This window comes from Thamnophis elegans, chromosome Z, assembly GCF_009769535.1.
Source record: "Thamnophis elegans isolate rThaEle1 chromosome Z, rThaEle1.pri, whole genome shotgun sequence".
NCBI lineage: Eukaryota > Metazoa > Chordata > Lepidosauria > Squamata > Colubridae > Thamnophis > Thamnophis elegans.
In genome coordinates this window covers 129632536-129699655 of record NC_045558.1, presented here as the reverse complement: position 1 = coordinate 129699655, position 67120 = coordinate 129632536, and the positions used below count along the sequence as shown (strand labels likewise).

General features: G+C 39.0%; 1 protein-coding gene across 1 annotated transcript; it reads left to right on the top strand.

Moving 5' to 3' along the window:
* Positions 1–8851: 8851 nt before the first annotated feature.
* LOC116521777 (vomeronasal type-2 receptor 26-like) lies at positions 8852–41195 on the top strand. Its single transcript, XM_032236433.1, has 6 exons — positions 8852–9387; positions 22659–22950; positions 24026–24886; positions 27744–27971; positions 37827–37953; positions 40300–41195. The coding sequence occupies exons 1-6, from the start codon at positions 8852–8854 to the stop codon at positions 41193–41195; spliced, it is 2940 nt and encodes a 979-aa protein (XP_032092324.1).
* The last annotated feature ends 25925 nt before the right edge of the window (positions 41196–67120 follow it).

Below are 67120 nucleotides of genomic sequence, written 5' to 3'. Positions count from 1 at the left end.
TCTTATGCACCAATTCAATGCCAAACTAATCTTGCAGTAACTGCTTTCTATTTTGCTTGTCATGTCTTCTTCTGCCTTGCTTTCTGATCCTTTGCGATTAACTTTAAAAACTGAAACCCCTGTCTGGGTTGATCAGTGGCCATTAACTCAGGAAAAGCTCAAGGCTTTAACAGAACTAGTGAAGGAACAATTACAAAAAGGACATATTGAACCCCCCCTTAGCCCCTATAACACTCCTGTGTTTGTCATAAAAAAGAAATCTGGTAAATGGCGTTTTTTGCATGATTTGTGGGCTGTTAATAAAATTCTCCAGCCCATGGGAGCATTGCAATGCGGTCTTCCCAATCCAAATTTGATTCCCCAAGGGTGGGATCTCATGATCATTGATTTAAAAGATGCCTTTTTTTCTATACCACTCCATGAAAAAGATCGCAAACTGTTTGCTTTTACTGTCCCAGAATTTAACAACTCCAAACCTGCTTCTCGCTTTCAATGGACAGTCCTGCCTCAGGGAATGCTCAACAGCCCCACCATGTGTCAATATTTTGTAGATAAAACTTTGCAGCCGTATCGGACGGCACATCCTCACTTTTTAATTTACCACTATATGGATGACATCTTGGTAGCAGCATGTGGGCCCCCAGGCACGGTTTTAGCAACATTACCTTTTTTGACTAATCTTCTCCATAAAAATGGCCTGCACATAGCTCCAGAAAAGGTTCAAACAGCACAACCTTTTTCGTATCTGGGTCATAAGCTTTTGGCCTCTCATGCTGCACCTGCAATGCCAAAATTGGACTTGCCACACACTCCCACATTAGTACAGTTACAGCAATATTTGGGCTCCATTAATTGGGCACGCCCATATATGGGGCTCACAACCCCTCAATTGGCTCCATTGTTTTCTGCATTAACAATGGGCAAAAACCCTGCAGATGTTATTAAATTAGATGAAACACATCAGCAAGTTTTAAAAGAGGTAAATTAGGCCCTTTCACAAATTTGGGTGGATCGTTTTCAGGACAACACTCCCTTAGCTTTCATTATATGTAACACTCTTGGGCTCCCAACAGGAGCCGTGGTACAAAAAACTTCAAAATTATTAATTATTGAATGGGTACATTTGTCTCACACCCCAAAATCCACAATTTCTCAGAAACCTGCACTTTTTGCAGCTCTAATTACAAAAGCCCGTGTCAGAACAAAGTTTTTGGCAGGAATTGAAACTTCCATGATTTTTGTCCCTTGTTCTTTATCAACTTGGGAAACCTTATTTGCTAATTCGGAAAACCTTCAATTTGCACTCGCTGACTGGCCAGGTGAGATTTCTTGCCATGCACCCCCCGACCCAAGATTGGCTCTTTTGAAAACTGTTCCCTTGCAATGGCACACTCCATATTCCCCCCTCCCGCTTCCTCAGGCCATGACTATTTTTGCTGATGGAAGCAAAACCTATGGTGCTTGTGCCTGGCAGGAGAATGGTCAGTGGTGCACAAAAATCACCCCCCCGCAGACTTCTGCTCAGCGTGAGACGGCTGTCACAAGACGGCTCCCAGCTGATGCCATGTCTCTCACCACACCCTTTGTAGCTAGTGGACCCAACGTTACATGTGCACGCATTCAAAATTGTACTGCTTCTCTCACACAATCCTGTATGCCCACGGGAATCTTTCCTGCCAACTGTTCCACCTACGAGAACATTTCCTACAATTGGGCTCACGTTCTGCTTCCTGCTGGTTGGTTTTTCACATGTGGTCAAAAAAAATTTAATTACATACCTGCTAATCTATCAGATACACGTTGCTGTCTGAGTCGCCTTACTGCGGTTCTACCAACCAAACAGGACCTCACTCCACGACCACAGAGGTCGGTAGTCCTTGATGAAACATGTGACAGCTCAATTAATCTTTTTAACGAGGCTGAATATCTTTCCCTTGCTATCTCTATAGTTGGTGTTCCGGCATTAGCAATGCATAACCATAGGACAGCCCATCGCATTGCCTGTTCCCTTGCAAAAACTATAAACATCACATCTGCAGCCATAGCTGCCTTGAATATGGAACAGGCAGAGATCAGACATGCTGTCTTAGACAATCGTGCTGCCATTGATTTTCTGTTACTGGTACATCATCTAGGCTGTGAATCTGTCAAAAACATGTGTTGTTTTAACCTGTCAGACACCTCTCAATTGGTTAAGCATCAAATCAGTTCCTTAAAGGAGTTGGCTTCCCAGATTCGAGAAGACGTCCTGCCAGCCTGGTGGGATGGTCTGTGGTCCTGGCTACCAGATGGCTCCTGGTTAAGAAGCATTTTTTCCTCCATTGTATGTATTATAGTAGTGCTTGTGTCACTTTGCTGCTGCATTCAATGCCTACCCTCCCTCTTTCAGCTATTCAAAGGCCTTTTTTCCTCAGCTAGGAAGAACGTGCTTATCCACGAAACTAAGTCCCTTCTGGACGCTGAGAACGACCATGAGTTGGACAACAATTTGTTTGTAAAGGTGTTTGCTATAACCAGTGATGATGAAGAATCTGCATTTTGATATGTTTGCTTTCCTCCTTCTCATTTTAAAACAAAAATGAGGAGATGTTGAGATCCATTACCACTTCTGTGTATAGGATGGCTAAGGCTGTCTGGAAAACACAGGCCCAGAGATGGATGCTAACAAAAACATTCTTGTTAGCAATACGTAAGTCTTCCTATTAATTAGCGCGCCTTTCTGTACCAGCATCTATCTAGCAGTTAGCATTTCAAAGGCAGTAATGCGAGCTGCTCACTTTCCTCCACTCCCCCCTCCCTATTCCTTATCTCTCTTCTCCTGCCCAGGGAAGAAGCAGCCCCCCTTTTCACTCATCTCTTCTTTTGCCCAGAGACAAAGCTTTTTGCCATGCAGCATTATTATCATTGGAGTATTTAGTCATGTGCCTGTTGATGTAATTGTGTATACACCTTTTCTTTGTTTGGGACTAATAAAAAAGCCTCCCGGGCATTGCTCGGGGCCAAAGCTTATCACAAGAAGGATTTGTCCGGTGTTTTTTCTTCTCATTCGGCTACAAGCATGAGCGGCCCATCAGAAGCGTGAAAAAGCAGCAGTGGAGTTGCCCTAAATGCCCTGCACTGGCTTATCTAAGGGCTCCTGCAGCCAGGCCACCCATGCCCCAACACCTGCTTCACCTCACAACCTCGGAATCAGAACACCACTTAGCCTCCTGCTCAGTTGTGGCCACAAGTAAGCAGAAGTGGATTGGAGGCCACATGGGCTCCTGTTGCACATGGCATCTGGTGCTCTTGCCATGAGGCAGATGTCTGGGTCTTTATGGTCTAGCTGTGGGGGCCCTGAGATAAGCTAATGCAGGAAACATGGTGCAGCTCCACCACCATCCTGCCTTGCCTCATGGCTATGAGGAACCAGACTAAAAGACTGTGTGGGTTGGCAGCTGTATAAAGTCTTAAGTAGGGCTTATTTTATATTAAGCCTAAACATAGAAATGTTCTAAGTCTTATTTTTAGGATAGGTCTTATTTTTAGAGAAAAGGGTTAGATAGATAATAGACCTGTTCTTTTAAGTGAGTGTACGTCCCATCAGACCCATGAGAAAAGTTCACTTTGAAGTATATTTGGCAGGCTCAAGGAGATGAACCTACTCTGTAGAAGTCCCTGTCTTATGGAACATCCCAACATTATTTCCCTCTTTCAAACTATATTTCATCTCAATAAATTATGTTAAACTGCAACTTTTCATAGCAGAAACTCCTTTCAGCAGAAGATTGTGAATTTGACTGAAACCAATGAATTTCAATTCTTTTAAAATTGTGTTTTAAATCAATAAAGTTTGGAATCTGTTTAAAGATATGTATCTGCCGAAAATGGCACCATCTTTAGAAAAAAAAAGTCATAACAAATTTTTCTTTGGTGCATATGGCCCAACTCCCATTTTCTCAAATGATATATTTCATTTTGACATTTTGCACAGAAGCAAAAGAGAAAAATACTATTGCAAGTACGCCATTACCTTCTAAGTAATTATCAAATTTAGTGTTCTTTGCTCCCTATCTATTTCAAGGGAACCCTGATAAACATGAAAAAAACAACTATAAATCCATGTTTTAAAAAACTTCATTATATTAATAGAAGCTCAGAAGTAAAGGTTTACAAGTAGAGAGAACAAAAAAGAAACATGTTTAATCTGTGATACTTCATTTTACATAATATTCCTGAAAGGCTGATCAATTAGGACTCAGATCAGTATTTGAATAATAACATTCAAGGTATACTTTAATATCTACAATGGCCATATTTTATTCTGAGCTGCTTCTGTTCACAAAATTGATTTTATTCTTTTTTCCTAAGTGGATGTGCAGTTCTTCTGTTCACAACTGCAATCTCAGAGGTCCTCTTCCAATTTCTCACAAGTACTATCAGTCTGGAGAATTAATTGTTGCTGCTGTTATATATCAGGTCTTCTTTCTTTCAAATCAGATCATGTTTCAAAGTGTTCCTTCTCATGATGTGCTTGATCAATACCTGTAAGTATCCTCAGCCTCATTCTCAAACTCTGAACTATCACCACCTAAAAGTTGTCATTTTATTCTTCCTCTTAACCTTTCTGCTCAAATCAAAATGCTCACCGTATAGCTCATTGAAATTGTCCTTAGTCATGTATAAATTCTAGGATTAAAAGACACTTAGCCTCCACTAATGCACAGTCATAAATGAGGAAATAATGTACTATGACTTCCCATTTATCTATTTATTTGTTTTATTTTTGTCCCATCTTTATTATTTATACAAATCATTCAAGGGGGCAAAAATATACAACTCGCCTTTCTTCTCTTATCTTCCCAAGAACCACAATTCTGTGAGGTGAGTTGCGCTGAAAGAGAATGCAGGCTGAAATCACATCGAAGGTGGGATTCGAACTCTTAGTCTCTTACTTTTTACTGTAAACCAAACTGGCTCAAATTGACTGTCTTCTAGAAGAACATTAAGAAGAAAATAAATAAGCATACGAATGTTGTCTCAGTACAACGTTAGCTACCCATTCCCAATATTATTCCTTCCCAAACAATACAACCTAGGGCTATTTTTTGCTAAAGACCACATTACATATATCAAGAACAAAAAATAACCACAACGTTTTGGATGGGCATGAATGTATATAACAATTAAAATGTGATTCTGAAGCAGAAATGTATTGACATAGTTTATAACTCTCACTGAAGGTACCTCACTCATAATTACCAACACACGTTGGCTCTGGCATTTGCTGTTAATGAGATCAATCAACAGTCAGAAATATTACCCAATATGACTCTGGGGTTCCACATTGGTACTGACACTCTTGAGGATATTACAACTTATCTTTTAGCCATGGAATTTCTATCTACAAAAGATAAATTTATCCCCAACTACAAATGCAATGTTCAGAACAACACGGTAGCTGTCATTGGAGGACCTCGTACTAGGACCTGCTTCAACATGGCAAACAGTCTCTGCAACTTCAAATTTCCCCAGGTGAGATATAAATATAGTAAAAAATGCAAAGTTCACTTGCTCTTTGATGATTTTTGATATCACACGTTTGAGGCGTGTAGATGACAAATATATAAAAAGGAAATCACCAGAATTTCTGTCAGGCTCAATGAGGAACATGTTATTAGACAACATATATAAGTATAGCCATGATTTTGAATACATGAAATGGATACGAATAAAAAGAGACATTAGAACAGGGATGGTAGGCATGTTGGTGTGCTTATGCACTTCCCTTACAGACCTCTTAGGATTTGGGTGAGGTTGACAGTCTAAGGTTAAAGTTCTGGGGGTTTGGGGAAGAGATGACAGTCAGGTAGTACATTCCAGGCATTGACCACTGTGTTGCTGAAGTCACATTTTCTGCAATCGACATTGGAGCAGTTTATCTTAAGTTTGCCACTAGACTTGAAATTTCGGGTTTAGACAACTTAGAATTATGTGGCCTTCAGTCTGACCTAAATGTAGTATGTAAAATTATCTGCTACAATGTTCTACCTGTCAATGACTTCAAACACAACTAACTTATGCCACTAATGAGTGGAGGACTCTTTTCAAGAAATATCTCTCGACTCACTTGATTGCATCATTGTCCGATATACATATACAGTACGGGTTCCAAAAAGATAAGCTGTATTCGACAATTGCTCTGGCAAATGTTTTGCATGCTCTGGTACAATCTTACCAAAGAAGAAGTTACGCAAGACTGGGTTAACAACTTTTAATACTTTTTTAGCAATGTTGTTACAGAGGGCTCTGGTTCTTAGATCATTAGATATGAGTACTCCAAAATCCTTGACAGAGTGAGGGTTGTCTGAAACGTCATGTCCACCTAGTTTATATTTTGTGCTCTGATTTTTTTTTTTGCCAATATGTAACATAGAACATTTGTTTGTTGAGATTGGAAATTACTAATTGCTTGATCAATTTTTTGATCAATTGACAACCTCAAAATATCAAGTTTCAAAAATGTAATTTTCTGCATTGCATCAAATAAAAATGTGTGCAATTCATATTATTCTTTAGAAAAATTCCTTTGTTTTCTCTGGTTTTCTTACTCCCATTTAGATCACATATGGATCAGCTCCTTTCATGAATGATGAAATAGCAGCACTGTTTTCAAATGGATGTTCCCCGTTGAGGTGCACCAGTATAATGGAATACTACACTTACTGTTGCATTTTGGATGGACCTGGGTTGGGAAAGTTTGCTTTGTTGAGGAAGATAAAGAGAGGTTAATTGAGAATACCCTTTCCATGTTTATAGAGAGAGGGATCTGCTTTGACTTTATAGACAGTATCCCACATATTATTTTTTTTAGTATTTTATTAATATTTATAGGCCACCCTTTTCCCTGAGGGGACTCAGGGCGGCTTACATAAAATGGGGAAGGGAGGGTACAGACAATAGACACAATATAGAACATAAAAGTAAAATAGTAAACAACATTCATTCATCATTCGGGTGGGGACAGATTATTTTTATCCCCAGGCCTGACGGGCTAGCCAGGTCTTAAGGGCTGTGCGGAAGGTCTGGACGGTGGTGAGGGTACGAATCTCCACGGGGAGATCATTCCAAAGGGTCAGAGCTGCTACTGAAAAGGCTCTCCTCCGTGTGGTTGCCAGTCGACACTGACTGGCAGATGGTACTCGGATGAGGCCTAATCTATGCGATCTAATTGGTCGCAGGGAGGTAATTGGCAGGAGGCGGTCTCTCAAGTACGCAGATCCACTACCATGGAGGGATTTATGAGTGACAAGTAGCACCTTGAAGCGCACCCGGAGATCAACAGGTAGCCAGCGCAGCTCGCGGAGGATAGGTGTTATGTGGGCGAACCGAGGTGCACCCACAATCACTCGCGCGGCCGCGTTCTGGACTAGCTGAAGTCGCCGGATGTTCTTCAAGGGCAGCCCCATGTAGAGCACATTGCAGTTTTCCAGCCTAGAGGTCACAAGGGCCCGAGTGACTGTTGTGAGGGCCTCCCGATTCAGGTAGGGTCGCAACTGGCGTACCAGGCGAACCTGGGCAAATGCCCCCCTGGTCACAGCCGTCAGATGATGGTCGAAAGTCAGCTGTGGATCCAGGAGAACTCCCAAGTTGTGAACCCTCTCTGAGGGGTATAAAGTTTGACCCCCCAGCCTGAGTGATGGAACACTGATCGAATTAATGGGAGGGAAACACAACAGCCACTCGGTCTTCTCCGGGTTGAGTACAAGTTTGTTAGCCCTCATCCAGTCCATAACGGCTTCAAGACCCCGGCTCATCACGTCCACCGCTTCATTGAGTTGGCACGGGGCGGACAGATACAACTGAGTATCGTCCGCGTATTGATGGTATTTTATCCCGTGCCTCCGAATGATCTCACCCAGCGGTTTCATGTAGATGTTAAATAGTAGGGGGGATAAGACCGAACCCTGCGGCACCCCATATGATAGGGGCCTAGGGGTCGATCTCTGCCCCCCCACTAACACCGACTGCGACCTGTCCGAGAGGTAGGAGGAGAACCACTGCAAAACAGTGCCTCCCACCCCCACCTATCGCAGTCGTCGCAGAAGGATACCATGGTCGATGGTATCGAAAGCTGCCGAGAGGTCGAGGAGAACCAGAATAGAGGGATGGCCTCGGTCTCTGGCTCTCCAGAGATCATCGGTCAATGCGACCAAAGCGGTTTCTGTGCTGTAACCGGGTCTGAAGCCCGACTGGAAGGGGTCGAGATAGCTTGCTTCCTCCAAGGACCGTTGGAGCTGGAAGGCCACCACCTTCTCGACAACCTTCCCTACAAAAGGGAGGTTGGAGACAGGTCGATAGTTGTTAAGAACAGCTGGATCCAGAGATGGCTTCTTCAGGAGGGGTCTCACCACCGCCGCTTTATGTGCGGCGGGGAAGTGCCCCTCCCGAAGAGAGGCGGTAACAACCGCCTGGATCCAGCCTCGTGTCACCTCACTGCTGTTGGCAACCAGCCATGAGGGACATGGGTCCAGTACACAGGTGGAGGCACTCACAGCTCTCATGGTCTTCTCCACATCCCCAGGGGCAGCATCCTGAAACTCAATCCAGAGGTGGTGTACCAATTCATCCTCTTGTGCCTCGGCTGGAGCTGCAGGGATGGAGTCCAAATCCGACCGAAACCGAGCAATTTTGTCCGCTAAGAATTGGGCATAATCCTCAGCTCTACCCTGCAAGGGTTCCCCCGTATCCCTCCTATTTAGGAGGGAGCAGGTTATCCTAAACAGGGCGGCTGGGCGGGACTCAGCGGACGCAACCAAGGTGGCAATGTGAGATCTTTTTGCTGCCCTAAGTGCCCTGATGTATGGTAATGATGTATGGTAATATAGCGGCTGACATGGTGGAGGAGGCAGATAAATTATACAAAGTTATCATGAGGAGTACAGTCATTGCAGTGATCTTGAATGCTGAAATTACAGGCCTGATGACTTTGAGACTTATGATCTATGTTTTAGATTGTGATGATATACCAAAACAAAGAAAAGCCAAAATTTGGATCATGACAGCCCAGATGGAATTCACCTCCATTCTGATGCAAAGAGAATTGCCCATTGTTTTTCTCCATGGCGCTCTTTCCTTTGCAATCCACTCAAGGGAACTGACAGGGTTTCGAGAATTTATGCAGAAGAGAAACCCAACATTAGAAAAAGGAGATGGCTTTATTAGAGACTTTTGGAAAGATGCATTTGAATGCTCATTCTCCAGTGGTATTAAAGATCGGGACACTGACAAGATCTGCACAGGAGAAGAGAAACTAGAGACACTTTCTCAATCTATATTTGAATTGAGCATGACTAGCCACAACTACAGCATCTACAATGGAGTCTATGCTGTGGCACATGCTCTAAGGCAATTGTATTCCTCCCGGTTGAAATATGGGCAAAGAATTGATGAGAGGAGATGGAAGCTCTTCCTTCAGTCACCATGGCAGGTAATATTGGCCAATGAAACTGGTATCTGAAAATATCCAAACATTTATATATTTTTAAAAAACCTATTAAATTTTTCTACAGTTATTTCAACATTCAAGTCAATTGTTTATATATATTTTTAAAAACCTATACATTTTTTCTAAAGTTATTTTTAAATGCAAGTCAATTGTCCAGTAACGGAGAGAATGGCATTCCTTCAAAATTGATCGTCTGTCTGTCAGTCTGTCTGTTTCCCTATTTTTCTCTCTGTCTCTCTATCTCTACACCTCTCTAACCCTCTCTCTCTCTCTCTCTCTCTCTCTCTCTCTCTCTCTCTGTCTATCTATCTATCTATCTATCTACCTGCCTACCTGCCTACCTGCCTACCTGCCTACCTGCCTACCTGCCTACCTGCCTACCTGCCTACCTGCCTACCTGCCTACCTGCCTACCTGCCTACCTGCCTACCCGCCTGCCCGCCTGCCTACCTGCCTACCTGCCTACCTGCCTACCTGCCTACCTGCCTACCCGCCTGCCTACCCGCCTGCCTACCTGCCTGCCTACCTACCTACTTAAGTACCTACGTACCTACGTACCTACCTACCTACCTACCTACCTACCTAACTACCTAACTACCTACTTAATTTCTCCCATCAGGACATCTCTGCAAATCTCTAACCCTCTATCTCTATCATATCTATCTATCTATCTATCTATCTATCTATCTATCTATCTATCATCTATCTATCTATCTATCTATCTATCTATCTATCTATCTATCTCTGTCTGTCTGTCTGTCTGTCTACCCACCCACCTACCTAACTACCTAACTACCTAACTACCTAACTACCTAACTACCTAACTACCTAACTACCTAACTACCTAACCACCTAACCACCTAACCACCTAACCACCTAACCACCTAACCACCTAACTACATCTAATCTCTAATTATCAGACTGCCTTCCATTGAGGACCTGTATACTACTCAAGCCAGATAGAGGGCTGAGAAAATGCCTAGTTTATCCTTACCTAAACTGTTTTAACTTCTCCCCTCAGGACATCTGTACAGGGCATTTTATGCCAAAACAACCAGACATGAAAACAGGTTTTTTTCTCCATACTATCACTCTAAGAAGGATATAGTTCCTACAGTACTTATGCCTAAAGATACCTAACTATGTAGTAAGACTGTATTCCTATTATCCTTTCCTATTATCTACTCCTACTTATTGATATCATGTGACTAACATTTTTTTTTTGTTTCTATCATATGAATCATGATTGTATCTTATGATTTAGCAAGTTGTTGCTTAATGTCTATGGAGATTTTCAGTCATCCAGGTCATGGTTCATCCCAAAGGTGATTTTTCAAAAGGCAGCTTTGTTTTTTCTTGAAGACATTTAGTTTCCCATCATAATGCCTCCAGCAGATCCAAGAAGGCTTCACACAAATTTGCATTACTTATGAGGACACAGATAAACCTCCAAATGATCTCAGCAATTCTTAGAATGACTGCTAATGACCAAAAGACAAGAAGAAATATAAATTGTTCCATTGTCCACTATTCAGTCAAACTGAAGAAGCTTCTTGGATGAGTAGCGAAAGGTCTTCAAGGAAAAACAAAGTCCAGATGCCTTTGGAAAAAGCAACTTTGGGACACTTTATTGTATACTATGTATGTACATTGACAGCATATTCACCAGAGACAAATTCCTTATGTGCCCAATCACAGTTGGTCAATAAAGAAAATTCTATAATGGGAACATGGGAAAAGGTACTTCATACCAAAGGTATGAAATGCTTTATGTGGATGTATGTATTTAATGCATGATATTTGACAGGTTGACATGTAAAACTTTCTCACTGTCTTAATTTCACAGGGAACAAATTTTCTAGACAGTTGTAGATGAACTCATGCAAGGTTTTATCTAGAGAAGTAAATCAAATCTCTAGATTCCTTTTAGGACTGTCCTGATGTTTATTACAATCACCTAGCTATCATGATCTCCCTGGTGTCCATGAAAGTTTTAATACTTTTCCTACTTCCATTCCATCCTCATAAAATTCTCACCATAAATCAAAAGGAAAGGGGAGGAAAAACAAATTTTGGGGAAATGACAAAATTATTAATTTAATTGATAGCAAATTTGCCAATGAGCCATTTGACACAAATGTTCTTTTTCATTATCCACTAGCCAATATACTGGAATTGTCCAGGTATTTATTTATAGTGGGGAAATTTCTTGACCAAATGTAATTTCCAATGTTGGATTTTCCCCCTTACCCAAGGGATCCCTTTTGTGGAGTACTGTGAAGCCCTTACCATAGTAACTCCTATCTATCTATCTATCTATCTATCTATCTATCTATCTATCTATCTATCTATCTATCTATCTATCTATTTGTCTGTCTTTCTGTGTGTGTGTGTGTGTGTTTGTATTCAAGATTTTAAAGACATTCTTTATTTGAAAGAAATGGCCTTGAATTCTCTATATTGAATTTTTAATCTTATCTACATTTTATGAAACCAAAGTGAATTCTTAATTCTGAGAGCCTTCCATTTATCAAAAGTGTCTGTTTCTCAGTGTTTTTTATAGAGTTTCATCTGCAAATGTTTCAGTTGAAAACAAAATTAGGCAATAATGTAGAACATGCATGTGGTAAAGAATATATTTCTCCACCCATTTTAAATGGACTAGAGCAGTGGTGGAATCTAGATTTTTAAAGCATTTTTTACTACTGGTTCGCAGAACCAAGGCAATCATATCACCAGTTCAGCCAAACCGGGCCGAACCGGGAGAATTTCATCCTTGAAGTAGAGTGATAAAAACACAAATTTCCATTGACCTTAAGTCAATTTGAAAGGAATAAAAACCAAGATTTGCTAATCCTTTCAAAAAATTCTATTAACTTTCCGTCCCTCCCTCAATCCATCCTTCCTTCCTTCCTTCCTTCCTTCCTTCCTTCCTTCCTTCCTTCCTTCCTTCCTTTTTCTTTCTTTCTTATATCTTTCCAGCTCCACCATTTTTTGCAGCAGGTCTCCTTTAATAACACTGCTGGGGAACACATTTCTTTTGGCTCCAACGGGGAATTGATAACTGGATTTGATATATCCAACTGGCTGGCATTCCCAAATAAGTCATTTCTAAGAGCTAAAGTTGGAAAAATTGAGCCTATGGCTCACCCAGACAATCTTCTCACCATTTCCACCAAGGACATTGTTTGGCCCCACATGTTTAATCAGGTGTGACATATTTTTTCCACTATTATGAAATCATTTATCTACTAGGTACACATGTTCATGTTTATTGAATTAGGTGAATTTTAACCAGGTTTGCTCAATTTTCATTTTTTATTAAATCTTTCAGCTACTACCCAGTGTGTGTTCTTTTTTTTTCTTTATGTGCAATGTAAACATAAATATGGAAGTATATATAATAATAATGTATTGGGGGGGATCATAATATAGGAAATTTTTTTTATTAATATTTACAGTAATTGCTTAATATACTGTTTAAATCAGAGCACAGTTCTTATCTTCCATACTTCCAAATTGACTTTAATGGAGCTTCTTTCATATCAGACCTATACAAATAGTAAAAGCTTAATGAAAATGAGCTCTGATTACTGTATAAAGTTTGCATCTAGTCATCATTTTCATGGATTCTATATAAACCTCAGCATATTGTACCAAGTAGAGAAAGAGCTCAAAGAAAACAAGGAATGCACACAAAACTGGAATCTTAAAAAATATGTGCTCCAAAATTTCCAGAATTAAAAGCTCTCCATAACACATTCTGGTACTGATTACCTCAGAACAAATCTTAAGACTACTATATTAGACTACTATATTAGGCACAATCATACAATTAATCTAATAGGTATGAGCTATAAGCAGTGGTGGAATTCAATTTTTTTTTACTACTGGTTCGGTGGTTGTGGCTTTGTGGCATGGCAGGAGAAGGATACTGCAAAATCCCTATTCCCACCCCACCTCCCTAACCTGCTTTCCAGCTTCGTTCTCCTGTTCAGGGCAACAAAAGAAGATCAGCTGGGAGGCTGCAAAGAGGTGTGGGGCAACCTATTTGCCCGTTCTTTGAACCACTCAAAGTTTCTGATATTGGTTCTCCAGAACCTGTCAAAACTGTCTGAATACCACCTCTGGCTATGAGTAATTAATAGGCTCAGTGGAAAACATGAAATATTCAATATGAAGAGTTTGGGTATGTCTAACTGATAAAAAGAACAATCTAAAAATAAATTTGTCATGTGGCAGAATTCTGATTTAATTTATCAACAGACATTGCCTCTTTCCATCTGTAATAAGAAATGTCCTCTTGGTCATAGCAAGATAAAAGTGGAAGGGAAATTATCCTGCTGCTATGACTGCAGACGGTGCCCAGAAGGGAAGATAGCTGATCAAATGGGTAAGCAAAGGAACATTTGGAATATATCAATGTTTGAATAAATATAAATGGGACTGAATTTTTAATGAATGATGCAATGCCTCAAAATGTTGCAGTGCCTGAACATCCTAAGATTGTATAATTTAGTAATGAAAAATTTGGATTAATTAATGGGGTTTCTAGGGTAGAAATGGTGAATGGAAGAAAAGCAGAGCTGACTGTGCCAGAATGAAGAGCTAGGCTAGTAAACCTTTTTCAAAAAAATTCCTCTCCAGACAATAAAGAACTTGAGATCTCCCGCATTTGCTGCAGACATATAGTCCTGGTGACAAGACCCCAATAGCCGTATTCAGAAGTTTTAGAGCTCTGGTACTCAGGAGAATTCCTATCTTGCTCAAACCAGGGTCAGCATTTTAAAAAGGGCAATATATTTGCAGACTTCTTTTTTAATCCCTTTTGAAAATTTATTTTATTCATTTATTTAATTTGTCAAACATGTATGAGATAACAGGTAGAGAGTCACCCAGCTTGCTTCCTTCTGAGGCAGGACTAGAACTTGGAAATGTTGCCTCCCCCGAGGGACAGAAGGCAGAGGAGCTTTGCTCTCCTTTTTTCTCATTTTTTACTCTCTATTTTCTCCTTTTTTAATCCTTTCTACTTTTCAAACAATTTTTAACTTTTAACTTTGTTCTCCTTTTTACTCTCCATTTTTATTCTTTTTAAAAAAACATTCGTTCTACTTTTAAATCAATTTTTAATTTCCAACTTTTAAATTTAAAAAGTTTCAATTTTACGACTTGAGAGGTTCATCTTTTACTCCAGCTTTTACTCCAGTTTTTGACTCCAGGTAGTAAAGCATTTAATGAATGAGAGGAAGGTTTTCTCTACTAAGCGACAAAACTAGCTATCCATGGCTGTGACAATACCCAGACAACCTAAGATAAAAGACTTTTTTCAGATAATGGACACTGCAAACTGTCTACCACAAAGTGACAAAACAGACCAAGACAGGACTCCTACTTGGAACCACGGGATCGCCTCTCCCAGGGGGAGAAAAGAAAGAAGGCACAGTGTTCACCAAGCAGTAAGGAAGGTGGAGCTGTATTGCAAGGGAAATCCCCGGATTGGGATCAGCAGGCACAGGCTGAAGAGCGTAAGTTGGGAGGCCTGCTGGGAGGCTCGCAAATCCCTCTGTGTATTTGGAAGACAAATGACTCAGCAACTTTAAGTGAGTCAGCTCCATGCCAGGATAAGGGATTAGAATTGGAGCTTCACAATTACAGTGGACCAGTTTTAGGGCTTGAAAACAGCCAAGTGATAGTACAAAGGAGTTTATCAGCCGACACAGCATGCTCACTTCTCAGGCATTTTTGACGAGTTTGAAGAGGTGCGTTTAAAGTTGGACTCCGTGATCAATTTTATTGTGGTGGAACAGGCAGAAAAGCGGCAGGTCATATCGACTGGTTGGCCGACAGAAAGATCTGGTCAGATATCATCAATGAATCAACTGAGGGAGATTGTATTGAACATATATAATTCTGAGATAAATGCAGGTAGATGGACTTCAAAAAGATGGATAGCGACCTCTCTGTCGCAGCTTACGTGGAGTGATAAGGGGGCAATAAATTTGGTAGCATATGAATATCTTCCGCAATGCGATAATTATTCCAGAATTCTTCTTAAGTTCAAACAACAGCTCTTTCTAAGCCTGCTCATGCGAATAAGAGGATTCTTGGCTTTCTTCCAAATTTTACGATTTTAAATTTAATTTTTTTAAATTTAAAAAGTTTCAATTTTACTACTTGAGAAGTTCATTTTTTACTCCAGCTTTTACTCCAGTTTTTTACTCCAGGTAGAAAGCATTTAGTGAATGAGAGGAAGGTTTTCTCTACTAAGCAACAAAACTAGCTATCCATGGCTGTGACAATACCCAGACAACCTAAGACCAAAGACATTTTTCAGATAATGGACACTGTAAACTCTCTACCGCAAAGTGATAAAACAGACCAAGGCAGGACTCCTAATTGGAACCATGGGATGGCCTCTCCCAGCGGGGAGAAAAGATACAGTGCTCACCAAGCAGTAAGGAAGGTGGAGCTCGATTGCAGGGGCAGCAGAGAGTCGGCGGATGCTGTCGGCTTATTTCATCAACTGTGGGTTGTTCATCCTCCCCGCTTCCCTGGCCGGACACTTGCAAGGTTTTGGCACTGTTTGGGGATTTTTCCCCAGAATGGGATCGGCAGGTGCAGGCCAAAGAGAGTAAGTTGGGAGATCTGCTGGGAGGTTCGCAAATCCCTCCGCTTATTCGGAAGACAAATGACTCAGCAAATTTAAGTGAGTCAGCACCATGCTGGGATAAGGGAATAGAATTAGAACTTCCCAATTACAGTGGACCAGCAGGAGACTTGGGTTAGTGGTGACGATGCCCCTATTGAGCTCCCTGGGTTTAATATTTGGCAGATACCACCAAAGAGGGTAGCTATAAAGGGAAGAGCCTCAGGAGGGTTGTGCATTTTGGTAAAAGTCAACTTCGGATGGAAGTGAAACGAGATATGCTTGGAATCTGGCCCTTTATTTTCTCAAGCAATCCATTTGGCATAATAGATGTTTATGTTAACCCAGCAATGGGCGACCTGTGGGAGGCACTGGAGGTAAAGATCTTAGATATACGGAAAGTGTCAATCATGGAGGTGAGGTGTTTAATCTCTTCCCTGAAGTCAAACAAAGCTCCAGGACAGGATGCACTCCTGGCATCATTATTTAAAGAAAATATAACCTGGTGGGTCCCTGTCCTGGCAGGTCTCTTTACTTTTATTAATAGAACAGGGCAAATTCCTGCTAGTTTAGCAATAGCAGTTACACTTATATACTGCTTCATAGGGCTTTTAGCCCTCTCTAAGCAGTTTACAGAGTCAGCATATTGCCCCCAACAACAATCCGGGTCCTCATTTTACCCACCTCGGAAGGATGGACCTCAGTCAACCCTGAGCCAGTGAGATTTGAACAGCCGAACTGCAGTTTACAGAGTCAGCATATTGCCCCCAACAACAATCCGGGTCCTCATTTTACCCACCTCGGAAGGATGGACCTCAGTCAACCCTGAGCCAGTGAGATTTGAACAGCCGAACTGCAGAACTGCAATCAACTGAAGTAGCCTGCAGTGCTGCATTTAACTACTGCACCACCTCGGCTCATAGTTTGCACACATCAATAATTATTCCACTACATAAAAAAGGCTCTAGAGATAACCCAGATGATTTCCAGTAAATTAATCTAATCGATATTTCAGCAAACATTTATGCTAAGTATTTGCTTAATAAATTAGAAGATTGGATAAAGAGAAATAACATTCTAGCTGAAGAACAGACAGGCTTCAGGAGCGGAAGAACTACGATGGACAATAGTTTTATATTGGACCATCTAATAACAAAGTTTAAGTTTTGGAAAAGAAAACACTGTATGTGGCATTTATAGATCTGAATGGCAGAAGAATAGAACAAGTTCAATCATTTACCTATTTAGGGATAGTATTCCAGACAAATAGTAAATGGAATAAACGTGTAACAGCCGGAGTTCAGAAGTCTTTGGCTCGGACAGACCAATTTAATAAACTTATCTTAGGTCAGAATGTAAGTGGCATAGTTCTAGATTGTCCAAGACAAACATTTCCATCCTGGTAGCATAAGGTATTCTATTATGTGCAGAGGAGTGGACTACTCTTCTCGTGAAATAACTTTGGACTTGCTTGACTGTATTAATGTCTGATATACAGTGTGGGTTCTAGGCAGATGAGCTGTATTCAAGAATTGGTCTGGCAAAGGTTTTGTATGCCCTAGTTTGCAGTAAATATTACTGGAGAACAAATTTAAGAAGCTTAAATTTAAGTTACTTAAGAAGCTTAAATAACTGCTTTTATGAAGCTGCTTTCTTAAACCAGGAAGTTTCATTACAAGCTCCGTGGGGTGACCAATTTCCTATCAAGTGCCAGACCAATCTTCACCTTGGTTGTTAGAAGAGCCAGGTCCCACAAATGCACTGCTTGATACAGGGATTTACACATAAACAAACAGCAGCTTGAATTAGATGCTGAAACGACTGGGCAAGTGTAGTTCATACAAAAGTAATATAACTCAGATGAACCATAGGGTGTTCATAAATGCTCTGCTGTTTTTTGTTTCTTTTTCCCTAGACTTGGATGATTGTTTCTCATGCCCAGAAGATCAATATCCAAACAAAGAACAGGATAGTTGCTTTCCTAAAAGGATAACTTACTTGTCTTATCAAGATCCTTTGGGTAGTTCTTTGGCAATGATTGCAGCCTTCTTTTCTGTCATGTCAATTTTGGTACTGGGGATCTTCATTAAAAACCAGGGCACTCCCATCGTTAAAGCTAACAACAGAAACCTCATTTATATTCTTCTCACTGCTCTCCTGCTCTCCTTCCTTTGCACTCTATTCTTCATTGGACAACCTGACCAAGTGAAATGTCTCATGTGACAAACAGCGTTTGGCATCATGTTTTCTATAGCTCTTTCTTGTATACTGGGGAAAACAACCATTGTTGTTCTTGCTTTCCTGGCCACCAAGCCAGGCTCCAAAATGAGGAAATGGGTGGGGAAAGGGCTGGCTATCTCTATTGTCCTATCTTGCTCCCTGATACAATTCTGCCTTTGTGTGATATGGCTTGCAATTTCTCCTCCCTTCCCCGATTCTGACATGCATTCCATGGCTGAAGAAATTGTCCTTCAATGTAATGAAGGTTCAACCACTATGTTTTATACTGTCCTTGGCTTTATGGGGTTCTTGACTGCTGTCAGCTTTACAGTGGCTTTCCTAGCTAGGAATTTACCTGACAGCTTCAATGAAGCCAAATTTATCACCTTCAGCATGTTGGTCTTTTGCAGTGTCTGGGTTTCATTTGTTCCCACCTATCTCAGCACCAAGGGGAAATACGTGGTGGCCGTGGAGATCTTCTCCATTTTGGCTTCAGCAGCTGGATTACTGGGCTGTATCTTTTCCCCTAAATGCTATATCATTATTTTGAGGCCTGATCTGAATACAAAAGAGCAACTAGCAAAGAAATAAAACTGAATTTTACCTAACAACTTGAATGAATCCCTAATGTGAAAATAATGTTATTGGTTTACTGCAGCACATGTGTTTCACAGCTTTATGTGGGAGTAAAGACAATATTTCTGTCTGTACCTTGCAAAATCAGTTGCAGATAGGCAGAGGGGCACCCAAATGTTATATTGTTGTATGTACTCTCTAGGTTAGGCCTGGTGTGGACTAATAGGCAGACCCCAATTCTCTTAAAATAACACATTTAATAGGATCCAAGCCCAATGGTGGGCCCTTCCATATGGTTGGGAAAGGACCACATACAGGCATTTATAATTTAATAGTTACATAAGTGAGGGAATAAAAACTAATTACAAAGGAAACATACATCTGTGAAACAAAGAAATTCCTTCCTGGTGGCCTTCCTAGCTAGAAATGTACGCTTCATAACAGCCCTACCCCCTGAAAAAACCTTCCAAATATTCTTCACAATCATTTTTTAAACACTTAGGGGAAAATTCCCATTAATATCCTAAGTAAAGGATAGAGCTAGAACAGTGATGGCGAACCTTTTTTGGCTCACGTGCCATAAGCAGGGGGAGAACGGGTGTGGGTTTGTGCACAGGTATGCCATACCCATAGGGCAATGCGGGACCACCACAATGGGTATGCGTGCATTACAGCCCCCCTTTTTTGCATGCCTTTTTGCCCTCCTCAGGCTTCAGATGCTTTATAGGAGCCTGGGGAGGGTGAAAACAGTCCTTCCGCCCCTCCCGGAGGCCCTCCAGATGCTTCAGGTGTTTGCTGAAGCCTCCAGAGCACATAAAACCACCCCTAAGGGCAAACTGTATGTTCGGGAACAAAGTTCTGGTTTCTCATAGAGCCGGTTTAAGCTCTCCATAGCCTTCGAGCCCCTTTCAGAGGCTTCCCTGAAGGCTATGGAGGACAAAAATGACCCTACGAGAAAACCTGAAGTGACTTGTGGTTTGCTCGCCAGATTGTTTTTACACCTCTGGAGCCTTCAGGGTAACCTCCTGAAGGTCCCTGAAGGCTGCGGAGCGCTTAAACTGGCCCTACGAGCAAACCAGAAGTCAGTTCCTGAACTTCCAGTTTGTCCATAGGGCCAGTTTTTAGGGCTCCAGAGGCTTCAGGGAAGCTCATTTTTTTGGGGGGGGGGCTGTTTTTGCCATACTCTATAAAGCCTTGGACATAGGGAAGGGCAAAAAATGACTTTAAAAAAGGTTGAACTCACCTGGCAAGTGCATGCATGCATTCTGGACAGCTGACAGGGCAACGCCTCATGTGCCCTGACAAATGACTCTGGGTGCCACCTGTGGCACACATACCATAGGTTCACCATCCGAGAGCTAGAGGGAAAGATCTGCCTGCCTGCCTGCCTGCCTGCCTGCCTGCCTGCCTGCCTGCCTGCCTGCCTGCCTGCCTATCTATCGATGGATGGATGGATGGATGGATGGATGGATGGACAGATGGAGTGAAAGACACACAGACAGACAGATAGACAGATAAACGTGTTTCCCTAAAAATAAGACCGTGTCTTATTTTCTTTTGGGCCCCAAAATAAGCACATGTTTCCATGAATGGGATTCCCACCAATTCTGCTTGCTTGTGGGGAAGCAGGAGACTGTACAGCATGCCAGCGCCACTGCTGTGAGGTGGGGGGTGGAGTTGCCCTACATGCCCTGCATTGGCTTACCTGAGGGCTCCTGCAGCCAGGCCACTCATGCCCCAACACCTGCCTCACCTCACAACCTTGGAATCAGAACACCACTTAGCCTTCTGCTCAGTTGTGGCCACAAGTAAGCAGAAGTGGATTGGAGGCCACATGGGCTCCTGTTGCAAATGGCTCTGGGTGCTCTTGCCATGAGGCAGGTGTCTGGGCCTTTGAGGCCTAGCTGTGGGGGCCCTGAGGTAAGCTAATGCAGGAAACATGGTGCAGCTCCACCACCATCCTCCCTTGCTTCATGGCTATGTGGAACCAGATGGAAAGAGTGTGTGGGTTGGCAGCCGTATAAAGTCATAAGTAGGGCTTATTTTATATTAAGCCTAAACATAAAAATGTTCTAAGTCTTATTTTTGGGATAGGTCTTATTTTTAGAGAAAAGGGTTCGATAGATAATAGACCTGTACTTTTAAGTGACTGTATCAGACCCACTAGAAAGGTTCACTTTGAACTATATTTGGCAGAATTCCAAGTCTTATGGAACATCCCAACATTATTTCCCTCTTTCAAAGTATCCTTCATCTCAATAAATTATGTTAAACTGCAACTTTTCATAGCAGAAACTCTTTCAGCAGAAGATTGAGAATTTGACTGCAACCAATGAATTTCAGTTCTTTTAAAATTGTGTTTTAAATCAATAAAGTTTGGAATCTGCGTACAGATATGTATCTGCCGAAAATGGCATCATCTTTAGAAAAAAAAGTCATAACAATTTTTTCTTTGGTGCATATGGCCCTACTCCCATTTTCTCAAATGATATGTTTGATTTTGACATTTTGCACAGAAGCAAAAGAAAAAAATACTATTGCAAGTAAGCCATTACCTTCTAAGTAATTATCAAATTAAGTGTTCTTTGCTCCCTATCTCAAGGGAACCCTGATAAACATGAAAAAAAAACCTATGAATCCATGTTTTAAAAAACTGCATTATATTAATATAGGCTCAGAAGTAAAGGTTTACAAGTAGAGAGAACAAAAAAGAAAGATGTTTAATCTGTGATACTTCATTTTACATAATATTCCTGAAAGGCTTGTTGATTAGGACTCAGATCAGTATTTGAATAATAACATTCAAGCTATACTTTAATATCTACAATGGCCATATTTTATTCTGAGCTGCTTCTGTTCACAACACTGATTTTATTCTTTTTTCCTAAGTGGATGTGCAGTTCTTCTGCTCACAACTGCAATCTCAGAGGTCCTCTTCCAATTTCTCACAAGTACTATCAGTCTGGAGAATTAATTGTTGCTGCTGTTATATATCAGGTCTTCTTTCTTTCAAATCAGATCATGTTTCAAAATGTTCCTTCTCATGATGTGCTTGATCAATACTTGTAAGTATCCTCGGCCTCATTCTCAAACTCTGAACTATCACCACCTAAAAGTTGTCATTTTATTCTTCCTCTTTACCTTTCTGCTCAAATCAAAATGCTCACCATATAGCTCACTGAAATTGTCCTTAGTCCTATAAATTCTAGGATTAAAAGACACTTAGCCTCCACTAATACTGCAGTCATAAATGAGGAAATAATGTACTATGACTTCCCATTTATATATTTATTTCTTTTATTTTTGTCCCATCTTTACTATTTATACAAATCATTCAAGGGAGCAAACATATACAACTCGCCTTCCTTCTCTTATCTTCTCAATAACCACAATTCTGTGAGGTGAGTTGGGCTGAAAGAGAATGACAGGCTGAAGTCACATAGAAGGTGGGATTTGAACTCCTATTCTCTTACTTTTAACTGTAAACCAAACTGGCTCAAATTGACTGTCTTCTAGAAGAAAATTAAGCAGAAAATAAATAAGCATCCCAATGTTGTCTCAGTACAACGTTAGCTACCCGTTCCCAATATCATTGCTTCCCAATCAATACAACCTCGGGCTATTAAGCAAAAATAACCACAACGTTTTGGATGGGCATGAATGTATATAACAATTAAAATGTGATTCTGAAGCAGAAATGTATTGACATAGTTTATAACTCTCACTGAAGGTACCTCACTCATAATTACCAACACACGTTGGCTCTGGCATTTGCTGTTAATGAGATCAATCAACAGTCAGAAATATTACCCAATGTGACTCTGGGGTTCCACATTGGTACTGACAATCATGAGGATATTACGACTTATCTTTTAGCCATGGAATTTCTATCTACAAAAGATAAATTTATCCCCAACTACAAATGTAATGCCCAGAACAACACGGTAGCTGTCATTGGAGGACCTCGTGCTAGGACCTGCCTCAACATGGCAAACAGTCTCTGCAACTTCAAATTTCCCCAGGTGAGACATAAATATAGTAAAAAATGCAAAGTTCACTTGCTCTTTGATGATTTTTGGTATCACACATTTGAGACATGTAGATGACAAATATATAAAAAGGAAATCACTAGAATTTCTATCAGGCTCAATGAGGAACATGTTATTAGACAACATATATAAGTATAACCATGGTTTTGAATACATGAAATGGATCCAAATAAAAAGGGACATTAGAACAGGGATGGTAGGCAAGTTGGTGTGCTTATGCACTCCCCTTACAGACCTCTTAGGAATGGGGTGAGGTGGACAGTCTAAGGTTAAAGTTATGGGGGTTTGGGGAAGAGATGACAGTCAGGTAGTGCATTCCAGGCATTGACCACTGTGTTGCTGAAGTCACATTTTCTGTAATCAACATTGGAGCAGTTTACCTTAAGATTGCCACTATACTTGAAATTTTGGGTTTAGACAACTTAGAATTATGTTGCCTTCAGTCTGACCTAAACGTAGTATGTAAAATTACCTGCTACAATGTTCTACCTGTCAATGACTTCAACCACAACAATACCTAATGCCACTAAGGAGTGGAGGACTCTTCTCACGAAATATCTCTGGTCTCACTCGATTGCATTAATGTCCGACATATGTTGCGGGTTCCAAAAAGATAAGCTGTGTTTGAGAATTGGTCTGGCAAATGTTTTGTATGCTCTGGTACAATATTACCAAAGAAGAAGTTTCGCAACACTGGTTTAACAACTTTTAATGCTTTTTTTAAGCAATGTTGTTACAGAGGGCTCTGGTTCTTAGATCATTAGATATGAGTACTCCAAAATCCTTGACAGAGTGAGGGTTGTCTGAAAGGTCATGTCCACCTAGTTTATAGTTTGTGTTCTGATTTTTTTTTGCCAATGTAGAATATTTGTTGGTTGAAATTGGAAATTACTAATTGCTTGATCAATTCTTTGATCAATTGACAACTTCAAAATATCAAGTTTCAAAAATGTAATTTTATGCATTGCATCAAATAAAAATGTGTGTAATTCATATTATTCTTTAGAAAAATTCCTTTGTTTTCTATGATTTTCTTATTCCCATTTAGATCACATATGGATCAGCTCCTTTCATGAATGATGAAATAGCAGCAAGGTTTGTCAAATGGATGTTCCCCGTTGAGGTGCACCAGTATAATGGAATACTACACTTACTGTTGCATTTTGGATGGACCTGGGTTGGGAAAGTGTGCTTTGTTGAGGAAGATAAAGAGAGGTTCATTCAGAATAGCCTTTCCATGTTTACAGAGAAAGGGATCTGCTTTGACTTTATAGACAGTATTCCCCATATAATGTATGGTAATTTAGCGGCTGACATGGTGGAGGAGGCAGATAAATTATACAAAGTCATCATGAGGAGTACAGTCATTGCAGTGATCTTGAATGCTGAAATTACAGGCCTGGTGGCTTTGAGACTTATGATCTATGTTTTAGATTCTGATGATATACCAAAACAAAGAAAAGCCAAAATTTGGATCATGACAGCCCAGATGGAATTCACTTCCATTCTGATGCAAAGAGAATTGCCCATTGTTTTTCTCCATGGTGCTCTTTCCTTTGCAATCCACTCAAGGGAACTGACAGGGTTTCGAGAATTTATGCAGAAGAGAAACCCAACATTAGAAAAAGGAGATGGCTTTATTAGAGACTTTTGGAAAGATGCATTTGAATGCTCATTCTCCAGTGGTATTAAAGATGGGGACACTGACAAGATCTGCACAGGAGAAGAGAAACTGGAGACACTTTCTCAATCTATATTTGAATTGAGCATGACTGGCCACAGCTACAGCATCTACAATGCAGTCTATGCTGTGGCATATGCTCTAAGGCAATTGCATTCCTCCCGGTTCAAATATGGGCAAAGAATTGATGAGAGGAGATGGAAGCTCTTCCTTCAGTCACCATGGCAGGTAATATTGGCCAATGAAACATTCTGAAAGATAATCAGTTGATATGCTTAGGGCAACAATTAAAAATTGGGGAGAGGTTGCCTCTTTAAAGTTGGTTGAAAGGTAGTCCATCATCAGAAGTTACTTCTTGCTTCTGTGGTTAATATCAAAGATAATATGAAGACAGTATTGACCGCTATCTGAAAATATCCAAACATTAATATAGTTTTAAAAAACATATTAATTATTTTTCTAAAGATTTTCAACATTCAAGTCAATTGTCCAGTAACGGAGAGAATGGCATTCCTTCAAAATTGATTGTCTTTCTGTCAGTCTGTCTGTCTCCCTATTTTTCTCTCTGTCTCACTATCTCTGCACCTCTCTAACCCTCTATCTCTATCTCTATCTCTATCTCTATCTCTATCCTATCTATCTATCTATCTATCTATCTATCTATCTATCTATCTATCTATCTATCTATCTATCTATCTATCTATCTATCTATCTATCTACCTACCTACCTACCTACCTACCTACCTACCTACCTACCTACCTATTTGTAATCTCTAATTATCAGGCTGCCTTCCATTAAGGACCAGAAAGACAAGCCAGAAAGAGGGCTGAGAAAATGCCCAGTTTATCCTTACATAAACTGTTTTAACTTGTCCCCTCAGGACATCTGTACAGGGCATTTGATGCCAAAAGAACCAGACATGGAAACAGGTTTTTTTCTCCATACTATCACTCTAAGAAGCATATAATTCCCACAGTACTGTCTTATGCCTAACGATACCTAACTATGTAGTAGGACTGTATTTCTATTATCCTTCTCATCTTTCTATTACCTACTCCCTTTATCCTTTCCTATTTCCTACTCCTATTTTTTTATATGATATCATGTGACTAACTTTTTTTTGTTTCTATCATATGAATCATGATTGTATCTTATGATTTAGAAAGTTGTTGCTTAATGTCTATGGAGATTTTCAGTCATCCAGGACATGGTTCATCCTAAAGGGGGTGATTTTTCAAAAGGCAGCTTTGTTTTTTCTTGAAGACATTTAGTTTCCCATCATATCCCTCCAGCAGATCCAAGAAGGCTTTACACAAATTTGCATTACTGTCGAGGACACAGATAAACCTCCAAATGACCTCAACAATTCTTAGAATGACTGCTAATGACCAAAAGACAAGAAGAAATATAAATTCTTCCATTGTCCACTATTCAGTCAAACTGAAGAAGCTTCTTGGATGAGTAGAGAAAGGTCTTCAATGAAAAACAAAGTCCAGATGCCTTTGGAAAAAGCAACTTTGGGACACTTTATTGTACACTATGTCTGTACACTGACAGCATATTCACAGAGACAAATTCCTTATGTGCCCAATCACAGTTGGTCAATAAAGAAAATTCTATAATGGGAACTTGGGAAAAGGTACTTCATTCCAAATATATGAAATGGTTTGTGTGGATGTATGTATAATGCATGATATTTGACAGGTTGACATGTAAAACTTTCTCACTGTCTTAATTTCAGAGGGAACAAATTTTCTAGACAGTTGTAGATGAACTCATGCAAAGTTATATCTAGAGAAGTAAATCAAATCTCTAGATTCCTTTTAGGACTATCCTGATGTTTATTGCAATCTCTTAGCTATCATGATCTCCCTGTTGTCCATGGATGTTTTATTACTTTTCCTACTTCCATTCCATCATCATAAAATTCTCACCATAAGTCAAAAGGAAAAGAGAGTACAAACAAATTTTGGGGAAACGACAAAATTATTAATTCAATTGATAGCAAATTTGTCAATGAACCATATGAAACAAATGTTCTTTTTCATTATCCACTAGCCAATATTCTGGCATTTCCCAGGTATTTATTTATAGTGGAGAAATGTTTTGACCAAATGTAATTTCCAATGTTGGATTTTCCCTCTTACCCAAGGGGTCCCTTTTGTGGAATACTATGAAGCCGTTACCATGGTAATTCCACTGCACTGCACAGTAGAAATCATTTTACGGCAGTACATTAGAAACCATTTTAAGGCATAACAGGCAGTATCTTAACAGAAGACACAAACACCGAGGGTTGTCTTACCCTCACAAAATTTTTCTTCCAGAGGGTTCTTAAGGCATTCCGGAGTTATGCCAGAAAACAAACAAACACAAACACACACACACACACACACACACACACACACAAACATTTCTTTTTGTAGATTTTCACAGGTGTAGGTATGCTGGCCTTATTGTACACTGGTCTTTTCCCGTGTAAGATTGAGACAATGTGTGTGTGTGTGTGTGTGTGTGTTAAATGGCCTTGAAATTTTAATCTTTTCTACATTTTATGAAACCAAAGTGAATTTCTAATTCTGAGAGCCTTCCATTTATCAATAGTGTCTGTTTCTCAATTTTGTTATAGAGTTTTCATCTGCAAATGTTTCAGTTGTAAAGAAAGTTAGGCAATAATGTAGAACATGCATGTGGTAAAGAATATATTTCTCTATCCATTTTAAATGGACTAGAGCAGTGGTGGAAACTAGATTTTTACAGCATTTTTTTACTACTGGTTCACAGAACAAAGACAATCACATCTACCAGTTCGGCCAAACTGGGCCGAACAGGGAGGATTTCATCCCTGGAGTAGAGTGATGAAAACGCAAATTTCTATTGACCTTAAGTCAATTTGAAAGGAATAAAAACTGAGATTTGCTAATCCCTTCAAAGAATTCTATTAACTTTCCCTCCCTCCCTCAATTCATCCTTCCTTCCTTCCTTCCTTCCTTCCTTCCTTCTTTCCTTCCTTCCTTCCTTCCTTCCTTCCTTCCTTCCTTCCTTCCTTCCTTCCTTCCTTTGTTATTTCTTATTTCTTTCCAGCTCCACCGTTTTTTGCAGCAGGTCTCCTTTAATAACACCGCTGGGGAACATATTTCTTTTGGCTCCAATGGGGAATTGATAACTGGATTTGATATATCCAATTGGCTGGCATTCCCAAATAAGTCATTTCTAAGAGCTAAAGTTGGAAAAATTGAACCTATGGCTCACCCAGACAATCTTCTCACCATTTCCACCAAGGACATTGTTTGGCCCCACATGTTTAATCAGGTGTGACATATTTTTTGCACTATTATGAAATCATTTATCTACTAGGTACACATGTTCATGTTTGTTGAATTAGGTGAATTTTAGTCAGGTGTGCTCAATTTTCATTTTTTATTAAATCTTTCAGCTACTAACCAGTGTATGTACTTTTTTTTCTTTTTTTACATTTTTTATTTTTATTAAACAAACACACACACACAAAAATAATCATCTTACATTATATCTTGTAGAAAGTGTGTCAATTGGTTACAATTAGCTTTTGTCCTTCTCTTCCACGGTCATTGCTTACATTCATATCAAATGTCACAGTTCTTAATGAGTCTTACTTTCAACAACTTTCTCTTTCAACTTAGTTCTCATTTAACTGAAATATTTTTAGTGTCCTTTTTCCTAGGATAATCCATAGTTGAAAAACACAACCACCTAATGGCATTTCATTAATTATTACAAAATCATCCAATAGCGTTAAACCTTTATAACATATTCTAAACAAAAATTAGTTGACAAAATGTCTAAGCCCTCCCCATATCACTGTTTACAATTTGTGTCCACACTCCTTTTGTTATGGTAGTACATATATGTATCATTAACTGTATACCTATTCCTTATCATTCCATTGTTAGTTGTTATAATTAATATTGGTTAACAAAAAATCCTTTACTGTTATATCTATTTTCTTATCATCAAACAAACATATATGTATATCTTATTGCCCTTATTAACTATTTATTTAACATAACAATCTATAAGTTACTAAATTACTACTTAGTAATTATAAAACTTTTTGTTATTTACTTTCATATATCCAATAACATTACACCTTTATAACATATTCATAATAAGAATTAATTAATTAAATTTCTAAACCTTTTTCCCCAAATCATTGTTTGCAATTTATATCCAAATTCCTTATATTAAGCCAGTGCATATATATGTCATTAACTATAACTCTTATCATTTCATTATTATTATTATACAATTGTATCACAGCGGCCAGTTGTTTCGCCGGATTTGGCATTGGTTACTAGTCGGGCCCCACCCAGGGGCCTAAGACGTTGTAACGTATTTTCGTAATATGCGTGCAGATCCAAGCAGTGCGGCTTTTTGCATTTGACTGATGGTGATTTTGTCAATTTTTAACTGTTTTAAATGTAATTCCAGTGCTTTTGGAATAGCACTGGAATTACCACTGCTGGTTTGTGCCATAGTCGTTGAATTTCAATTTTTAAGTCCTGGTATTTTGTGATTTTTTCTTTTTTCTTTTCTTTTCTTTTTTTTTTCAAAATTTTTATTAGTAAAAGAAAAATACAACAACCAATAACTGGTAAAAGACAATACAACATCCACTGTTTTGCTTTACATTTGACTGCATTTCAAGACATTCCCATAATATCAAAATCATTATAGACATCAAAGGTTAGGTATCTTCTTCCCTCCCTCCCTCTTTCCTTCCCTTGTTTCTTCTTTCCCACTCCCCTTCCTTCTCTCCCTCCTTCCTTCCCTCCTTTCTTTTCCTTTCCTCCTTTCCTTCCCCTTCCCTTTCCTCTCTTCATCCCCCCTCCTTCTCTCATACCTTCCCTCCCTCCTTTCCTCCTTCCCTCCTTCCTTTCTCTTCTCTTAAGTTCCCTCCTTTCTTCCCTCCTTCCCTCCCTCCTTCCTATCTACTCTCCTTCTCTCCTTCCTTCCCTCCCTCTTTCCCTCCTTGCTTCTCTACCTTCTTCCCTCCCTCCTTCCTATCCCACTTGCTTCTCGTTCTTCTCTCCTTCCTTCTTTCCACCTCTCCCTTCCCTTCTCTCCTTTCTCTTCCTCCTTTTTAACCTTCCCCCCTTCTTCTGCCTTTCCCTTTTTCCTGTTCCTCTCCTTTCTCCTCTCCATCCTGTCTTTCCTACTGCCCCTCTCTCCCTCCAATCTAACCTTTGTTGCATTTACATATTTTCCTCTACTGAGGGCGACCCGGTTTTCTTTCCTTTCCTTATTTAAAAAAGGCAAGCTTTACAAGATGCAAGATGAAGAATTATTTTCATCTCCCATTGCTCATCTCGCCTTACCTAGAATGAAATTTGGTTGCTAATTCCATGCAGGTAGTTGTAACGGATTACCTATCAGCTTTTCAAGTTTTCCCAACGTTGTGGTCTAGCAGAGTTGGTCCACGGTGAATCCTCACCTCTAATACTTTTCTCCTCTCACTTATCTCTCAGTTTTTGTATGTTGTTCATTAGGGTTGTTGCTTGAATCATGTTAAGTTAGTCAGCTATCTCCTTTTATGTCTAAATCTTCACTGTCTCATCAAGCCATTTGTACAATTTCTCCCCGACTTTATAAAAGTCTGTATCTTCTTTATCGTTAATCCGCATCGTCAATTTGTTCATTTCTGCTAATTCTAAGATTTTATTCATCACCATAGTGCTGGTGGTGGCATTTTCACTCTTCCAGCACTGTGCGTAAGCAATCCTTGCCGCTGTCAAAATATGGACGAGAAGGTATTGATTGATTTTACATATTTTTTGATCTGTTATCCCTAATAGGAAGGTTTCCAGGTTTAGACATAATTTCATTGACAAGATTCCATTCAGCCATCTTAGTATTTGCTTCCAATACGTTTTGGCAACCGGACACGTCCACCACATGTGGTAGTACGTGCCCAGCATTGTTTTACATTTCCAGCATTTCACCGATACTTTTGGGGAGATTTTTGCAAGTCTTGTCGGGGGAAGATGCCAGCGGTAGAACATTTTGTATATATTTTCTTTATAGGCCGTCGATTTTGTCAATTTCAAGTTTTTGCAATTTTTTCATGTTCCTTCTCAGCGATCCTGCTATCACCTGGTATTGCGATGTCTATGATTGTGACCTTATTTTTCTCAACCAATGTGATGTCTGGTGTATTATGCGCCAGTATTTTGTCTGTTTGTATGCGAAAATCCCACAAGATCTTGACCAACTGATTTTCGGTGACTTTTTCAGGCTGATGTTCCCACCAGTTTGTTGCTGTTTTAATATTATAATTTTTGCACAAATTCCAATGGATCATTTGTGCTACTGAATTATGCCGCAATTTATAATCAGTCTGCACGATTTTTTTACAGCAGCTGAGTATGTGATCAACAGTTTCATCAGCTTCTTTGCAAAGTCTGCATTTGGCATCATCAGAGGATTTTTCGATTTTGGCCTTAATGGCATTGGTGCGGATAGCTTGTTCTTGCGCAGCCAGGATTAGTGACTCTGTTTCTTTCTTTAATGTACCTGTTGTTAACCATAACCAAGTTTGTTCACTGTCCACTTTATCTTTTATTTTTTCCAGAAATTGGCCATGCAGTGCTTTGTTCTGCCAACTCTCCATTCTTGATTTTATCACATGTTTTCTGTATTCTTGTTTCGTCTGTTGGGCCTTCAGTAGATTTTTGTTCTTTACTTCAATTAATAGATGTTCTTGACTTTCTTTTAAATAATCAGCCAGTGCATGTTTTTCTTCTTCAACTGTTTGCTTCACTTATAATAATCCTCTGCCATCTGATTTTCGGGACAGGTAGAGTCTATCAGTATCACCATGTGGATGTAAACTGTAGTGCATTGTCATTAGTTTCCTGGTTTTTCGGTCCAAAATGTCCAAATCAGCTTGTGTCCAGTTAACTATACCAGCTGTGTATCTTATAACTGGTATTGCCCAGGTATTTATGGCCTTGATTGTATTTCCACCATTCAATTTAGATTTCAAATTTTTCCTAACTCTGTTGATGTACTCTCGCCTGACAATAGTTTTTACTTCTCCATGCTTGATGTTATCCAACTGCAGAATGCCTAAGTATTTGTAGGCTTCATTTTCATTGCATTAAATTAGTTGGCCATTGGGCATTTCAATTCCCTCACATGCAGTGATTTTGCCTCTTTTTATGGATACAGTGGCACATTTTTCCATGCCAAACTGCATTGAAATATCAGTGCTGAATACTCGGACTGTGTTTGTCAATGATTGGATTTCTATTTCTGACTTTCCATAGAGTTTCAAATCATCCATATAGAGTAAATGTGAATTTTTTTCAGCTTCTTTAGCTGTTTGGTAGCCTAATTTCATTTTTTTTTAAGATTACTGATAGTGGGATCATTGCGATGATGAAGAGAAGAGGTGAAAGTGAATTACCCTGGAAAATTCCTCGCTTGATATTAACCATTCCGTAGATCTCATTCCCTACCGCCAACTCAGTTCTCCATTGTTTCATCGCCTTTTCAGTAAAGGATGTAATATTTTTGCTAATGCCAGTTGTTTCTAAGCATTTTATGATACAACTATGTGGCAGTGAGTCAAATGCCTTTTTGTAATCAATCCAGACCATATTCAAGTTTGTTTTTCTGTTCTTACAATTTTCTAATATCATTTTATCAATTAGAAGCTGATCTTTTGTGCCCCTGCTCCTTCTTTTGTTGCCTTTTTGCTCTACTGGCAAGATGTTGTTTGTTTCCAAATAATCCATCATATTATCTGCAATAATGCCTGTGAGTAATTTGAAGGTTGTTGGCAAGCATGTTATTGGTCTGTAGTTTTCAGGTGTTGTTCCTTTAGTTGCATCTTTCTGAATCAAGTATGTTTTTCCAGTTGTCAACCATTCATCAATTTGGCCCTTTTGTAAAATTTCATTCAGTTGCCTGGCCAATATTGCATGTAAACTGGTCAGATTTTGAGCCAGAAACCATGTAATTGGTCCTTTCCAGGTGATGTCCAATTCTTTATCTTTTTAACTCGATTTTTGACCATCTCAGTTGTTATTTCTAATACTTGCATTTGTTTGTTGCCAATGCTTTTCTCAAAGTCATGTATCCACTTTGCTTCCTTGTTGTAGTCCTTTGCATTTTCCCACAATTCTTTCCAGAATTAAACTGTGGCCTGTTTTTCTGGTTTTTCACTTTTGGTGTCACCATTCACATTAAGACTTTGATAAAAACACCGTTGGTCTGATCGAAATTGCTGATTTTGTTTATATTGGATGATTTGTGCCTCATATCTTTCAATTTTTCTAGCTGTTGCTGTTATCTGCTGTTTTACAATCTCTACAGCTTCATTGATGTTTCTTGTATCCAATCTATATCTTCTGATTAGCCGATCTATGATTTTGTTGTTTTTAAGCCGTTGCTCATGCATGTTCTTTAAGTTACTAGCATCTGCCCTTAATTTTTTGATTTTTTGTTCTAAACGGATTTTCCACTTTGGTTTTGATGCTTTTTCTGTTGTGTGACTAGGTACTTTAATTTTAATGCCTAGTTCATTAGTGACTATTACAGCTGCGCTGTACATTAACTGGTTTGTTTCCAAGATGGATCCCGGTTCAATTGTTGAAAACACTGCATTAACCATTTTCATGATAGGGGCCAAAATTTTCTTAGGCACAGTTTTTAGTGATGGTATTATTGTTATTGTTATTATTATTGTTATTGTTATTGTTATTATTATTATTATTATTATCATCAACATCATCTGATGTTTGTAATGAAATCATTTATTACTTATATCCAACTTCCTCAACTCCAGCCAACATAGAAATGTACCTTATTACCATTATCAACTATTTATGTAAGCAAGCAATCTAAAGAATTACTAAATTCCTACTTTTTAGTCATCAAACTTAGCTATTGTTATTATTATTCAATTGTATCACAGTAGCCAGTTGTTTTGCCGGATTTGGCATTGGTTACTAGTCGGGCCCCACCCAGGGGCCTAGGATGTTGTAACGTATTTTCGTAATATGCATGCAGATCCAAGCAGTGCGGCTTTTTGCATTTGACTGATGGTGATTTTGTCAATTTTTAACTATTTTAAATGTAATTCCAGTGCTTTTGGAGTAGCACCCAATGTGCCAATTACCACTGGAATTACCACTGCTGGTTTGTGCCATAGTCGTTGAATTTTGATTTTTATTTTGCGATTTCTTCATGTTCCTTCTCGGCGACCCTGCTATCACCTGGTATTGCGATGTCTATGATTGTGACCTTATTTTTCCCAACCAGTTTGATGTCTGGTGTATTATGCACCAGTATTTTGTCTGTTTGTATGCGAAAATCCCACAAGATCTTGACCATCTGATTTTCAGTGACTTTTTTAAGCTGATGTTCCCACCAGTTTATTGCTGTTTTAATATTATAATTTTTGCACAAATTCCAATGGATCATTTGTGCTACTGAATTGTGCCACAATTTATAATCAGTCTGTGCTATTTTTTTTTTACAGCAGCTGAGTATGTGATCATCAGAGGATTTTTCGATTTTGGCCTTAATGGCATTTGTGCGGATAGCTTGTTCTTGCGCAGCCAGGATTAGTGACTCTGTTTCTTTCTTTAATGTACCTGTTGTTAACCATAACCAAGTTTGTTCACTGTCCACTTTATCTTTTGTTTTTTCCAGAAAATGGCCATGCAGTGCCTTGTTCTGCCAACTCTCCATTCTTGATTTTATCACATCTTTTCTGTATTCTTGTTTTGTCTGTTGGGCCTTCAGTAGATTTTTATTCTTTACTTCGATTAATAGATGTTCTTGACTTTCTTTTAAATAATCAGCCAGTGCATGTTTTTCTTCTTCAACTGTTTGCTTCAGTTGTAATAATCCTCTGCCACCTGATTTTTGGGGCAGATACAGTCTATCAGTATCACCACGTGGATGTAAACTGTAGTGCATTGTCATTAGTTTCCTGGTTTTTCAGTCCAAAATGCCCAAATAATGTTGTTGTTGTTGTTGTTGTTATTATTATTATTATTATTATTAATAATAATAATAATAATAATAATAATAATAATCAATTTTTATATATCAACCTGTGTCCTTCCAGAAGGCATGTAGTCTTTCTTTTGCCATTTGTGAAGTTAATTTTCTATTTATTTCTTTGGTAATTTTTTTAAGGACATCTCTCTACACCTTATTGTCTGTTGGATGTCTCAGGTAATCTCGGCACCTTTTTGCTACTTTAATTGATTTATCTTTAATTGTCAATCCTGATTTTGATAAGATTTTTCTCTTTAAAACCATCAGTTTTTCTATTTTTTCTTCTTTTGTTGCTTGAAATTTGTGTAGAGCTCTGGACCATCAAATTCCCCCCTCCAAACTCCCATTTTTTAGCTTTCAACCACTTTCAGTTCAGAAATCAAATCATTTGTTTTCTTATCTTTGTGTTCCTTTTTCTCTTCAGTTTTTGGAACTCCATCTCCCTCATTTTTTTCTGGTATAAACTCTATCTTCTTGTCAATTCTCCAAGTTACCAATAACTCTTGAATTGCATCCCAAATCTTTTGCAAAGTTAAAGTTTCCTGTAAATTGCTTCATGTTCGAAATTGGAAATTACTGCCACTGTAGCTTTAATCTTTATAAGAGAGAGGTTCCATTTTTTTTCCCTTCTCCTAGTACTGATAAAGCTCTCAAGAGACAGCTGTGGTAAACAATTTATGGCTTTGACTCTTATCACTTTTAGTTACAGAGCTTTGAAGCATGAAGAGACTAAGAACAACGGAGAAATAGGAACAAATGCGAAGTTTCAAAAAAAGCTCTACCCTGCAGCTTCTGAGCAGCAACATTAGTATTTTTTTCACTTTCTTGTGTTGACTCAGATTTAGGAGGGACAAAGTTCTTAAATAGAATTTAATAGCAAATAATGGATGATTTTTGTTAAAATAGAGATTTTTCATCCTTAAGTTGAAAAATAAGGCAGGAAGGAGCCGAAGAAGAAAAAATGGTCTGTTCAATTTAAGCAGAGGGGAGGGAAAGAGAAGAAATTGCAAGGAGCATTTCAATAGTTACAAGAAGAAAAGCATACTAACCAAAACAAAACAATGAAGATCAATTCCGCCGCTGACTTCTTCTGCTTAAGGATTTAGTTTAGCATAAAAAAGAGATTCTTTAGGGCAGTTTTTTTTCCAAAACAGAAAAAATTCCCCAGATGCTCACACTTTCTCTTTCTGTTCCCTTCCTTTCCTTAGCCATCCTCACTTCATCAGCCTAAACTGTCTTTTGTCACTAGCTTGAAGTCCTTCTCTTGTATCAATCAGAGACTTGCATTGTTCCTGATATCAGCAAGACGTGGTCTTCTTGTTCACCATCTCTTCCGGACAGTTTAGGTTCGATTCGACCTATTGGACCGCCCCGTGGCAAAAGTACAGGCTGCAGTCTCAGAGTATCAAGACTGAACATTGGTACCATGAGGACATTGACTCCTCCTCCGTACTTTTTTTTTCTTTATGTGCAATGTGAACATAAATATGGAAGTGTGCATAATAATAATATATTTGTGGGGGGGAGTCATAATATAGCAAAAATGTTATATTAATACATACAGTAATTGCTTATTATACTGTATAAATCAGAGCACAGTTCTTATCTTCAATACTTCCAAATTAACTTTAATGTACCTTGCTCCATACCAGGCTTATATAAATAGGACAAGCTTAATGAAAATGAGCTCTGATTACTGTATAAAGTTGGCACCTAGTCATCATTTTCATTTACTCTATATAAACCTCAGCATATTGTACCAAGTACAGAAAGAGCTCAAAGAAAACTAGGAATGCACACAAAATTGGAATCTTAAAGAATCTGTACTCCAAAATTTCCAGAATTAAAAGCTCTCCATAACAAATTCTGGTACTGATTTCCTCAGAACAAATCTTAAGACTACTATATTAGGGACAATTTATTTATTTATTTATTTATTAATAAAATCTATAGGCTCCCCAATCCCGAAGGACTCCGGGCGGCTTACAAAAAGAAAGGAAAAAAAGAAATAATAAAAAATAAAAAGACAGATTTAAAATCACAACACATGCATTCATTCTGATTGGGGCTGGACCTCAACAATGAGGTCAACAGCCCCAGGCCTGCTGGAATAGCCAGGTTTTAACAGCTTTTCTGAAGACCATGAGAGTGGGTAAGGTCCGGATCTCTGGGGGTAGCTCATTCCAAAGGGTCGGAGCAGCTACAGAGAAGGCTCTCCTCCAGGGAGCCACCAGCTGACCTTGTCTGGCTGATGGCATCTGAAGGAGGCCCAAGCTGTGGGATCTCACTGGCCGTTGTGAGATATGTGGCAGTAGGCGGTCTCGCAGATACACTGGCCCTAAGCCATGTAGGGCTTTTAAGGTCATAACCAACATATTGAATTGCGTCCGGAGACAAATTGGTAGCCAGTGCAGCTCCCGGAAGACAGGTGTAATGTGGGTGTATCTCAGTACACCCAATATCGCTCGAACGGCTGCATTCTGGACTAACTGCAATCTCCAAACATTTTTCAAGGGTAACCCCATGTAGAGCGCGTTGCAGTAATCCAGCCTTGAGGTGACAAGGGCGTGAGTAACCATTTGAAGTGTCGCAAATAGGGCCGCAATTGATGCACCAGGCGAACCTGGGCAAAGGTCCCCCTGGTCACAGCCGACAAATGGTGTTGGAGTGTCAGCTGTGAATCCAGGAGGACACAAAATTGCGGGCCCAATCATACAATTAATCTAATAGGTATGAGCTATGAGCAGTGGTGGGATTCAAAATGTTTTAATACTGGTTCTCTGGGTGCGGCTTACCAAAATCCCTATTCCCTTCCCACCTCACTAACCTGGTTTCCAGCTGCATTCTCCTGTTCAGGGCAACAAAAGAAGATCAGCTGGGAGGCTGCAAAGAAGGGTGGGGCAACCTATTTGCCGGTTCTCAAAATTTCTGCTATTGGTTCTCTAGAACCTGTCAAAACTGGCTGAATCCCACCTCTGGCTATGAGTAATTAAGAGGCTCAGTGGAAAACATGAAATATTCAATATGAAGTGTTTGGGTATGTCTAACTGATAAAAAGAACAATCTAAAATTAAATTTGTCATGTGGCAGAATTCTGATTTAATTTATCAACAGACATTGCCGCTTTCCATCTGTAACAAGAAATGTCCTCTTGGTCATAGCAAGATAAAAGTCGAAGGGAAATTATCCTGCTGCTATGACTGCAGACGGTGCCCAGAAGGGAAGATAGCTGATCAAATGGGTAAGCAAAGGAACATTTGGAATATATCAATGTTTGAATAAATATAAATGGGACTGAATTTTTAATGAATGATGCAATGCCTCAAAATGTTGCAGTGCCTGAACATCCTAAGATTGTATAATTTAGTAATGAAAAATTTGGATTAATTAATGGGGTTTCTAGGGTGGAAACGGTGAATGGAAGAAATGCAGAGGTGACTATGCCAGAATGAAGAGCTAGGCTAATAAACCGTTTTCAAAAAATTCCTCTCCAGACAATAAAGGACTTGAGATCTCCCACATTGCTCCAGACATATAGTCCTGGTAACCAAACCACAATAGTCGTATTCAGGAGTTTTAGAGCTCTGGTACTCAGTGGAATTCCTATCTTGCTCAAACCAGAGTCAGCAGTTTAAAAAGGGCAATATATTTGCAGACTTCTTTTTAATCCCTTTTGGAAATTTATTTTATTTATTTATTTAATTTGTCAAACATGTATGAGATAACAGGTAGAGAGTCACCCAGCTGGCTTCCATGCCTGAGGCAGGACTAGAACTTGGAAATGTTGCCTCCCCCGAGGGACAGAAGGCAGAGAAGCTTTGCTCTCCTTTTTTTCTTTTTCTTATTTTTTACTCTCTATTTTTCTCCTTTTTAAATACTTTCTACTTTTCAAACAATTTTTAACTTTTAACTTTGTTCTCCTTTTTACTCTCTATTTTTATTCTTCTTTAAAAAAAAACATTTGTTCTACTTTTAAATCAATTTTTAACTTCCAACTTTTAAATTTAAAAAGTTTTTAAAGCATTTAGTGAATGAGAGGAAGGTTTTCTCTACTAAGCAACAAAATTAGCTATCCATGGCTGCGACAACACCCAGACAACCTAAGATCAAAGATTTTTTTCAGATAATGGACACTGCAAACTCTCTACCGCAAAGTGATAAAACAGACCAAGATAGGACTCTTACTTGAAACCACGGGATGGCCTCTCCCAGGGGGGACAAAAGACACGTTGCTCACCAAGCAATAACGAAGGTGGAGCTGGATTGCATGGGCAGCAGAGAATTAACGGATGCTGTTGGCTTATTCCAATTAAGATGTCCCTGATATTTCCTTCTGATTTAAGGAAAAGGAATCAAATAATTCAACAAATAGACCACAATTTGGAAATAGCCCAGGAGAGAAGGCTAACATGGAAGAGGGTTGTTGGGAAAGTAGTGACAGAACTTTTGAATTCACCATGTATGGAAACCCTAGCACTTATATGCTCAAATAGTACAGTTGAGCAAGAGCTTTTAGTATATTTTGTGGAAATATGCCATAAATTGAAGGATTTTTTCATGACTACTAAGCCAAAGGGCCCGTCTGATTATAGTCACTCAACATGATTTGATAACAACTGAAGGAAAGGAGAAAACAGCTCAGGAAATCACTTAGGAGATACTTAATCAGCCCAAACATGGAATTACAGAAGGAATATATCACCATGAGGCAGAAATATAAGCAGCTATTGAAGAAGAAAAAGGCCTCTTATACTGATAATTTATGGGCTGGCTTAGAACAGGCAGCAAAGCTGCCCTCACCCACACTCTTCTGGTTGGGGGTCTCAAAAATTATTAAAGATAGAAAATCAATAAGTGACCCAATTATTACTGCAGAAAGTTGGGAGAGGCATTTGGCCACTCCAGCAATAGTGGAAAGTTCTGATGACGTGATATCTTCGCTGAGCCTGAAACAGAGATATGAAGCCTTACCCCAGTGGGCAGAAGTGTCAATCATGGAGGTGAGGCATTTAATATCTTCCCTGAAGTCAAACAAAGCTCTAGGACAGGATGCTTTCCTGGCATCGTTATTTAAAGAAAACATAACCTGGTGGGAGTATGTCCTGGCTACTTTTATTAATAGAACAGGGCAAATTTCTGCTAGTTTGGGTACATCAATAATTATTCCACTACACAAAAAAGGTTCTAGAGATAACTCAGATAATTTCCAGTTAATTAGTCTAATCAATATTTCAAAAATTTATGCTAAGTATTTGCTTCATAAATTAGAAGATTGGATAAAGAGAGATAACATTCTAGCTGAAGAACAGACAGGCTTCAGGAGCGGAAGAACTACTATGGACAATTGTTTTGTATTGGACCATCTAACAACAAAGTTTAAGTTTTGGAAAAAAACCCCCACTAAATGTGGCATTTATAGATCTGAAGGCTGCCGTCGATACAATTAATAGACAAATTTTATGGGATAAATTAGAGGCCACGGGAATAGAAAAGAAATTGCTATATTTAATTAGATTGTTATACATAACTCAGATGAACCATAGCGTGTCCATAAATGCGTTGCTGCTTTTTCTTTCTTTTTCCCTAGACTTGGATGATTGTTTCTCATGCCCAGAAGATCAATATCCAAACAAAGAACAGGATAGTTGCTTTCCTAAAAGGATAACTTACTTGTCTTATCAAGATCCTTTGGGTGGTTCTTTGGCAATGATTGCAGCCTTCTTTTCTGTCATGTCAATTTTGGTACTGGGGATCTTCATTAAAAACCAGGGCACTCCCATCGTCAAAGCCAACAACAGAAACCTCACCTATATTCTTCTCACTGCTCTCCTGCTCTCCTTCCTTTGCACTCTATTCTTCATTGGACAACCTGACCAAGTGAAATGTCTCATGCGACAAACAGCATTTGGCATCATGTTTTCTATAGCTCTTTCTTGTATACTGGGGAAAACAACCATTGTTGTTCTTGCATTCATGGCCACCAAGCCAGGCTCCAAAATGAGGAAATGGGTGGGGAAAGGGCTGGCTATCTCTATTGTCCTATCTTGCTCCCTGATACAATTCTGCCTTTGTGTGATATGGCTTGCAATTTCTCCTCCCTTCCCCGATTCTGACCTGCATTCCATGGCTGAAGAAATTGTCCTTCAATGTAATGAAGGTTCAACCACTATGTTTTATACTGTCCTTGGCTTTATGGGGTTCTTGACTGCTGTCAGCTTTACAGTGGCTTTCCTAGCTAGGAATTTACCTGACAGCTTCAATGAAGCCAAATTTATCACCTTCAGCATGTTGGTCTTTTGCAGTGTCTGGGTTTCATTTGTTCCCACCTATCTCAGCACCAAGGGGAAATACGTGGTGGCCGTGGAGATCTTCTCCATTTTGGCTTCAGCAGCTGGATTACTGGGCTGTATCTTTTCCCCTAAATGCTATATCATTATTTTGAGGCCTGATCTGAATACAAAAGAGCAACTAGCAAAGAAATAAAACTGAATTTTACCTAACAATTTGAATGAAACCCAGTCTTTGACCTCCATCCTTTCACTTTTTGGCAGCGTTTGGGTCTCCTGTATTGCTTCAAATCGGAATACCAAGTTAATGTACATAACGGTAAATACAAAATGTTTTCTGGGTCATCTCAGGAACCTATTCAGCTGTTCTGAATCTTTTCTTTCAAAGATTAGTTAACATTATGTAATATGAATAAAACAAAAACCAAGAGGAAAATGTATCATCTATCTGAGGTGTTCTAATGTGAAAATAATATTATTGGTTTACTGCAGCACATTTCACAGCTTTATGTAGGAGTAAAGACAATATTTCTGTCTGTACCTTGCAAAATCAGTTGCAGATAGGCAGACGGTTACCCAAATGCTATATTGTTGTATGTACTCTCTAGGTTAGGCCTCGTGTGGACTAATAGGCAGACCCCAATTCTCTTAAAATAACACATTTAATAGGATCCAAGCAAAGGTGGACCCTTCCATAAGGTTGGGAAAGGACCACATACTGGCATTTATAATTTAATAGCTACATAAGAGAGGGAATAAAAACTAATTACAAAGGAAACACATATCTGTGAAACAAAGAAATTCCTTCCTGGTGGCCTTCCTGGCTAGAAATTTACCTGACAGCTTCAATGAAGCCACATTTGTCACTTTCAGCATGTTCATCTTATGAAGCGTTTGGGTGTGATCAGAACCTAGAGATATGTTCCTCATCTTTTGTTTAAAATGTTAGATAATTATTTTGAATCAAGGGTGTCAAACTGGTGGCCCATGGGCCAGATATGTCATGCCAATGCCAATGCCAATGCCCGCCTCCATGAGGAAAATTGTGGTACATCATGTGACAATAACCTGATGCTGCAAGTTTGACATACATGATTTAGATGGAAAGGAACTGTATGAATTGTTTTTTTTAAAGTTATAATCTTAAAATTAAGGCTTTGTTCTCTCTGAGAGACCAGAAGCTTCATAACAGCCCTACCCCCTGAAAAAACCTTCCAAATATACTTCACAACCATTTTTTAAACACTTAGGGGAAAATTCCCACTAATATCCTAAGTAAAGGATAGAGGTAGAGGAGTGATGGCGAACCATTTTTGGCTCACGTGCCATAAGCAGGGGGGGGCATGGGGGGGTCGTGCACAGGTTTGCCATACGCATAAGGTAATGCGGGTGTGTATGCGTGCATGACAGCACCACTTTTTTGGCAACCCTTTTTGCCCTCCTCAGGCTCCAGATGCTTCATAGGAACCTGGGGAGGGTGAAAACAGTCGTTCTGCCCCTCCCGGAGGACCTCCTGACGCTTCAGGTGCATAAAACCATCCCTATGGGAAAACACTGTAAGTTAAGGAACAAAGTTCTGGTTTCTCGTAGGGCCAGTTTTAGCCCTCCAGTGCCAACCATTTTTTAAACACTTAGGGGAAAATTCCCACTAATATCCTAAGTAAAGGATAGAGCTAGAGGAGTGATGGCGAACCATTTTTGGCTCACGTGCCATAAGCAGGGGGAGCATGGGGGGGTCATACACAGGCGTGCCATACTGATAAGGCAATGTGCAACTACCGCAGTGCGCATGCATGCGTGACACCCCCCCCATTTCTGCATGCCTTTTTGCCTTTCTCGTACTCTTGACTGTATGAGCAAACCTGAAGTGACTTGTGGTTTGCTCATCAGATCATTTTTACTCCTCCAAAGCCCTTAGGGTAGCCTCCTGAAGGTCCCTGAAGGCTCCAGAAGGCTTAAACTGGCCCTACGAGGAAACCAGAAGTCAGTTCCAGGAGTTCCAGTTTGCCCATAGGGCCAGTTTTTTAGTGCTCCAGAGGCTTCAAGGAAGCTCCTGAAGCCTCCAGAGGACTTAGTGGGTGGGGGGTTCTGTTTTTGCCCTACCCTATAAAGCCTTGGACATAGGAAAGGCAAAAACTGACTTTAAAAAAGGTTGAACTCACCTGGTCAATGCATGCATGCATGCTGGCCAGCTGAAAGGGCAACACATCATGTGCCCTGACAAATGACTTCGTGTGGCACGCTTGCCATAGGTTCACCATCCGAGAGCTACAGAGAAAGATCTATCTATCTATCTATCTATCTATCTATCTATCTATCTATCTATCTATCTATCTATCTATCTATCTATCTATCTATCGATGGACAGATGGCAAGACAGAAAGACAGACAGATAAATGTGTTTCCCTGAAATTAAGACCCTGTCTTATTTTCTTTTGGGCACCAAAATAAGCACATTTTTCCATAAATGGGAATCCCACTTCTGCTTGCTTGCGGGAAGGGAGGAGACTGTGCAGCATGCCAGTGCTAATGCTGTGAGTTGGGGGGGGGGTGTAGAGTTGCCCTACACGTCCTGCATTGGCTTACCTGAGGGCTCCTGCAGCCAGGCTACTCATACCCCAACACCTGCCTCGCCTCACAACCGTGGAATCAGATCACCACTTAGCCTCCTGCTCAGTTGTTGGCACAAGTAAGCAGAAGTGGATTGGAGGCCACATGGGCTCCTGTTGCACATGGCTACTGGTGCTGCTGCCATGAGGCAGGTGTCTGGTCCTTTATGGTCTAGATGTGGGGGCCCTGAGGTAAGCTAATGCAGGAAACATGGCACAGCTCCACCACCAGCCTGCCTTGCCTCATGGCTATGTGGAAGGAGACGAAAAGACTCTCTGTGTTGGCAGCTGTATAAAGTCTTAAGTAGGGCTTATTTTATATTAAACCTAAACATTTATTTATTTATTTATTTATTTATTTATTTATTTATTTATTTATTTGACTTATATACCACTTCATAGGGCTTTCAGCCCTCTCTAAGCAGTTTACAATTTTTTCCGCAAATTGAGTCAGCAACTTGCCCCCACAGTCCGGGTCCTCATTTCACCCACCTCGGAAGGATGGAAGGCTGAGTCGACCTTGAGCCGGTGATTTTTGAACTGCTGAACTGCAGATTACAGTCAGCTAAAGTGGCCTGCAGTACTGCAGCCTAACCACTGTGCCACCTCGGCTCTTTCTATGTTAGAACATAAAAATGTTCTAACTTATTTTGGGGATTTGTCTTATTTTTAGAGAAAAGGGCTAGATAGATATTAAACCTGTTCTTTTAAGTGAGTGTATGTCCCATCAGACCCACTAGAAAGGTTCACTTTGAAGTATATTTGGCAGGCTCAAGGAGATGAACCTACTCTGCAGAAGTCCCTGTCTTATGGAACATCCCAACATGATTTCCCTCTTTCAAACTATCTTTCATCTCAATAAATTATGTTAAACTGCAACTTTTCATAGCAGAAACTCCTTTCAGCAGAAGATTGTGAATTTGATTGTAACCAATTAATTTCAGTTCTTTTAAAATTGTGTTTTAAATCAATAAAGTTTGGAATCTGATTATTGATATGTATCTGCCAAAAATGGCACCATCTTTAGAAAAAAAAAGTCATAACAAATTTTTCTTTGGTGCATATGGCCCTACTCCCATTTTTTCAAATGATATGTTTCATTTTGCCATTTTGCACAGAAGCAAAAAAAAATACTATTACAAGTAAGCTATTACCTTCTAAGTAATTATGAAATTAAGTGTTCTTTGCTCCCTATCTCAAGGGAACCCTGATAAACATGAAAAAAAAAACTATGAGTCCATGTTTTAAAAATCCTCATTATATTAATACAGGCTCAGAAGTAAAGGTTTACAAGTAGAGAGAACAAAAAAAGGAATCATGTTTAATCTGTGATACTTCATTTTACATAATATTCCCGAAAGGCTGATCAATTAGGACTCAGATCAGTATTTGAATAATAACATTCAAGCTATACTTTAATATCTACAATGGCCATATTTTATTCTGAGCTGCTTCTGTTCACAACACTGATTTTATTCTTTTTTCCTAAGTGGATGTGCAGTTCTTCTGTTCACAACTGCAATCTCAGAGGTCCTCTTCCAATTTCTCACAAGTACTATCAGTCTGGAGAATTAATTGTTGCTGCTGTTATATATCAGGTCTTCTTTCTTTCAAATCAGATCATGTTTCAAAGTGTTCCTTCTCATGATGTGCTTGATCAATACCTGTAAGTATCCTCGGCCTCATTCTCAAACTCTGAACTATCACCACCTAAAAGTTGTCATTTTATTCTTCCTCTTTACCTTTCTGCTCAAATCAAAATGCTCACCATATAGCCCATTGAAATTGTCCTTAGTCATGTATAAATTCTACGATTAAAAGACACTTAGCCTCCACTAATACTGCAGTCATAAATGGGGAAATAATGTACTATGACTTCCCATTTATCTATTTATTTATTTTATTTTTATCCCATCTTTATTATTTATACAAATCATTCAAGGGGGGGGAAAATTTACAACTCGGCTTCCTTCTCTTATCTTCCCAAGAACCACAATTCTGTGAGGTGAGTTGGGCTGAAAGAGAATGACAGGCTGAAGTCACATAGAAAGTGGGATTTGAACTCCTAGCCTCTTACTTTTTACTGTAAACCAAACTGGCTCAAATTGGCTGTCTTCTAGAAGAACATTAAGCAGAAAATAAATAAGCATACGAATGTTGTCTCAGTACAACGTTAGCTACCTGTTCCCAATATTATTGCTTCCCAATCAATACAACCTCGGGCTACTATTTGCTAAAGACCACATTACATATCTCAAGAGCAAATAATAACCACAACATTTTGGATGGGCATGAATGTATATAACAATTAAAATGTGATTCTGAAGCAGAAATGTATTGACATAGTTTATAACTCTCACTGAAGGTACCTCACTCATAATTACCAATACACGTTGGCTCTGGCATTTGCTGTTAATGAGATCAATGAACAGTCAGAAATATTACCCAATGTGACTCTGGGGTTCCACATTGGTACTGACACTCTTGAGGATATTACGACTTATCTTTTAGCCATGGAATTTCTATCTATAAAAGATAAATTTATCTCCAACTACAAATGCAATGTTCAGAACAGCACGGTAGCTGTCATTGGAGGACCTCGTACTAGGACCTGCTTCAACATGGCAAACAGTCTCTGCAACTTCAAATTTCCCCAGGTGGGACATAAATATGGGAAAAAATGCAAAGTTCACTTGCTCTTTAATGATTTTAGGGATCACATGTTTGAGGCATGTAAATGACAAATATATGAAAAGGAAATCGCCAGAATTTCTGTCAGGCTCAATGAGGAACATGTTATTAGACAACATATGTAAGTATAACCATGATGTTGAATGCATGAAATGGATCTGAATCAAAAAGGACATTAGAACAGGGATGGTAGGCATGTTGGTGTGCTTATGCACTCCCCTTACAGACCTCTTAGGAATGGGGTGAGGTGGACAGTCTAAGGTTAAAGTTATGGGGGTTTGGGGAAGAGATGACAGTCAGGTAGTGCATTCCAGGCATTGACCACTGTGTTGCTGAAGTCACATTTTCTGCAATCGACATTGGAGCAGTTTATCTTAAGTTTGCCACTAGACTTGAAATTTAGGGTTTAGACAACTTAGAATTACGTTGCCTTCAGTCTGACCTAAACGTAGTATGTAAAATTATCTGTTACAATGTTTTACCTGTCAATGACTTCAACCACAACAATACCTTATGCCACTAACGAGTGGAGGACTCTTCTCAAGAAATATCTCTCTCTGGACTTGCTAGATTGCATCAATGTCCGATATACAGTGCGGGTTCCAAAAAGATAAGCTGTATTCGAGAATTGGTCTGGCAAATGTTTTGCATGCTCTGGTACAATATTACCAAAGAAGTTATGCAAGACTGTGTTAACAACTTTTATTGCTTTTTTAGCGATGTTGTTACAGAGGGCTCTGGTTCTTAGGTCATTAGATATGAGTACTCCAAAATCCTTGACAGAGTGAGGGTTGTCTGAAACGTCATGTCCACCTAGTTTATATTTTGTGTTCTGATTTTTTTTCCCAATGTGTAACATAGAACATTTGTTGGTTGAGAATGGAAATTACTAATTGCTTGATCAATTTTTTGATCAATTGACAACCTCAAAATATCAAGTTTCAAAAATGTAATTTTCTGCATAGCACTCAAGCACAGAGATTGCATCAAATAAAAATGTGTGTAATTCACATTATTCTTTAGAAAAATTCCTTTGTTTTCTCTGGTTTTCTTAGTCCCATTTAGATCACATATAGATCAGCCCCATTCATGAATGATGAAATAGCAGCATTGTTTGTCAAATGGATGTTCCCCGTTGAGGTGCACCAGTATTATGGAATACTACACTTACTGTTGCATTTTGGATGGACCTGGATTGGGAAAGTTTGCTTTGTCGAGGAAGATAAAGAGAGGTTCATTCAAAATACCCTTTCCATGTTTACAGAGAGAGGGATCTGCTTTGACTTTATAGACAGTATCCCACATATGATGTATGGTAATTTAGCGGCTGACATGGTGGAGGAGGCAGATAAATTATACAAAGTCATCATGAGGAGTACAGTCATTGCAGTGATCTTGAATGCTGAAATTACAGGCCTGATGACTTTGAGACTTATGATCTATGCTTTAGATTCTGATGATATACCAAAAAAAAAAAAAAAGAAAAGCCAAAATTTGGATCATGACAGCCCAGATGGAATTCACCTCCATTCTGATGCAAAGAGAATTGCCCATTGATTTTCTCCATGGCGCTCTTTCCTTTGCAATCCACTTTTGGAAAGGTGCATTTGAATGCTCATTCTCCAGTGATATTAAAGATGGGGACACTGACAAGATTTGCACAGGAGAAGAGAAACTGGAGACACTTTCTCAATCTATATTTGAATTGAGCATGACTAGCCACAGCTACAGCATCTACAATGCAGTCTATGCTGTGGCACATGCTCTAAGGCAATTGTATTCCTCCCTATGTACAAAGAATTGATGAGAGGAGATGGAAGCTCTTCCTTCAGTCATCATGGCAGGTAATATTGGCCAATGGAACCGCTATCTGAAAATATCGAAACATTTATATATTTTTTAAAAACCAATTAAATTTTTCTACAGTTATTTCAACATTCAAATCAATTTTTTGTATATATTTTTAAAAACCTATTAATTTTTTTCTAAAGTTATTTTAAAATTCAAGTCAATTGTCCAGTAATGGAGAGAATGGCATTACTTCAAATTGATTGTCTGTCTGTCAGTCTCTCTGTTTCCCTATTTTTCTCTCTGTCTCTCTATCTCTATACCTCTCTAACCCTCTATCTATCTATCTGTCTGTCTGTCTGTCTGTCTGTCTGTCTGTCTCTCTGCCTGCCTGCCTGCCTGCCCACCTGCCCACCTGCCCGCCTGCCCGCCTGCCCACCTACCTACCTACCTACCTACCTACCTACCTACCTACCTACCTACCTAACTTCTCCCCTCAGGACATCTCTGCAAACCTCTAACCCTCTATCTCTATCTCTATCATATCTATCTATCTGTCTGTCTGTCTGTCTGTCTGTCTGTCTGTCTGTCTGTCTGTCTGTCTGTCTGTCATCTATCTATCTGTCATCTATCTATATATCTATCTATCTATCTATCTATCTATCTATCTATCTATCTATCCATCCATCCATCCATCCATCCATCCATCCATCCATCCATCCATCCATCCATCCCTCCATCTATCTATCTAGAGCCAAGGTGGCGCAGTGGTTAAATGCAGCACTGCAGGCTACTGCTAGATCAGCAGGTCAGCGGTTCAAATCTCACCGGCTCAGGGTTGACTCAGCCTTCCATCCTTCTGAGGTGGGTAAAATGAGGACCCAGATTGTTGGGGGCAATATGCTGACTCTCTGTAAACCGCTTAGAGAGGCCTGAAAGGCCTATGAAGCGGTATATAAGTCTACTGCTATTGCTATTGCTATTGCTATCTATCTATCTTTGTCTGTCTGTCTGTCTGTCTGTCTACCTATCTACCTATCTACCTATCTACCTATTTACCTATCTACCTATCTACCTATCTACCTATCTACCTATCTACCTATCTACCTACCTACCTAACTTCTCCCCTCAGGACATCTCTGAAAATCTCTAACCCTCTATCTCTATCATATCTATCATATCATATCATATCATATCATATCATATCATATCTATCTATCTATCTATCTATCTATCTATCTATCTATCTATCTATCTATCTATCTATCTATCTATGTCTGTCTGCTTGCCTGCCGGCCTGCCGGCCTGCCTGCCTGCCTGCCTGCCTGCCTGCCTGCCTGCCTACCTACCTACCTACCTACCTACCTACCTACCTAACTACCTAACTACCTAACTACCTAACTACCTAACTACCTAACTACCTAACTACCTAACTACCTAACTACCTAACTACCTAACTACCTAACTACCTAACTACCTAACTACCTAACTACCTAACTACGTACCTATCAATCTCTAATCTCTAATTATCAGACTGCCTTCCATTGAGGACCTGTATACTACTCAAGCCAGATAGAGGGCTGAGAAAATGCCTAGTTTATCCTTACCTAAACTTTTTAAACTTCTCCCCTCAGGACATCAGTACAGGGCATTTGATGACAAAACAACCAGACATGAAAACAGTTTTTTTTCCTCCATACTATCACTCTAAGAAGCATATAGTTCCGACAGTACTTATGCCTAAAGATACCTAACTATGTAGTAGGACTGTATTTCTATTATCCTTCTCATCTTTCTATTACCTACTCCTATTATCCTTTCCTATTATCTACTCCTATTTTTTGATATCATGTGACTAACATTTCTTTTTTGTTTCTATCATATGAATCATGATTGTATCTTATGATTTAGCAAGTTGTTGCTTAATGTCTATGGAGATTTTCAGTTATCCAGGTCATGGTCATCCCAAAGCTGATTTTTCAAAAGGCAGCTTTGTTTTTTCTTGAAGACATTTAGTTTCCCATCATATCCCTCCAGCAGATCCAAGAAGGCTTCACACAAATTTGCATTACTGATGAGGACACAGATAAACCTCCAAATGGCCTCAACAATTCTCAGAATGACTGCTAACGACCAAAAGACAAGAAGAAATATAAATTCTTCCATTGTCCACTATTCAGTCAGAACTGAAGAAGCTTCTTGGATGAGGAGCGAAAGGTCTTCAAGGAGAAACAAAGTCCAGATGCCTTTGGAAAAAGCAACTTTGGGACACTTTATTGTACACTATGTATGTACACTGACAGCATATTCACAGAGACAAATTCCTTATGTGTCCAATCACAATTGGTCAATAAAGAATATTCTATAATGGGAACATGGGAAAAGGTACTTCATACCAAAGGTATGAAATGGTTTATGTGGATGTATGTATTTAGTGCATGATATTTGACAGGTTGACATGTAAAACTTTCTCACTGTTTTAATTTCAGAGGGAACAAATTTCTAGACAGTTGTAGATGAACTCATGCAAGGTTTTATCTAGAGAAGTAAATCAAATCTCTAGATTCCTTTTAGGACTGTCCTGCTGTTTATTACAATCTCTTAGCTATCATGATCTCCCTGGTGTCCATGAAAGTTTTAATACTTTTCCTACTTCCATTCCATCCTCATAAAATTCTCACCATAAGTCAAAAGGAAAGGGGAGGAAAAACAAATTTTTGAGAAATGACAAAATTATCAATTCAATTGATAGCAAATTTGCCAATGAACCATTTGAAACAAATGTTCTTTTTCATTATCCACTAGCCAATATCCTGGCATTGCCCAGGTATTTATGTATAGTGGGGAAATTTCTTGACCAAATGTAATTTCCAATGTTGGATTTTCCCCATTACCCATGGGATCCCTTTTATGTAATACTGTGAAGCTGTTACTATGGTAACTCCACTGCGCTGCACAGTAGAAATCATGTTATGGCAGTACAGTAGAAACCATTTTAAGGCACAAGAGGCAGTATCTTAACCGAAGACACACCCCGAGGGCTGTTAGGGGTATCTTACCCTCACAATTCCTTCATGGTGGCCTTCCTAGCTAGAAATTTACCTGACAGCTACATTGAAGCCAAATTTGTCACCTTCAGCAATTTCATCTTTTGCAGCATTTGGGTGTCATCAGAACCTAGAGATCTGTTCCTCATCTTTTGTTTAAAATGTTAGAAAGTCCCTGAAGGCTCCGGAGGGCTTAAACTGGCCCTATGAGCAAACCAGAAGTCAGTTCCAGAACTTCCAATTTGCCCATAGGGCCAGTTTTTAGTGCTTCAGGGAAGATCCTGAAGCATCCGGAGGACCTCGGGGGGGACTGTTTTTGCCATATCCTATAAAGCCTTGGACCTGGGTAGGGTGAAAAATGGCTTTAAAAAAGGTTGAACTCACCTGGCCAGTGCATGCATGCATCCTGGCCAGCTGACATTGCAATGCTTCGCATGCCCTGACAAATGACTCCGTGTGCCACCTGTGGCAAGCATACCATAGGTTCACCTTCCCAGAGCTAGAGATCTATCTATCTATCTATCTATCTATCTATCTATCTATCTATCTATCTATCTATCTATCTATCTATCTATCGTGGACTGATGGACAGATCGAGAGACAGACAGACAGATAGACAGACAGACAGACAGATACATGTGTTCCCCTAAAATAAGACCGTGTCTTATTTTCTTTTGGGCCCCAAAATAAGCACATTTTTCCATGTATGGGATTCCCACTTCTTCTACTTGCTGGTGGGGAGGCAGGGGACTGTGCAGCATGCCAGTGCCACTGCTATGAGGTGGGGGGTGGAGTTGCCCTAAATGCCCTGCAATGGCTTACTTGAGGTCTCCTGCAGCCAGGCCACCCATGCCCCAACACCTGCCTCGCGCCTGTCTGCGACTTTTCATAGCAGGAACTCCTTTCAGCAGAAGATTGAGAAATTGACTGTAACTAATGAACTTCAGTTCTTTTAAAATTGTGTTTTACATCAATAAAGTTTGGAATCTGATTATAGATATGTATCTACCCAAAATGGCACCTTCTTTAGAAAAAAAAAGTCATAACAAAATTTTCTTTGGTGCATATGGTCCTGCTTTCATTTCCTCAAATGATATGTTTCATTTTGACATTTTGCACAGAAGCAAAAAAATCTATTGCAAGTAAGCTATTACCTTCTAAGTAATTATAAAATTAAGTGTCATCATTGTTCTTTGTTCCCTATCTCAAGGGAACCTTGATAAACATGAAAAAAACCTATGAATCCAGGTTTTAAAAAACTGCATTACATTAATACAGGCTCAGAAGTAAAGGTTTACAAGTAGAGAGAACAAAAAAGAAGCATGTTTAATCTGTGATACTTCATTTTACATAATATTCCTGAAAGGCTGATCGATTAGGACTTAGATCAGTATTTTAATAGTAACATTCAAGCTCTGATATCTACAATGGCCATATTTTATTCTGAGCTGCTTCTGTTCACAACACTTATTTTATTCTTTTTTCCTAAATTGATGTTCACAACTGCAATCTCAGAGGTCCTCTTCCAATTTCTCACAAGTACTATCAGTCTGGAGATTGAATTGTTGCTGCTATTCTATATCAGGTCTTCTTTCTTTCAAATCATATCAGGTTTCATAGTGTTCCTTCTCATGATGCACTTGATCAATACCTGTAAGTATCCTCAGCCTCATTCTCAAACTCTTTATGTTTCTGCTCAAATCAAAATGCTCACCATATAGCCCATTGAAATTGTCCTTAGTCATGTATAAATTCTGGAATAAAAGACACTTACTGTAGCCTCCACTAATACTGCAGTTATAAATGAGGAAATAATGTACTGTGACATTTTTACATACTAACTTCAACTATAGTGTTTTCCACCAAGGTCTTCTGTTCTGGTGGGAACAGAGGTTTAATCTCATTGGGTGAAGGGTCTGACAGTTCCCTATAAAAGGGCTGCTGTCAGACTCAACCTTCGCTGGATTGTTCTCACTTGTTGCAGTTAATAAAGAGCTGTTGTTACCATTAGCCTGTGTGTACCTATCCATTACCCAATCTAACACTGGCGACGAAGGTGGGATTGGAAGGCAACTAGGCGAACAAAAAGAGCGTAGCAATCCAGCAAGTACATCCAGCCCGGAGCTCAGCGTGACTTCGAGCAGCCATTTTTGAGCGACAAACTCAAAACACCCTCAGGACACAAAATGGCCATGCACACTCCACCAAGTCCATATGACCCAGTCACTGAGCTCTGGGACTCATATATGCTACGGTTTGACAGCTTACTTGAGGCCCAAGACCTCAGGGGCCTTTCTGAAGCCCGCAAGAAGAACATGTTCCTCGGTTAATGTGGATGGGAAGTGTTTGAAACTGCCAAAGACCTGTCAGAACCAACGCCGCTCCAATTGGTTGCTTGGTCGGTGCTCCAGCAGACACTGAGGACCCAAGCTCCCAAGCCATCTAAGAATGTTCGCTGGCATAAATTTAACATTCGCAACCAGCGGGAAGGCAAATCAATCAACGAGTACATTGTGGCACTACGAAAGGCCGCAGCATACTGCGAGTTCCGCTATCTAGATGAACTCATTCTTGATCACATAATTTGCGGTGTGAGGGACATTAATTTACAGAGGAGGTTACTTGCCAATCTAACCTCACTCTACCAATTGCCTTGGACAAGGCCAGGGCATCAGAATCGGTCCTCAAGTCCACAGAGACACTGCAGCATCAAAACACTCCACAAGACATGCTGAAGAATACATGTGTTCACTACGAGGCTGAGAGAGTTCTGAAGGCAAAGAAAATGACAGCTGCCGCATGAGCAGTAGCCAGACCAAGCCGGCGTGCAAATTTGAACAATGATTCTCGCCTTGCGCTAGCTGCAGAGGGGACCATGACCGATCGGGTTGCCATTTCCATGACGCTACTTGACAGCGCTGTGAGCGAAAAGGGTGCATCACCAAGGTATGCAGAAGCGAGCACCCCATGATGACCTGGCAGTCAAGAAGCCAAGCTAACCGCCAGCAGAGGCCCAACTAAGGGGCATGGCACAAACCACCACGGTGCTCAGAGAGTGACACCAGAGTCACCTACCACATCTCAATCAGCCAAGTCCGCACTAGGCAGCCAAAAAAGCTGAAGGTCACAGTCCTCATCGAGGGCTCTCCATGCAAGATGGAGATCAACACAGGATCATTACTGACCATCATGCCATGGTCAACGCTCAAGCAGGCTATCCCTAGCCTGAAGAAGTAGCATCAACACACCCCTGACATCTGCCTTCACGATTACCAGGGGAACAGAGTCCCCATCATGGGCCAGGGCACCTTACGGGTGCAATTCAAGAAATACAGCGGCCAATTCCCAGTGACAGTGGTCAGCGGCGACCTGCAGAGCCTCCTGGGGCTTGACTGGTTCAAAGCCCTGGGCCTAAAAGTGACCGGTTATCAATGCCTTGAAAGACAAAAGTGCTGAAGCGATTTTTATTTTTAATTTTTTTTATTTTAATTCAATAAAAACACACAAAAAAGAATCATCCTTCATTATATCTTGTAGAAAGTGTGTTGATTGGTTACAGATAACTTTTGTGCATTTCTTTCACAGTCATTACTTATAGTTCATATTAGATTATACACTTTAAGTCAAAAATCTTTGTATATCTCACTATTAATGTACCACAATTCTCATTTGACTACAATTATTTGAACATGCTTTTACGTCAAATCATTCATACTTAAAGACACAACCACATAAGGGCATTCATCAGTTATTTCAAAAAAATCCTCCAATAACATTACACCTTTATAGCATCTTTTAAGTAAAAGTCAATTAATAAAGTTTCTAAGCCTCCCCCCCTTTTTTCCAACTCACTGATTAAAATTTATATCTAAGTTACTTGTGCCAATACCATAGTATGTATATATTGTTAAACAATGTCCATTAACATTTCCTTGTTATTATTATAATTGGCTAAAAATCATTTACTATTTATGTCCCATCTCCTCTTGTCAGACCCCTCCACAAAAGAAAAAACCTTACTTCTTTATAATAATATCTAAATAAAAATTTGTTAATAAAATTTATAGGTCTTTTTCCTAAGTCACAATTTATATCCAAATTTCTTTTGCTAGATTACCATACATGTCTATATCATTAGGCTGAATCCATTATTGTTTCCTTATTGTTATTATAGTTAATTAATTGTTAGCAAATAAACATTTGATAACAATCTAAAACAATCCAAGAGTTATAGAATTCCTACTTATTAATCACCAAAATCAACTGATTTTTTATTATCAACTTTCATTATCAACCTATATCTTTCCAGTAACAAAAAGTCTTATCTCTCTTGCCAATTGTGGTGTAAGTCTTCTTTTTATCTCCTTTATAAGGTTTTTAGAGACTTCTCTCTGCACTTTGAACTCACTTTTTAGGATTTATATTCAAGTTACTTTTGCCAATACCATAGCATGTATATATTATTAAACAATGTCCATTAACATTTCCTTGTTATTATTATAATTGGTTAAAAATCATTTACTATTTATGTCCCATGTCCTCTCATAAGAAACCCCCCCCCCAAAAAAAAACCTTACACCTCTATAACAAGATCTAAATGAAAATTCGTTAATAAAATTTATAGGTCTTTTTGCCAAGTCACAATTTACAATTTATATCCAAATTTCTTTTACTAAATTGCCAATACATGTATATATCACTACACTGTATTCATTATCATTTTATTATTATTATTATACAATTGTATCATAGCGGCCAGTTGTGTCGCCGGATTTGGCATTGGTTACTAGTCGGGCCCCACCCAGGGGCCTAGGACGTCATAACATTTTTTCATAATATGCGTGCAGATCCAAGCAGTGCGGCTTTTTGCATTTGACTGATGGTGATTTTGTCAATTTTTAACTGTTTTAAATGTAATTCCAGTGCTTTTGGAATAGCACCCAGTGTGCCAATTACCACTGGAATTATCACTGCTGGTTTGTGCCATAGTCGTTGAATTTTGATTTTTAAGTCCTGGTATCTTGCGATTTTTTCATGTTCCTTCTCGGCGACCCTCCTATCACCTGGTATTGCGATGTCTATGATTGTGACCTTATTTTTCTCAACCAGTGTGATGTCTGGTGAATTATGCACCAGAATTTTGTTAGTTTGTATATGGAAATCCCACAAGATATTGACCATCTGATTTTCGGTGACTTTTTCAGGCTGATGTTCCCACCAGTTTGTTGCTGTTTTAATATTATAATTTTTGCACAAATTCCAATGGATCATTTGTGCTACTGAATTGTGCCGCAATTTATAATCAGTCTGCGCAATTTTTTTACAGCAGCTGAGTATGTGATCAACAGTTTCATCAGCTTCTTTGCAAAGTCTGCATTTGGCATCATCAGAGGATTTTTCGATTTTGGCCTTAATGGCATTTGTGTGGATAGCTTGTTCTTGCGCAGCCAGGATTAGTGACTCTGTTTCTTTCTTTAATGTACCTGTTGTTAACCATAACCAAGTTTGTTCACTGTCCACTTTATCTTTTATTTTTTCCAGAAATTGGCCATGCAGTGCTTTGTTCTGCCAACTCTCCATTCTTGATTTTATCACATCTTTTCTGTATTCTTGTTTCGTCTGTTGGGCCTTCAGTAGATTTTTGTTCTTTACTTCGATTAATAGATGTTCTTGACTTTCTTTTAAATAATCAGCCAGTGCATGTTTTTCTTCTTCAACTGTTTGCTTCACTTGTAATAATCCTCTGCCACCTGATTTTCGGGGCAGATATAGTCTATCAGTATCACCACGTGGATGTAAACTGTAGTGCATTGTCATTAGTTTCCTGGTTTTTCGGTCCAAAATGTCCAAATCAGCTTGTGTCCAGTTAACTATACCAGCTGTGTATCTTATAACTGGTATTGCCCAGGTATTTATGGCCTTGATTGTATTTCCACCATTCAATTTAGATTTCAAAATTTTCCTAACTCTGTTGGTGTACTCTCGCCTGACAATAGTTTTTACTTCTCCATGCTTGATGTTATCCAACTGCAGAATGCCTAAGTATTTGTAGGCTTCATTTTCTTTGCATTTAATTAATTGGCCGTTGGGCATTTCAATTCCCTCACATGCAGTGATTTTGCCCCTTTTTATGGATACAGTGGCGCATTTTTCCATGCCAAACTGCATTGAAATATCAGTGCTGAATACTCGGACTGTGTTTGTCAATGATTGGATTTCTATTTCTGACTTTCCATAGAGTTTCAAATCATCCATATATAGTAAATGCAAAAAATTTTCAGCTTCTTTGGCTGTTTGGTAGCCTAATTTCATTTCTTTTAAGATTACTGATAGTGGGATCATTGCGATGATGAAGAGAAGAGGTGAAAGTGAATCACCCTGGAAAATTCCTCGCTTGATATTAACCATTCCGTAGATCTCATTCCCTACCGCCAACTCAGTTCTCCATTGTTTCATCGCCTTTTCAGTAAAGGATGTAATATTTTTGCTAATGCCAGTTGTTTCTAAGCATTTTATGATCCAACTATGTGGCAGTGAGTCAAATACCTTTTTGTAATCAATCCAGACCATATTCAAGTTCGTTTTTCTGTTCTTACAATTTTCTATTATCATTTTATCAATTAGAAGCTGATCTTTTGTGCCACTGCTCTTTCTTTTGTTGCCTTTTTGCTCTTCTGGCAAGATGTTGTTTGTTTCCAAATAATCCATCATGTTATCTGCAATAATGCCTGTGAGTAATTTGAAGGTTGTTGGCAAGCATGTTATTGGTCTGTAGTTTTCAGGTGTTGTTCCTTTAGTTGCATCTTTCTGAATCAAGTATGTTTTTCCAGTTGTCAACCATTCATCAATTTGGCCCTTTTATAAAATTTCATTCAGTTGCCTGGCCAATATTGCATGTAAACTGGTCAGATATTTGAGCCAGAAACCATGTAATTGGTCCTTTCCAGGTGATGTCCAATTCTTTATCTTTTTAACTCGATTTTTGACCATCTCAGTTGTTATTTCTAATACTTGCATTTGTTTGTTGCCAATGCTTTTCTCAAAGTCATGTATCCACTTTGCTTTCTTGTTGTAGTCCTTTGCATTTTCCCACAATTCTTTCCAGAATTCAACTGTGGCCTGCTTTTCTGGTTTTTCACTTTTGTTGTCACCATTCACATTAAGACTTTGATAAAAATGCCATTGGTCTGATCGAAATTGCTGATTTTGTTTATATTGGATGATTCGTGCCTCATATCTTTCAATTTTTCTAGCTGTTGCTGTTATCTGCTGTTTTACAATCTCTAAAGCTTCATTGATGTTTCTTGTATCCAATCTATATCTTCTGATTAGCCGATCGATGGTTTTGTTGTTTTTTAAGCCATTGCTCATGCATGTTCTTTAAGTTACTAGCATCTGCTCTTAATTTTTTGACTTTTTGTTCTAATCGGATTTTCCATTTTGGCTTTGATGCTTTTTCTGTTGTGTGACTAGGTACTTTGATTTTAATGCCTAATTCATTAGTGACTATTACAGCTGCGCTGTACATTAACTGGTTCGTTTCCAAGATGGATCCCGATTCAATTGTTGAAAACACTGCATTAACCATTTTCATGATAGGGGCCAAAATTTTCTTAGGCACAGTTTTTAGTGATGGTAAACGTTGCCTTTCCTCATTAAGCAGAAAATGCTCCATGATTTTATCCTTCAATTCTTTTTGTTTTTGAGTAAGTTCATCAGTTGGTTCAGTGATAACTGGTTCTAGTGGTGGTGGTGTTATTTCCTCCCCGAGAGCTTCTTCTGGGAGTTCTACTATAATGTCTTTAGTTGTGTCTTGAATATCAGTTATTTCCGCTTGTGATATTGTTTTTTTGGTTTTGCAGTTTGCCTGAATTTCCTCAAGTTCAACTTCACTAAACACTTTATTCCGTATAATAAATCGCCTTTGATCTGCTAGTCGTTGTTCATTAACATTTGAATCTGGATATTGTTCTTTCCATAATTCATACATTCACTTTAAATAACCTCTTTTTTCTGGCTCTGAGTTGTAGTAACAGGCAATTATGGCATGGTTTTCATCTGCATTATATTTTTGTCATTTTGTTGGTTTGTCCACTTGTAGCCCACTTGTCGACGGATGTCCAGGGACCCCAACATCCGCCACAGCCCTTGTTAACCCATGCGACGACCGATGCGGTATAAAATTTTTATTCGTTTCTTTCACTATATTGTATGGGTTGGCAGGGGGGTTTTATGGGGCCAGTTGCCAACCCTCCTCCTTTCTCATCCAGTCTTGGGACCGGCAAAGGCGGAGTAGTAGTAGCAGTAGCAGTAGCAGTAGCAGTAGAGGTAGTAGTAGTAGTAGTAGTAGTAGTTGTTATTATTATTATTATTATTATTATTATTATTATTATTATCTTTTATGTATAATCCAAAGGGATTGCTAATCTTCCTTACATGGGTACCAGTCAATATTCATATCCAATTACACTCATCATAACACTACACATTGTATATATTAGTAATATTAGCAGTTATTTATTTAAGCTATATCTATTATCAATAAATTTCACTAGGTTTAACTAGTTTTAAATTATATTCTTCCATCTATCAACCTGTATCTTTCCAATAACAAAACAATTTCATATCTTCTGCTATTTGTGGTACCAATCCTCTAATCATCTTCTTGATCAACTTTGTATGGACTTCTCTTAGCAACTCCTTACTTGGAGGTCTTGATGGCCTCTTTCTGTTTCCTTATTCAGCTTTCTTTGATTGTGAGCAGTGTTATTAATACTTTTACTAGTAGAATTTCTTTCTTTGAGTCCATAAATTCTTTAATTTTTTCCTCTTCTATATCCTGCCCTCTGGTATAGAATTCCTCTCCATTTACTTCCTCTTTCAGTATTCCACTCTTTCCATTTTTAGGAAGAAACCAATTACCATCAATATCAGCAGTTTTGATCACTTTATATTCATTTTCCATTTTGATTTTTGGGGGTTCAATCACTCCATCTTGCATTTGATAAACATCCTCAATTTTTTCATCATATTTTATTGTTATGCGCTCTAAATATTCCAGCTTTTGATCTATTCTTTCATATATATTTGATAACTTCTGTATTTCTGAGTATCTTTTGCAAATTTGCCATTCTAACAAACACAGCTGCTCTAGCTTGGAAGGTTAATAAGATTAAAGCATAGATTCACAAAGGATATTATTTGCACTTCAAAGGGCCATCTGTGTGTTTTACTTCTTATCACTCTTTGTAGCTAAGCAATAAAGTCTTATGGTGCCAAGTCAAAAACAACCTGTGGAAGAACAAAAGCCTCCCAGCCTCCGAGCAGTGATGACGCTGTTAAGTTCTTTTTGTATCTTTGCAACTTGTATTTCAAGTTAGAAAAAAGAGTCCAAACTTTAAATGAATTAGAAAAATACCCAAAGTAATGAAAGAGGAAGACTTTAGCCTATAGATTACAGAAATCATAAATAGAAGGTGGAAGAAGAAAACTTAATCCATCAATTTCAAAAGGCTTGTATAAATTCCATCCATGAAGATAGCATTTAAAAAGTAAGATAACCACTGTCCAAAACCATTCCAAATTAGTTCTGCTGATTGACTCTTCTATTCTTCAATTTAAATTAATTTTTAAGTTTTTATAGGCAGTCTCTTTTTAAAAAGTAAAAATTCTTCACCAGCTGGAAACACTTTCTCTTTCTATATTGTTCCGTTTTGGAGCTGCCCTGACTTCATCAGCCTTGGCTCGATTTTTACCACTGGCTTGAAGTGCTTCTCTTACTTCTTTCAGGGATTTTGTGATATTCCTGAGATCAGCAAGAGGTATTCTTCTTTTCATCATCTCTTCGGGACGATTTAGGTCCATTTGGACTACCCAGTGGCAAAAGTATTGGCTGCAGTCTCAGAGCATCAAGACCGCACAACCATATCGTCGCAACCTTGGCTCCTCCTGCATAATAAATGTTTTCTTGTTGACCACAGTGATTTGTGATAGTTGTATGTAAACATTCCTCATGGAACCTCTGAATCTTGTGATGCAAATGTTTCTTCTAACACAGACCATTGTTCTCTTTAAATATCAGAAGGGCTGGTCATAGCTTGAGATCTATTATGTAATTATTTATGAATAGTTATGCATGCATGATTATGAGGAGCCGAGGTGGCGCAGTGGTTAGGGTGCAGTACTGCAGGCCACTTCAGCTGACTGTTATCTGCAGTTCAGCGGTTCTAATCTCACCGGCTCAAGATTGACTCAGTCTTCCATCCTTCCAAGGTGGGTGAAATGAGGACCCAGACTGTGGGGGCAATATGCTGACTCTGTAAACCTCTTAGAGAGGCCTGAAAGCCCTATGAAGCGGTATATAAGTCTAACTGCTATTGCTGTTGCATCATTTTGCCCTCCTTTATGAAATCTACAAATATCACTTCTTTGCAGGAGTTCCCTCCAGTATTTTCTGGATGGGATTTCTCCATAATACACTGTTAACAATAAATCCTTGATTATTTGCCTTGGATTCTGTATTTTGATTCCACAGTGAGGAGAAGAGTGTGAGATGCATCAGAAAAGAAAGGATGACATTTAGTACTGATTAAGAGGCAGATCCCCAAAAGAAGGAAGAATGTTGTTTTTTCTTCCTTCTTCTTAGGGCACACAGACATTTATGGCACTTTTAGTACAGCAATTCCAGTACAATAGTCTAGAACTCAGAATTCTACAAATGGTTATTTTAACACTTTTGCTTCAGCTGGTATAGGTAAAGGTAAAGGTTCCCCTTACACATATGTGCTAGTCATTCCTGACTCTAGGGAGTGGTGCTCATCTCCATTTCAATGCCAAAGAGCCAGCGCTGTCCAAACACATCTCCGTGGTCATGTGGTCAGCATGACAAAATGCCAAAGGTGCACGGAACGCTGTTACCTTCCCACCAAAGCTGGTCCCTATTTTTCTACTTACATTTTTACATTCTTTCGAACTGCTAGGTAGGCAGAAGCTGGGACAAGTAACAGGAGCTCACTCCATTATGTGGTGCTAGGGATTCCACCTACTGAATGGCTGACCTTTCTGATCGACAAGCTCAGCATCTTAACCAGTGAGCCACTGCATCCTTCTCAGTTGGTAGGGATGATAATTTTAGTTCCTGCATGATGAGAATATAAAGGAATTCTAAAAATAATGTGGAGGAGTACAGGGATGCCATTGAGACAAGATGCAAAAATAAGGAGTGTTAATGGAAAGGAAATGATGTTTCATTCCTGGAAAAAAGAAGATTTTAAACACTTCTGCTAGAGGGAAAATTTGAAGGGTGTGGGATTTCTCACAAAAAGCCACCTAGATCCATGATGGTGAACCTGTGACATTCTTGAGAACAATTAACCACTTTTCCGTTTTTGTGAGAAATAGAAAATTACACCTGCCATAAGAGGTATTGAAAGCTGTCACAGAAAAAAGAGACCTAAGAACATGAGATATGACATATAATGAAAAAAATAAAGGTAAGGTGGGAGGGAGAAGGTAAGGAGGAGGAAATATGATGAAGTTTGAACTTCTTTTTCTCATTTTGTTTTACTAGCCCAAAAATGGGGGGGGGGGGAATGGTTGAGAAATATGTAGCTCACAAAAAACTTTGGTGATAGCTTAACAACTAAAACTGAACTCCAAGGAATGAAAAGAGGATATAAATACCAATAGCAATTGCACTTAGACTTATATACCACTTCACAGTGCTTTCCAGCCCTCTCTAAGCAGTTTTACAGAGTCGGCTTATTGCTCAAAACAATCTGGGACCTCATTTTACCCACCTTAGAAGGATGGAAGACTGAATCAACCTTGAATCTAGTGAGATTTGAACTGCAAAATTGCAGGCAGCGTGCAGTCAGCAGAAGCCTGCAGTACTGCACTCTAACCATTGTGCCACTGTGGCTCAATAAATGTAAGTATTTGTAGGGTTAGGAATTGTATTTAAATATTGTAGCAAACTGACATTTACATAATAATACCTGCCTGCCAATATAATTTTCATTTAGCAGGTGCAACTAATTTAATAATAATAAGTAGTAAATACCAAAGCTCAGCAAAAGTGTGCATAAATATTTATATCTCAAGCAATCAGAATAGAGCTGGAAGAGACCTTGGAGGTCTTCTAGTCCAGCTCCCTGCTCAAACAGAAGATCGCTATTACACTATTCCAGACAAATGATTGTCCAGGATCTTCTTTAAAAAACTCCAGTAATGAAACACCCACAACTGCTGTTGGCAAGCTATTCCACTGGTTAATTGTTCTCACTGTTAGGAAGTTTCTCTTTAATTCCAGGTTGCTTCTCTCCTTGTTTAGTTTCCATCCATTGTCTCTTGTCTTGCCATCCAATGCTTTGGAAAAAAAAGTTGACCCCCCCTCTCTTTATGGCAACCTCTCAAATACTGGAATACTGCTACCATGTCCACCCTAATCCATTTCTCTAGATTAGCCAAACCCAAATCCAGCAACCAATTATATGCCTCTGTTTATACAACCAACATTTAGCTTTATTGGCTACTGCCACACACTGCTAGCTGATATATAAGTGATCATCCACTAGGACACTAAGGTCATTCTCATGGTTACAATTTTCAGATTCACACAACCTATTTTAATATTTGATAAGACAAAGGAAAAAGGTGGAGGAGGAAGAGGAGGATGAGGAAGAGGAGGATGAGAAGAAGAAACAGAACACAGAAAAGAAATTGGAGGAGGACTCACAGCAGTTATTATATGAAGGGAGGTTAATCTGAAATGCAAATTCCTAGGTGAAATCTAGAATTGGAAAGTTGAAAAAACATCCAGAAGAAGTAACATCAAAGCATTTCTACAACATTGCTCAGAATCTCTCAACTAGGAGGAGGAGGAGGAGAAAGTGAGAAAGAGGAGGCATTGAACCAAATTGTACCCATGCAACCTATCCTCTTCACTAGAACTCATTGTTCCCCATGTTTCACTGAAGAATTAAGGGAAATGAAACAAGAGATCTCTAAAGCATAACTGGGACTTCACAAATGACTAACTCAACCAAATGTCAGCTAGATATTTTATTAAGTTTTATATTGTGGCAGAAAATATGTCACCACGTCAATACTTTGCCATCCTTATTTTGTCTGCATATATCATTCTGTAGCCCTGTTTTGATTGCACCTGTACTCTTGGGTGTAGGAGATCCAAAGAAATCCTTACAGGGCAATGTGAAATTATTTGTTAGCATCTATCAGACAAAATTGCTGAATATAACCAATTTCATTGTATTTGAGTACAATGACAATAAAGATGATACTTATATGTTCTCAGTTGGAGTCATCATTGCAAGTCAATGTGGGAGCTGATGCTTTTGGACAAATCTTGCTCCAAAATTGGGGAATAGTTTGAACCCATGGAGCCTGAAGAAGTGAATAGATCATTAGGTCTGTGAGCTCAGCCTCCTGTTCTTTAGATCAAAGTGGTTTTCGAAACAAGCAACCATTCTACCCTTCTGTATCAACTCACATGATTAGAATGGGCAAGATTGTATTATGCCTTTTTGCCACCTTTTTCCTGGGGTACATTCTAGTCAATGGTGATTTGGGGAGAGACCCTGCCTTGGACTCCTGTTATGTGGTGTTCTGCAGTATTTGTACTGTCTTGGTTCCTCTTCAATAGCTAAATGGGTCTGCTAGATGGACTCTTTGGTTGACATGTGATGAAGTATAATCAATATACAGAAATTGCATCCTACAAGTCCTGAGGGCTTTAGAGGGATGGAGGGAAGGAAGAAAACGTAAGTAAGTAAAGAAGGAAGGAAGAAATTAACATTTATAAATAAATGAACCTCCCTAAAGCTATTTTAAGGGATGCAGTGGTTCAGAGGCTAAGGTGCTGAACTTGTTGATCAGAAAGGTTGGCAGCTCAGCAGTTCGAATCCCTAGCACCATGTAACAGAGTGAGCTCCTGTTACTTGTCCCAGCTTCTGCCAACTTAGCAGTTTGAAAGCATGTAAAAATGCAAGTAGAAAAATAGACACCACCTTGGTGGGACAGTGTTCATGTGCCTTCATTGTTTAGTCATGCTGGCCACATGACCACGAAGATGGCTTTGGACAGCGCTGACTCTTCAGCTTTGAAACAGAGATGAGCACTGCCCCTAGAGTTGGGAATAACTAGCACATATGTGTGAGGGGAACCTTTATGTCAGCACCTCTCCATTTAATAATTAGGAAAGAAAGACCATAAGACTCCATACGTGGAAAATCAAATCTACTTTTACTAATTAAAATGGTTAAAGAGCGGTTGCATAGCGAAGTTTGATTAATTAGGTGCGAAAGCAGTTGATATATAGAATAGCCCATTCCACACCCCCTGGCATCATAGGCCTAGTCCAATCATAAGTCCTTCAAGTGTCAGGTGTGAGATAACTTCAAAAGGCATCATGAAGATGGAATGTCGGTGCCGTTAGTCCAGGCGGGAAACACCCACGCATGCGTAGTCTGACCATCCAGAGAACTCCAGAACATTCCTCCAGCACATCGAACTAACCCCACCCAAATACCATGCCCTCCCTCCCCGTTTCATGGCAGCTGAAGCAACAGCAAAGCAGAAGCTGACATCTTATCTTAAAGCTATTTAGTATTTGGATATTATCACATTCTTCAATTTATTTGTTTATGAATTCAAAGGAGTACTAGTATAGGACAAAGCCAAGATAAATAAATTCCTGTGATCATGATGGCCCTCCTTTTCTTTATTGATTCAAGTTATGTTATGACAAAAAGAGCAAATTTACAGCACCAATTAAATTTCACAAGTAAAGAGGAAGGAGTACTTTGAATGATTTCCCATTTCCTGTTTTTTGTGATCAAAAAGATTTCTTTGCAGGGCTGCAAAATGTCAGTGGTGGATAATTGACTGGTTTGATTAGATGGAGGGTCATGTCAGTCATCAGACAAGAGAAAAAGATGGTTCACATCATGTGACTTGAGGATATGGCTTAAAATCATTTGAAAAAAGTGAAAAGAACCAAGTGATATGTTTGTTATTTATTATTTATTTTACAATACAATGTTGAAAATATTGCCCTCTTAATATTAAGAACTTTCTCTTCTGAAATTGATTCACTCAGTAAAGGTGGGTTGATTAAAAACTTGTCCCAAATGATATTTCCTTTTATTTGCTTATTTATTCCTTGGCATTACACACTGTTCCCACATACTCCCATTGGGAATGTTAAAAAGAAATGTCATGATAAATTAAATTACAAATAAAATAATTAAAGTGCTTAAAGGTCCCTCAAATAAGAAAAATGTGATTTGGATCCTATTTTCTTTGGGTGTTTTGGACAGGTCCATTTTTTAAAAATTATTATTATTATTATTGGCTCTTTGCAAATGTACTTCCTGAGAGGGGAAAGTTGAGTAGTTCTACTATTCCAGTGAATTAAATATTTACAGCTACAGAACTAGCACTTGTTCCTTCACATTTTCATTTTCTTTCTTTCCCTCTAGCTCCTACACAGTTTTCAGTTATAAGCACCTTTTCCCAGTACATAAATATCATCATTCTGATTTCTGCTAATATCTCAGAGGAGCTTCATTGACCATCCATTGATTTCCTCTATAATTACCCAAAGAATCTTAGTAAAGTATTCTCTTCTCAAATCCTTGAGGAATTGCAAGGGAAAACACAAGAGAACAGTTCAGTTCAGAAAATAAAGGTGCTATTAAATGTGTGACCCAAATTCTAGAGTTGAAACAATGGCTCTTTAGGAAAGAATATTTATACAGGCTAGTCTAATTAGTGAAAGGTTTTTTCCCTTAAGTTTCATTGTTGCAGGTGGATCTGGTTCATGTTAATGAGAAATTTTCTCTTGAAGAAGATGGTATTTTCCATGGCACTGATGGCAATATTGTCAGTGTTATGAAAGGAATTACATGCCTTATCTTTGTACTAAAGCATGTGCTATAGAGAAACCTCCCCATATTAAGCACAAG

Coding starts and splice junctions, on each gene's coding strand:
- LOC116521777 (XM_032236433.1), top strand. CDS start 8,852: ATGTATGGTAATATAGCGGCTGACATGGTGGAGGAGGCAGATAAATTA. Junction 24,887..27,743: donor TCCTTCAGTCACCATGGCAG/GTAATATTGGCC, acceptor ATTTCTTTCCAG/CTCCACCGTTTTTTGCAGCA. Junction 37,954..40,299: donor GAAGATAGCTGATCAAATGG/GTAAGCAAAGGA, acceptor CTTTTTCCCTAG/ACTTGGATGATTGTTTCTCA.